General features: G+C 34.5%; 1 protein-coding gene across 1 annotated transcript; it reads right to left on the minus strand.

Moving 5' to 3' along the window:
* Nucleotides 1-14,141: 14,141 nt before the first annotated feature.
* On the minus strand, nt 14,142-14,918 carry LOC131044913 (probable 2' cyclic ADP-D-ribose synthase BdTIR). The gene is made up of 2 exons (XM_057978392.1): nt 14,861-14,918; nt 14,142-14,596 (listed from the first exon to the last, which is right to left on the minus strand). Exons 1-2 carry the CDS (start codon nt 14,916-14,918, stop codon nt 14,142-14,144), a joined length of 513 nt encoding a protein of 170 aa, XP_057834375.1.
* Between the last annotated feature and the right edge of the window lie 57,171 nt (nt 14,919-72,089).

Here is a 72,089-nt window from a genome sequence, read left to right on the forward strand (position 1 = left end):
TAAAGTACTGTAAGATGTGGAAAGGCTATTTTGTGGATTCAAATGGTTCCACAAGGGGTTTAGGAGTTTTATGGAATCGAGAGAAAACTGAAATTACTCTCATTGAGTAGTTTGCTTCATGGATACTTTGTAGGGTGTTGTTCAGAGCAGACAATAAATATTTAAATCACATATTTAATGTGTATGGTTTGACCAAGATGTAGGAGAAATTTAACACATGGTAGGAGATTATTAGAAGGAATCAATATGTTAAGGATGAATTCATTATCCCAGAGGGAGATTTTAATGCATTACTAGATCCTAGCAAAAAAAGTGGAGGTATTCCTGGATTGGACAAATTGATGATTGATTTTAAAAACTTTGTAGTGGATATAAATGTAATCGATTGTATTCCTAAAAATGGTATCTTTACATGAAATAGTTAGAGGGTTGGATTTATGAATATTGTACAATGACTAATCATTTATTTGTGGGAGATATGATGGATGGGAGATCAATTCAAATGTGAAGTTAGTGTTTTACCTATTTCTTCTTCTAATCACTTTCCATTCCAATTAAAATTTATTCTAGTGAAAGACCAAAGGTAGGGTTTATTAAATTCTCCAATATGTGGTGGACAGATCCTTCTTTAGGAGAGTTATTGAAGGAATTATGGGAGGAGAGTAATATTTTTGAAGGAATGATGTCCTTTGTTTTATGAAGAGTACATTTTATGAACAAAAGTTGAAAGTTTGGAATGCTAAGCATTTCAAGAACATCTTTGTTGAGAAGGAGATTATGGAAAAGGACTTAGAAGATCTAAATGAAAAAGTTAAATTAGGATGGGCATCTATGTGGGATATTTCAAGAAGGAAAGAGAACTCAAAGATAAGCATTCAAAATTATTGGCTAGGGAAGAGATAAACTAGAGGGAGAAAATTAGTTGGCTACAAGGGATCTTAATACAAAGTATTTTCATGCTTCGATCAAATGTAGAAGAGATGAAAATATAATTGAGGAGATTCTCCCTAAAAGTGGAAATTTAACTAGAATTTTGGGTGGATTTGAAGAGGAAGCAATGGAACATTTTAGAAGTCTTTAGGATGGTCGAAGCCATAGTTTATCCTTAGATAGGGAAGAATTTTTGTATTGTATTCCTTCTTGTATAGGGGAAGTAGATAAAAAAATACTTATGGAAGAATTTACTTTGGAAGAATTAAAAGAAGATACCTTATAATTACATCCTGAAAAAACTCCAAGGCTAAATAGTTTCTGCGCTAAATTCTATAAAAAATGCTAGAATTTTGTGGGTCAAGATGTGACGAAAGTGGCATAGGATTTTAGGAATAAAATTTTTTGTGACTTGGATCTATACAATATGACCATAGCTCTTATTCCTAAAAAGTAGGATTACAAAAGTTTTGGAGGTTATAGGTCCATTTCTCTTTGTAACACATTATACAAAATTATTACAAAGACACTAGCAAATAGATACAAAAGGGTGTTAGACAAAATTATATCTGAAGAACAAAAGATATATATTTTGGAATATTCACTTGTAGATCTATAAAAGGGTATTTGGACATTTAAAAAAAATATTATTTATAAGAGTAGGGGTTGTTGAAACATTGAGTTTTTCAAAATTTTTTTTTTTTGGTAATTAGACCCAAATTGATATAAAATTATACATTTAGCAGACACTTCCAATTGGAAAAGTTGTGACCCATATATAACTTAGTTATAATGAATCTATATAGACCATATGTTTGACTAAAATTATATTTTAGTTAAAAATACTCAAATTCACTTGTGCTGATAAATTGACGTGAAACTGTTAACTATTAGTCTACAAACTCTAAATATCTCATTTATAATTTTTTTTTTTTTTTTTAAGAACCTGTAATTTATCTCTTTTGACCCTAGATGTTCTCTAATAGACAATTTTTGGAATGTCCCATGTCTTTTTAAATGTGGTTACTGCTGCAATCCTAAGAAAATAAGACTCATATACTGCTCGTTGATTAAAATAATAGAGTTTTTCATCCTTCTTCGTACATTCTTTAAGTTCATCTTTTTAGTTTCTTGTCAAAGCCTAAGAGATTTTAGAGATCCATTTTCTACCAAATCCCAAACTTCTTGTAAAATAAATAATGTTTTCATTTTATTGACCAAAACTCACAATTCTTCCCCATTAAAATTAGAATATGATGCTACAAAGATTTGCTATCATAATAAGCTACAATGATTTCCTCTTTTTGATAGCTTCGTGTGCTTTCTATCCTTCAACTTTGGTAATCTTCCATGCTGTGCAACACTCTTTAATAGTTGCAAGAAGCTTTGGCAAAGGCTTCCAAATTTTTGATGAAATAAATAATTACCTTGCAACGATCTCAATGGTGGCTTAAAACCCTTGTGATATCCTTGTGCTTCTTTGGAGTTATATGATATCTTTCACCAGTGGCTCTCAGACCTATCCTTTATACTTCAAATCTTCAGACTGGGTGGACCTGTACCAGGCGATAAACTGATATTTCTTCTCACAATTCTTCACACAATCTTCTCAAATCTGCTCTTTTGCAATTGGCTCTAATACCAATTTGAAGGAGGAAGAAAGACTTTTATGAATGTTTCAGCATTCACACAACTACTCCATAGAAAATTTACTTAGATTTCTTCAGATCAAGATGATTGCGATAGCCTCCAATTCATAAAGATCTAAAATTATTATAATAAAAATGATTAATTTATAAATTTACAAATACTATACAAATAGAAACAAAATTATAAATTTACAAATAATATTGCACAAGTCACAGGGTTATCTATAGAGGGTATGAAGTATTACAGAGACATAGTGTATACTGAGCAAGCTGTGCAGAATTTCCCCAAGAAGGAGGCAAAGTGGGCCAAAATTGTTAAAAAGACGACCAGTTACTGTGACATTGCGGTCATTAAGTCTTTTTGGCAGAAGATTCTTAAGGTAGTCATGAATTACCTTACTTTGGATGGTCATTATACTAGGGTGTATGGTCATCACTTTGTTATTTTGAATCATTTCCGCCATGGTGTGAAGATATCTTTCTCTCTCTATCTCATGTCTTCTCTTAGGGTTAATTTTAGTGACCACCACAAGAACCCTTCCAAGTTTCCCATCTTGCACAAAGGCCTGCTAGTCCTTATTGATGCCCATTTCCATGCTCTTCCTCCCCTTGATGATTATATCCACATTGTTTCTGAGAATGATGAGACTAGTGCGGGTGACTCTGACAATGAAGCCTCTAAGTCTGGGTCTGAAGGGAATTCCCCACCCCTGAAAACAGCTAAAATTGAAATACCCTCGAGTTCAAAACATAAGGTGAGGAAGGGTATTAAAGGGCAAAAGAACATTGTTATGTCCTCCTCCTCTACTTCTGCTGAGAATGGCTCCCCCTCTTCTAGCGAGAAGGCAAAAGATGGTAAGGACCATGAATTCCCTAATGTCCCGACCTCTCCTTCATCCAATAAGGAGACTGGTAATGTGGGTGCGGTTGGTATTGAAGACCTTCATCCCAAAAGTGTTGAGCTTAACGATAAGAGGGAGGATTATGATAATATGTTGGGCATGGCTCGTGAACATGCTATTGACACTTTCAAAATGTTCAAATGGCTATTCCATGAGCTAAAGGAGACGCAGATCAACCAAAGAGCCCTGGGAAGCAAAATGGAAGCGATTCCTGCTGGTTCTACTCAAGGTAATCAGAATCATAAGGGGAATTGGACTGAGGCTGAGAAGAAGTTGGTTATGGACTACATCAAGAACATGGGTGAAGGGGTTGATCAGCTGAAGAAAAGGCTGGAGGATTGCATTACCCATGTTGAGGAAGGTTATAACAAGATCCAGGACACCCTCAAAACTATTATGGCAAGCAGTGACAAAATTGTCAAATAGTCTGCGGTTGTTATGCATACTATGGTGAATAGTCTGGAGCAGATGGATAGCGTTGTTTTTATTATTGGGGATGATGATGAGGCGGCTCACGGTGGAGAAGGACCCTGCAAAAGGACCCGTGGGAATATGAAGAAAAAGGCGGCTATTCAGAATGTGGATTGCAAAGCTATGAAGATTGTTGCTGATACAATGAATGTCTTTGAGGTTGAGGTCACTAAGACCCTCAAAAGGTTTATATATTTGGGTCTATGTTGTTTTCTGGAGGCTGGCTTAACCAGCACACTCTAAGATTTGACTGCTTAGGTGGCTGGTGTGGGCCCGTTCCTTTGGCTGTCAGTTTCCGTTTAAACCATGGTCGCCGTTAAATGTTTGAATTTAAATTGTTCCCACATGGTGGTAGGTGGATACCCTCAAGCATTTAATCTCAGCAGTTTTTTTCCCTGTTCACATTCAAATTGTTGCCACCCATGCAGGCAAATCTTATCAGCAAATGGAGAAATTGGCTTTGAATCAATCATTTTTCTTTTGTTGATGCACTGTTGGCCTGTGCGAAAATGGAAGCGTTGCAACATGCATTGGACGTCCATCAAAGCATAGCAGACTATTTAGAAATGCTTGGGTAGACATGTATACAAAATGTAGAAGCACGGATAGACACTAAACAATTTGACAAGATGCTTCAATAGAATGTGGTCTTGGGGAATGTCATGATTGCAGGATAAATGCAAAAGGGATTAGTCGAAAAGGCTACAGAAATTCCAAGCAAATGCGCTTGGCAGGGGTAAAGCCAGACTCTACGACCTTTGCCAGCATCTTCCTGCCTGTACCAATATCAGAGCTCTAGAACAGAGTATGGGTATCCATTAAACCAACAAAGGAACTTTTATAGATGTATGGACGTTCATCGGATCTTAATATAAGAGGGATTTGGAAATGCTCTAGTAGACATATATGGAAAATGTGGAAGCATAAACAAGGTATGTAAACTATTTGGCAAAATGCCTCAAAGAAATTTCTTTTCAGGGAATGCACTGTTTATGGGATATTCACAAAACTGATTTTGTAAGGATGTTCTTAAAATATTTGAATTAATGAACCATTTTGGTTCATGTTCTGAAACTATAAACTTTGCTTGAGGTTTAGTACATGTGAGCTGTACATACTTCAATGACATAGGTAACCCTTACTGCATTACACCTACAGTTGTTCATTATGTGTGCATGCTTGACCTACTTGCCCGTGTTGACTATCTTGAGGACACCCTTAACATTATCATCAAGATGCCAGTTAAATCTGAGGTGGAGATGTGGATCTGTTTTCTTGCTGCCTATGACGATTCATTTTCTTGTTGCCTACAGATCACCTTTGAATATAGGTAGTTGCATTTTTATTTGAATCTTAAAAAAGATTAGCTTATGTTCCCTCAAACATCCAGGAAAAACTAGGCAGGTGGTGTGAGCTAAGGAGATTTATGAAAGATAAGGAATAAAAAAGCTCCCTAGATCTAGTTGGATTGAAGGGCATAAAATGGTATATGCTTCTTGTATAGGAGACACGTGACATTCACATATAGTAAATCTTTGCGAAGTTGGAGAAATTGGCTAGGAAGATGAAGACGATAGAGTATTTTCCAGCTGCAAGACCTTCCTTAGTGGTGTGAAAAAAGAGGGGGAAAAATTATTTCTCTATCACCATTGTGGAAATTTGCCAACTGCTTTTCATTTTCTAGATTTTCTCTCTAGATTAATTATTAAATTTGTGAAGAACTTTCGAGTATGTTTTTTTGATGCTTTACCTTTGAGTATATGTTAATTGTCACATTACAATGAAATTTATCTTCAAGATTGTTGCAATTCCCGCTTCTAATGATTAGCTTAGTTTATTTCATGAAGAGGAAATGAACTCACTTCCATGCACATTTTACCATGGAATAGTCCAAGGTCATGTTAATTCATGAGGATTAGTTTCTTGTATGAAGATATTTTGAAAATAAAAAAATATAATAAACCTTAATATATGGGTTCTTATGTTGTTTTTCTTATCCTAGAATTTTTATGAGCACTCTAATAAAGTTAAGATAAAATCAGGGAACCTTTTATTGATGTTTGTCCTTTTGAACTTTACCTTGCATATCATTCTTATTGAAAGGACTCTATTGTGTTTTTAATTCTTTTTAAGTTTGATTTTGTTTCCTATAGAGTCCATCACTTTGTTTGATCCAAAATTTATATTTTTGTCTCTATAGTTGTTAGGTGGCATCTTCATCTTGGCTCTTTCTAAGTGATGTTAGGGCCTATATTAGTAAGTGCAAATTTATCTAAGTCAAGTGCTTCCCTTCTTAACAAAACCATGTTTTGGCCACCATCTATAACCAATCTAAAAGTTCCTTCAATAAACCCTCTTATTAAATATTGTTCTTGTTATAGTATTTTGTCTTTTGTTATACTTGTCATATTCCAAAATATCTTAAACTATTGAAATATCTAAGTGTTAGGGGTGATTGTGTTTATTTGTAGCCTTTATTGGGTTTATAAGTTTTCTCTTGCTAGGATTGTTTCCTCCATTCAATGAAACCCATCATTTATATTTTTGTTTGAGACCTCAAATTATTTTAGTTTTTTAGACTTCCTGTTCTCTAGGTATTTAACCATGGCTTTACTCATGCTTCCACTCCCTACTTTGTCTTTTCCTTTGGCCCAAGAATTTTAGGTCTCCATGTAATCATGCACTTCTTAAGCTATAAGACTAATCCACAAACCACAATTATTCTCCACTTACACTTTCCCATGCTTTCTCTCCATTAGCATTTAGTATTCACCATCTATGATTCATAATTTGAGGATTCACTTTTCCTTAAAGTCTTAAAATATTGGGCTTTTATTATTTTCCCTACTCATTTTCCTCACCTCACTTCTCATCTTCCTTCCTCCTTGTTGAACCAAAACTAGTAGAATTATGCATACCATCATAGCCAAAAGGTATAATGTATGTGGTTAAACCAATCTCTAAACCTTGAAAGTCTTCCACCTTATTTTACCTTCTATTTTCTTGCATTAACGATCCCCAACTCATTTCTCTAGTCATAGAATTTTGGACTTCTATATTTTCCTTAACCAAAAAGTGCATTTGGCACTCTATATCCCTAATCCCTTTCCTTTACCTTTTGTCCATTTTATTTATTGGCATTAGATTTTCCCTCATCATGATCCCACCTCTTTTGTCATTAGTATTGGGTATCCCTTCCCTAGTCCTCACTCATCTTTTCATCTTTTCCGTTCAAACTCATGATATTCTTTATACAACTTTCTCTAAAAGTAAGTCAAAATATGGTAAGCGTAAGCCCTACTTCCCAATTTCTCAATGCAAGCGAGACTTTTATATATTTTACCAAACAATTAAAACACACCACAATATAATCCTTTGATGACCAAGTACATGCCATGTGTGGATATGAACATTTGCCAATGTGACACCTTGTCACTTTCTAATCATAACTTGACACATTAAATTTTCTAGCCTTCCTATCCAAGCAATGATTTACATGTGAGTGCCTTTCTAAAAAACAAAGAGTGACCAATTAAAAGGCCTTCATATCTAAGTAACATCTATTCCTATCAAAGCAACATCTAACCATATCTAAGCAACTTTTATTCTTTTTCACACCCCACAATACAAATATATTTAGGTTTAGCCTTATATGCCCTTAGTTCTTAGATATTGTTATGTAGGAAGCACCCTTACTAACAATTTTATCCCTTGGAAAAGGCTTTTACACCAAGCCATGATGTCCATATGAATGCCTTTCTAAAGATTCTAAACAGTTGTTGGATCTATTCTTATTAAGTTGAAAAATAAAAATAGCAACCTAATGGAGACTAATAATGAAAACCCATAAGTGTACCTAAAGGCAAGTATTGTAAAATCACCCTACTAGAAAACAAAATAAGACAGAGAGATCATTGTAGGTATTAAAAATTAAGTTGTGGTACTATTAGGTGTCTTGTGCTGATCCCTAATAAACTAATGTATTAAAAAGAAATGAGTTAAGGATGAATAAATTAAATCAATCAAATATTTATGAAAAAAATTGATAAGAAGAGAGTAAAATAATTTATTGGTGAGATCAAGATAGGTTTATAATAGAATTTAATGACCATGATATAAAAGAAGGAAGAAGAAAGAACATTGGAAAAATCCTAGGATTGAGAAGAAAGGTAATAGAAAACTTAGAAAAGTGTGAGAAACATCAAGATAGTATATCTAAAGGGATACAATTGTAAAAACCTAATATTGAGATAGGTAGATCCTTAATGGGCATGATACTCATGAATATTGAAGATATATAGTGATTTAAAACCTAAATTAAACTTAAATTAAATCCATATAGAAAAATCTAACTAAAATGATAAGACAATTTAAATATTATAAGACAACAATGAAATTAGAGAAGTTTGACCTTATTTGTAGGCGTAGTATTGATGTGGTTAGTATGGGGAAGAAGAGAAAGTAAATAAGGGAGAAAGTTAAGAAGCTGTCAATTGGTGAAGAAGAGGAGATAATATTTAGTAATAAAGTCACCAATACTTTAAATCTTCCCAAGGAAACCTTGGAGATGATAGATGAGAGAAATTCCTATGTTGAGGAGGAAAACAACTCAAAGAAAATTAAATATAAATCAATTACAAATGATTTATTATCAGCCAACACATTCCCTAAGCTAAAAACCAACAAAATACAAGTTACTAATAGTGAATAGGAATTATGTTCTATGAAAACTACACCTAGCATGATCATTATAGTAAACTCCCTTAATGATTCACATATTTAATCAAAGACTTTATCGGGATCATCTATTTAAGTTCAAATAGCTTGATAAGTAGAAGATAACACCTAGGCTAATTAATTGATATTTTCTTTTTTGTTTAATCATATGTTTATCTTTATTCTTTGATTAATTATTTTATTTTACTTTGTAATTATTTAAAAATTATTCAATTTTATATCTCTCATATTTTTGCATACCAATTATGATAAGTGTGCAAATTGATTTGAGTTTCTTGGGACAACTATTATGGTAGGTGTGACCCTATAGAAATTGTGTTGAGAGGTTATGAACTAATTATAATAAAGTTAATATCATGCTTCTTCTTGGTTATAGGTGTAGAATTAATATAAGTTTAGTTTCACAAGTAATATGATACCATTATCATGGTATCAAAGTGAGGTTTTAGATTTTAAGTAGTGTATTATATTTGGTTTAGAGTTGTCTGGAGTCCAAAATGAAATGGATATGATTATGCTTCTTTCCCTATAGAAAATAGGGTTATAGCTAGTAGATTTATAGTGCAGTAAGGATCAAATTCAATATATCAAGACACTACCAAGGAAAACAATGAAAGAGGTTAAAATAGAAATATAAATTTTAGGATGGATGGATGAGGTATTGAAATCTATATTGGAAATATAAGCTAGAGTGGAAGTCTTTGAGGAACATTGAAGGGATTGTGTACATGAGACAGATATTATGTTGGATATTACTTGATATGTTGTCATTGATGTCAACATTTATGTGGATATTGTTGATATGTGGAGATTGTTCATATGTGGATATTGTTGGAGTTGTTCTCTATGTTTCTCTGTTGTAGTCATAATGGATGAGTTGGCTTAGCCCGTGTGTTGCAGATGAGATGATGCGGTTTAATGGGTTTTGTGTTAAGTATCTCTAGTTGATTCAACAAAATTTTGAGAGGTCCGCATGTTGATTTGATCAAGTTATGAGATTCAATATTGCGGTTGATATTTCAGTTATTCAGTTTTCCAGGTTTTGGTAAATCCATGTGTAATGCTCTGGAATTCTAATATCTTTAGTTGCAGATGTGTGTGATGATTTTGGCATATTGATATGTGTCCTCAGTTCAAGCGGTTCATAATTTGGAAGTCCGAAAGAAAATCTTTCAGTTTGACAGTCAGTTTTGTGTGTGTTCTTGAGGTCTGGTATAATGATGGTGATGATTCTTGTAATCCGAGTTGTGGAAATTGTTGCAATATGATTCACGTTGCTTGAGGACGATTCTAGATTGTGCACTATGCGTATTGATGGTCTGCATTGTTCGTAGTGTGCGTTATTGAATATTTTCCATGTCCGGTGATGTTCTTCATGTTATGCAACATTCATGATGTTGTAGCGTGTTCTGGATGATCGAGGAATTCTTGGAAATTTTTCTTATTTGCAGTGGTTATTTAGGTCCAGAATATGTCTTAGCCGACATTGTTTTGGTCTGCATGCATTATTGAAGCGTGTATGATTAAATATTTTTGTATATGTAGCATGTGGTCAGATGACCTTGAAATAGAGGATGATGACTTGTATAAATTAATGTAAAAATCATCGAGATGTATGAATCTACATGTGAATATTATATCAATAACTCAGTAGTAGGGAAAAGTGTGCGAAGTTGCGTGAATTTGTGAATAAGTGTGTTGCAGAGAAGATTAGACATTGAGCTTAACTGATAGTGTACTCAAGCATGATAAGATATTATTTCATTAGTTCATGATTCTCTGGATGTAATCCAAATGATTTTGTAAGTCAGTGAGACTTCTTGTAAGGTAGTGAACCTTCTCTAAAGGTTGTAGCCTTTCTGGGTTTCTTATTTTGAGCAGTGAGCTCTAGGCAATGTGCCTGAATGCACATGCATTCCCCATTGTAATATCTCACTTACTCCTAATAGGGTATTATCTCATTTTGGGTAGGTTCCCACCATGGTTTTTCTCTTAACCGGGTTTTCCACATCAAAAATCTTGGTGTTCTGTGTGTTAATGATGTGGTGTAGTTTCATGCTTTAACTGTTAATTATCATATTTGATTTGTGGGTTAAGTTGCAGAAAGTTTTTGTTTTTGTGAACAAACTAGTTCACCCCCCCTCTCAGTTTGTTGCATTATTGCCAACATATTAGTGAAATTGATAGAGTTAAACCAGTAGAGCAAGAAGATGAAATAGTCAATGTATTAATGCATGCAAGAGAGGTGATACTACTAAGAATCATCTCCAACATTCTTGAGATTCTCAATGTGTTTGTAGATAAATAATCTGATATATTGGCTAATAGAATTTGAAAAAATTTCTATGTATGGTGAGCTATATGATCCTAGGAGAGTAAAGATTACTCAAAGTAAGATTAAATGACCTATTGTAATTTGGTGAAATTTCTATGTATGGTGAGCTATATGATCCTAGGAGAGTAAAGATTATTCAAAGTGAGATTAAATGACCTATTGTAATTTGGTGAAAAGAGGTGAATGCTAATGGAACTAAAATTCACTAAAAGAAGATCACCTAGTGGGATAGGATGGAGAGAAGGATGAAACATATGATCTTAAAAAAATTTAAAAAATATTTGTTGAAGAGGTTAGAGTTATATTAGGTTATTAAGAGTTTGATCTTACAAATCTGGCTAAATATATCAGTTGCCTAAGGTTAACTATATATGACTATTTGGACATGATAAAGATATGAACCACTAAGGAGTGGGATATTAATGTGGACTAAAGGCCAAGTAGAAATTGTAGATAGACTAATAAGGTTTATAGAGAAGAAAAGGAAAGCTTGCTAGAAAAATAAAACCTATGAAGCATGATGAAGGGAGGGTCCTACACTACTTATGATAAAAAAAACTAGTCACATGTACAAGAAATAGCCTACTCAACAAATAAAGAAGTTCATTTTTTTCTAAGAGGAGGTAAAGGAATTTTTGGAGAATTCTACAAGTGTGGAGAAGTGAGCCATAAATTAGTTGAATTCTCACAAATGGAATGACATCATAAAATATCTCTTATCATGAAGAGGACACTACTAAAACAAACAAGAAAGTAGAATGAACCAATGTGATGAGATAATATGAAGAGTATCTCACCTTAGTCCATATAAAGTATCTTGGCTACAAAGAGGTAATTGGATATTGTTCAAATTGATTCTATTAGCTTTCAAATAGGCATTGATTATGGTGAAACAATGATATTCTATGTACTTCTACAGATACTATGGTAGAATGGTAAGAGAGATATCCAAGATGATATAATGAATGCTCATACCTTTGTGAAGAATAAAATAAATCATCATTCCATTGATCAACTAAAAGAGAGAGGCGTGAAGAAATAAAATGATGTTACTATTAGATAGTTAAAAATTATTGAGGGAAGTGAAATGCCAATTTTCTTGTGTTACTAAAATTATTACCAAAGAATTATAAATAGACATAGTAAAGGGTCTCAAATGCAATTCTGCATGTCTTGATACTAAAACTTATGAGATGTAAGAGGCATGTGCCATAAAAAGAGTGCACAATGTCAATGCATATGTTGGCAGTGTAGTATCATATGTCAATGCATATAAAACTATAAATTTGAGCAATGTGTGATATAAAAACTTGTTGCAACTAGATAAAATTAAGTGTAATAGCAAGGAGCCTCAAAAGGAAGAAGAGGATCAATAGTTGTTGACATTTTATTTTTATTATAAACATGGATGTATTGAAGAGGAAATAAATGTAAAGGGTATGGTACAAGTTGATTAATCTAATTTAAGAGAATGAAAGAGGAAACAAAAAAAGTGTCAATCATGAAAGCTAAAGAGGAGAGAATGTATATTATTACATTGAAAGGATCATGTGATTCATAACTACTTTTGAAAGTGAATCTAATATGTGAGATCTATAATGAACCACCAAACTAGTTTTGATCTATAATGTACAAATAAGACATATATGCTGACTAAGAATGATTTGTATATGATTTATATATAGATAGTATCGAGCTACATATTTCACAAAATGATGAAGAGGATATGTTGTTTGTGTTAGATACATGGAGGAAGAAGGTGTAGGATATCCAACTATAATTTTACTTTCAAGAACATAGCTTATGAGCTAAAATAATAAAATTTTGATAGTGTGAAAAGAATACCATTTTTAAACCCTATTAATTTCATGTGTCCCAAAGCTACCATTTTGGCATAGGCGGGCAAAATGCTAGCTTTACAACTATGAATGTCCCTATTCTTTGGAAGTTTCATTGTCAACAAATCCATTTTGTTCATATCTGCAATCATGGAACTCTACGAGACCAAATTTCTTTGAGGCAGATTGTCAAACAGTTCGCCTGCATTGCCTATGCTTCCACATTTTGCAACCATGTCTACCAGGGGAGTTGCATCTACAACATCTGATGCCTATTCCAAAGCTCCTATTTTGGCACAAGCAGGGAGGACGCTGGCAAGGGTTGAAGAGTTTGGCCTAACGCCTGCAAAATGTATTTGCCTGAAAGTTTCTAAAGCCTTTACATTTTTTGCATATCCTGCAACCGTAGTCAAGCAGTTCAGTGCCTCGTCTTTGCTTATGCATTTTGCATACATGCCTACCAGAGCTTTTGCATAAACTCGTACATGCTTTTACATTTACTCCTGCAGCACGACAACTTGTCATGCTGGGCGGGCGGGAGAAGCAGTTTGAAATTTCAAAGTCACTGACATCCACCAAACGGAATCAGCTAACGGCACACATCAGCGGACGGATCACGACTGGGCCCCACACAAGCCACCTAAGCGCGGTCAACGCTTCAAGTGTGTTAGTTAAGCCCAACTGTTTTCTGGTTGTTGGCTCTGTCTATGTCTGGGTTTGGTCTCCTTGTTGTCTTTTTGTGTCCGGCTGGACTTTTGCTGTCTCTTTAACTGATGTTTTTTATGCTTATCCATGCAGCCCGTTTTGTTTTGGATGTTAATCTCTGATTCTATTCATCTTATAATCATTTTGTAAAAGGTTTCAGACCCCTTCAAAACTTGTTTTTGCCTTAATCCAAATCAAAAACCTTATAGAAAAATTACGCATTTATAAAATAATCTAAATTATCTTTATAAGAAAATTTCACATTTATATGCCAAAAACAAAAACAGTATACATTTGCAATGAAGTGTAAAAGTCCAATATCTTGTAAAAGTCCAATATCCCTTACAAGATATAGAGTCACCCCACATCAACTAGACAACTGAAATCACTTGATCAGATGTACATTAAGCTGCTACTCTCCCAAACTACCATGTCTAATATCATGCCATTTCAATATATTGAGCCACACGCTGTGATTTTCTCCACCATATCTCCTTGGTCACTGAAACAGAAAAGGAATAATATGTTACAAAAACCATGCTCCAGCCCAATGAAAATAAAATAAAGGTGTATTTTACCCTTCACTAATAAAGCCTTCCAGGAGTGAGACCCAGCGCAGAGTTCCTTTCCATTTCTGAAGCGTTCGACTATCGAATTTTCTCGCCTGCTTGTGCTTTCGGAAAGCTTTTGCATACACTCTATTCTTATTCTCCATTCTCACGTCAGAGGGTCGAATCTGCCAAAACATGGGGACAATCTGAGCCCAGGTTTGAATGATCAAAAGCAGCTCATCCAAAAACCACTCGGATTCAACATAGTTAGGAGACAGTATTATGACATGGACTGAAGCACTGCGTATTGCACAAGTTATGGCTTGGGGTATGTATTGTCCCGGTCGCAGAGACATTATTTCCAGAAAAACTATGAATCCTCTACTCTCAAGTTTATGATATACCGAACTTGCAAGAGATTGCTTTGTATCCTTTCCGCGGTGATTAATGAAAACCTTGTAAAATTTTGCAGCTGTAGCTGCACAGCACAGGATAGATCTAGTTAAGAAAATAAGAGCAAAACTTGCAGATCCAATATACAGAAGATGAAACAGAGCAGTTAAGAAAATGAAATTTATTAATTCATTGTACCAATTATATTATGCAAATGCATACTTTTATACAATAGTAACCACCGCATGATCACATAATTTGTGGTGGAAACAAAGGCATAACAACCATATCAAAATTGGCGGTGAAAGGGGCGGAGATAACAAGTGTTAGTTCTCTTTAGTTAACTCACATGCAAGCATGCAATCTGCAGATAACAAAGATGACTGTGTTGCATGACTGTTTTGCATGCGCTAACAAACCTGGTATGCAGTAGTGGGAGCAGGATAATGGAAGGGAGGATTGGCATGAGATAGCGGGGATGAAGAATGCGAAGGAATGATATTTCCCATTGCAGAAGGGTAGTTAATAAAATAGTTGTGTTTGCTATTAGCCCCTATAACTAGATTGAAGAATTGGAAAGAATAATAGTTGACATGGCACACAGAGCAATTTGGAACTATATGTCGTTGTCTGCTCTCAGAAACTCTGCAACTTTCAGTCATTGGATTGAAAACCTACACACAGAAAAGAGGAAAATGTGTTGTGTTGTATAAGGACTTGTCTATGTCAAAGGCTAGATAGGAATTAAACCTCCACTACAATAGTGATGATCAGAAAAGAGAGCTTGTCCCTAATACGTTCGAGGCTAAAAAACTTAAGGAAATGCTAAATTGAAACAATATTACCTTAATCATTATAATATGGTGATGCAATGCTTTCTGGATATGACCCTAAAAATTTGAAGTAATAAATTGACAAGACATAAGAGGATCAATCATGAAAATATTATTGAATATTGGTTGTTGTAGCTTGTTTCTCCACAATGCTTCGATTTAAAGAAATTTTCTCAATAATACTTTCTCTAAGATAATGCTTAAGGTCTTGTATGAAAATGAATTATAAAGCATGTCTTTATATAAGGACCATTAGGTATTTCATATTTTAGGTTGACTTCTAGTAGTCTTATCAAAATATTGAGATTAGATAACAAACAACAAGAATCAACACTATGACATGTTTAAATTTGGGCCAATTTTAGGGGCACGGTGGTGGTAAGTGGTTTAGTCTACTAGGACTATGGTGCTAAGCACCTTCTTTCACTAAGAAAGGGGTGAAATAATGTCAGATGTACAGTAGAAGGTCCCAAGACGAGATTTGGTCACCAAATGATAATATGACAATAGTTTGATTGTGACAAGGCTCAAAATAGGTCTAAAATGGACTAGATGAGAGGGCACACTAAAGCATGGGCCCAAAAGGGAGTGTAAAATCATAAAGGGTTATAATTTATAAAACTATAATGTAATATAGGAAAAGTTAAAAAATAGATATACTATAAAATAATATATTAGAATGTAACTATAATACTAATGTCAAGTTAACATTTGAATGTATTAGAATTTTATTCTTCACGTGGCATATTTAGGGTTTTGTAGGCAACTTCAATCAATTATAGAATTTTTTCTTTAGTGCTTGTAGATATGAAACTCTAATCTTAATATAAAAATATTTCATCCAAAGAATAGTCCATGATAATTAAAATCATTCTCTTTTAGAGATTTTATATTTGATAGTATCTTTCCCTATGTCATTATAGCTAGACTAATAGTTGAAAATACATTCATATTTATACATTTGACAGTAAATGTATGAAAATGAATAATGGATCCACTAAACTCTATACTTGAAATAGGGATGACTAGCAACAAGGAAACATTATTTTAAATTTTTAAATTCTATATGCATTACAAGTTGACGTTCTACAAGTATCCTCTAAATAATTATGAAAACTATAATTTAGTTTCTCTTATGAATGTGAATGAGTTTGGTTTGGTTCAGGCACAAGCACTAGTGCTAGGACTCTAAGTATGCCATAAATTTTGAATATGTAATATCAAGATCAAAGGTGGCTCCAAGAGTATCATCAAATTAATCTAAAAATAAAAAACTAAAGGATTAAAAAGATATTAATATTCTTCACAAAGCCTAGGACTCATATATTGATAATCTTAATTCCTTCATAATCTAACATGCTTATACAGAAGCTAATGGAGCCATAGATTACTTTGCAAAAAAATTACATAGGCATGGCCAAGGATTAGATATCTAGCAATAGTACATTAATTCATCGGGCTTATTACGTTCCCACTTTGAATAGTACATCATGGACGACTCTTATGCCACTTCCCACAAGGAGAAAATGTAGGAAATATGAGTATACAATGACTATTATGCTATATTTTGTGTGGTGGTCAAGGCAGGGAGAGAATTTTCAACACATAATGGCATAGTAATTGTTGGTAAGGTAGGGAGTGTTAAGGATATAGCTTCATTTAGATTGAAGCAAGTAATATATAACAACATTGAACGAAGGGTCGTGTCCCCATAGGGTCGTGACTCTACATGGCATAAGCCACGTAGAAGTCATGCCCCTACGTGGACATGACTCTTCATCCTTTTATTTATAGGCATCAACACTTGCTATGAACTAAAACCAATAACTGTGGCAGTTTCACAAACCAGTAAGTTATCGATATTATCATAGAAGATTAATAGTTAGAGAAGATTAATAGTTAGAGTTATATATATATATAGACATCGGAGGTAAAACATATTCATTGCAGTGATCTTATTAAAGTCTATCCTCACTACATATTACCAGACTATTGTATTCTCTATCTCTGATCTAAATTCCTTAACATGGTATCAGAGCGACATTGGTAGAGAAATAATAAAATAATGACACCTCTTTTCTAAAAAAAAATCAGACTTGCACTCAGAATCAAAGGAAAAACAATCACGGTGAATAGTGTTAGAGTGGAGTATAGACTCAAAGGCGCATCCAACTTCGTCTCATGGAGAATTCAAATAACAACAATTCTTCAAAAACTCAAACTAGATGCATACATAGAAGAAGATACTAAGATGCCAAAGACGAGCCAGAGAAAACAACCTGGAAAAGACACAACAACAAGGCTAAGAAAATCATAATTGATGCTATTAAAGATCACATTCTCCCAACCATCTCAAAACTAACTACAAATTATGATATGTTCAAGACCATTCAAAACTCATATGAAATAATTAATGCAAGCAAATTGCTCACTTTAAAACAACAATTAATGCATATCTACATGAACAAAGGAGAAACAATCACAACCTATTTCACGAGGATTTTAGAATTAAAAACCAATTGTCAACTATTGGGAATAATATAGATGATATGGAGCTATCTTTAATAGCACTTAAGGGATTACCATCTAGTTGGGAATCCTTTATTCAAGGCATTAGTGCTCATCCAACACTACCAAAATTTGATCAACTCAAGAATGATTGTACTCAAGAAGAATCTTGACTAATCACAAGAGGATTGGGTCCAAACAAAGGGGAGAAAATTCAAGCACTACATACTAACACAAGCAACAAAGGGAAGAAAAGGAAGTTCAAACAGAAGAGAGGAAATAATCACAAAAGAAAAGACTTCTCCAAGATTCAATGCTACAAGTGTGATAAATTTGGACACACTCACAGGTTCTGCCTAGAAAGAAAGAAAGCTCAAGCAACCATAGTTGAAGTCAAGGAAGTAGAGAATCCTCTATTTTTCTTAGCCTTATCAAGCGAACTAAACTCAAACAAACATATGTGGATAATCGACAATGGAGCATCTCGACACATAACCGGTTTGAGAGATCAATTCGAAACCTTTGAAGGCCACTCAACTGAAGAAGTTACAATAGGAGACAATTATACCTATCCAGTGGAAGGAATTGGGACCTGCTCAATTCAATTAAGAACAGGAGTTACATTACAATTGAAAGATGTTCTCTTTTTACCAGGTATCAAAAGGAATTTGTTCTCTATTTTAGGACTAGCAGATCAAGGATATTGTGTCACCTTCCATGTAGATAAAGTTATACTCTGGCCTAAAAACTCTAACATAAAGAATGCTATTCCTATAGGATCTATAGAATACTAAAAAACAAGCACTAAATCATGAAGTATCGAACTCTAATGAAATTTGGCACAGAAGATTAGGACACCTTTGATTTAGTGCCCTACCTTCTATAGGAAAAATTACCACAGGATTACCCAATCTAAAATCTAATCATGTTGGAACTTGTAAAGGATGTGCTCTAGGGAAGAAGTCAAAAGGGTCCTTTCCCTCAAGTGAACACAAATCAAAAGTTGTACTAGAACTTGTCCACACTAATTTGTGTGGTCCAATGTCATTACCATCACTAGGGAGATTCTTGTATTATGTGATATTAGTTGATGATTAGTCTAGGAAAACTTGGATCTATTTCATAAAACTCAAAGAATCAAATGAAGTGTTATTGAAATTTAAAGAATTTAAGGCCCTAGTGGAAAATCAAACTCGAAAGAAAATAAAGACTCTAAGATCAGATAATGGGGGTGAATATATCTCTGAAAGTTTTAAAGAATTCTGCATTTCTGTTGGGATTAAGAGGGAGTGTACTGCACCTTATAATCCTCAACAAAGTGGAGTTGCAGAAAGAAAAAACAAAACCATCATTGAAGCTGCTAAAGCCATGATGCATGATCAAAATCTACATATCTCATTTTCGGCTGAAGCCTCAAATACAACTGTGTACATTCAAAACAGATGCCCTCATTCAATCCTAGAGAATATAACACCTAAAGAAGCCTTTACAGGAAATAAACTAGATTTAAGCCATCTAAGAATCTTTGATTGCCATGTGTATAATCATGTTCCTAAAGAAAAGAGAACCAAACTACAACCCTCCGGGAAGAAAGGCATATTTGTTGGCTACAGTGAAACCACTAAAGGATACAAAGTCTATATTCCAGGACGAAGATCTCTTGAAATTAGTAGAGATGTCAAATTTGAAGAAGATGCTTCTTATAAACTATATCTAAGTGCAGAAGATGATCTAACCATAGAATCAAATGAAAATCCTACAATTGAAAATCAGAGAGAGAATAGCATAGAAAATCATGAACTTCAATCACCTAATTTCGAGAATGCTGAAAATCCTAACAACAAGAAAATACCACTATGGGAAAGAAAGATGATTGAAGAAAATAACATGGAACCCGATGAAATCTTTAAAGAGAATAAGAAAACAAGAAGTCAATCATGCTATGTTGCACTCATGACTGAACTTACAAAATCTGAACCATCAAATGTTGAAGAGGCTTTAACATGTCAAGCTTGGAAAGATGTAATGATTGAGGAATACCAATCTATCTTAAAAAATGATGTATGGGACATTGTACCTAGACCAAAAGACAAATAAATTGTCTCATCAAAGTGGTTATTCAAAATCAAACATGCACCAAATGGTAGTATTGAAAAACAAAAAGCCAGATTCGTTTCCTGGGTGTTCTCTCAAAAGGCTAAAATTGATTACGAAGAAACATTTGCTCCAATTGCCCGATATACTTCTGTAAGAACCATCATTGCCATTGCAGCTTCCAAAAGGTGGAAGATACACCAAATGGATGTGAAGACTGCATTTTTGAATGGTGTTATTGAGGAAGAAGTATATATAGAACAACCTGAAGGCTTTTCTACACATGATAGAAATCTCTTTGTGTGTAGACTAAAAAAAGCTCTCTACAGCCTTAAGCAAGCTCCCAGGGCATGGTACAGAAGGATAGATAGTTATCTCTCCAAACTAGGATATTCCAAAAATGAAGCAGACTCTAACATATACTTCAAAATATTGGATGGTGATATGTTAATACTTGTTCTCTATGTTGATGACTTGTTGATAATAGGAGCAGATCACCTCATTGCAAAATGCAAACAAGATCTTGTGGCTGAATTTGATATGAAGGATCTAGGTCTACTGCACTATTTTCTAGGCCTAGAAGTATGGAAAAAAGAGAATTATATTTTCCTAAATCAAGGAAAATACACCACTAATATCCTGACCAGATTTGGTATGATAGATTGTAAGCCTCTATCCATTCCAATGGAAACAAATCTTCATAAGCTCAAAAGTGAAGCAACAGATTCAGAACCTACAGATCCTACATACTATAGACAAATTATTGGATCTCTTATGTACCTGGTAAACACTCGCCCTAATATTTGTTATGCTACCAATGTGTTAAGTCATTTCATGTGTGAACCTAAGAAGATTCACCTAATGGCTGCTAAGCATATTCCGAGATACTTGAGTGGCACTATTGGACTTGGCCTGAAGTATAAAAATGTTGAGACACAACTCTAAGGGTATTCTGATTCCGACTGGGTAGGAAGTTCCATTGATTGTAAAAGTACAATGGGGTGTTGCTTTAGTCTTGGATCAGCTATGATATCCTAGTTTAGCAGAAAAAAGTCAGCAGTTGCTCCGAGTTCCACTGAAGCCGAATATATGGTTGTCTCCATGGGAGCATGTGAGGCAGTATGGTTAATGAAATTACTAGTTGGACTATTTGGGAAGCCCCTAAACCCCATTGTGACTCACTATGATAATCAAAGCTACATCAAACTTTCTGTAAATTCATTTTTTCATAATCAATCCAAGCATATAGAAATCCCATACCATTACATAGGAGATATGGTAGACAAAGATGCCATCAAATTGACCTACATTAGCATTGAAGAGTAAAGTGCCGACATATTCACCAAACCTCTTGCAAAGTTGAAAGTGGAGTACTTTAGAGGTAAACTTGGTATGACTAAATTATAATGGAAATTTTTGATATTAATCTTAATCATATGTAATTGATATATTCATGAATATTTTGAATGCAATATTGCATGTATGTGTTATGTCATGGAAGGTGATGATCTTTCATGTGATGTAAGTGTAAGATCACTATTGTAAGGTGATGACTTTCACAATAGTCTGATCTGTTATGAAGATTGACTACATTAAGTTGCTGTCCCGGAATGTGCTAGAAATCTTGATACTAAAGTTTCTATGATGAGTTATTGAATTGTTATCATTAAATGATTATTCCGAAATATGTCAAAAATTATGATAACAATTATATCATGATTGACTACATTAATTTGCTGTCCCGGAATGTGCCAGATATCATGATACTAAAATTATTTCACTTGTGATAATGACAATGTTACAATTGTCACTAGAATCAAGGTTGTAATCAGATAAGACTTCAAGTAGTTGTTGTCCCAGAGTGCTGGATATCAATCCATATCTCTCTGAAATATGAAGTATTTCACTAGTAAGTGTTACTGAGTGAATGATTATGTCAAATGAATGTGTATATCTAGAATGTTGTTCCTTAAAACTTAATTATGAAATTCAATCCTCTTTTGCTAAGAGGGATTGTTAAGGATATAGCTTCATTCAGATTGAAGCAAGTAATATATAACAACATTTAACGAAGGGTCATGTCCCCATAGGGTCATGACTCTACGTGGCATAAGCCACGTAGAATTCATGCCCCTACGTGGACATGACTCTTCATCCTTTTATTTATAGGCATTGATACTTGTTGTGAACTAAAACCAATAACTGTGGTAGTTTCACGAACTAGCAAGCTGTCAATATTATCATAGAAGATTAATAGTTAGAGTTTTATATATATATACACATCGGAGGTAAAACATATTCATTGCAATGATCTTATTAAAGTCTATCCTCACTACATATTACCAGACTATTGTATTCTCTATCTCTGATCTAAATTCCTTAACATGGAGTATATTAAATAATCTAGAAACTACATGCAAATATAACATACTATCCTGCATCATGAATAATCATAACACAATGGACAAAATTATTAACTCAACCATGAAGACCCATGCAATGGTATCTCTAGGGACATATCAAAATTGTGCCTTAAAATATTTTCGAAAAGATCTTGCTACTTATTTTTTGCCATTCAATAGATTATCAAGGAGGAATTAGTTATTATAGACCATAGGTATCAAGTGAATTTTGGCCGTTCCTTCATGTTTTGGGGGTCATTACTAGATTTGGATGACGTGTATACAATGCACACCATGAACAACATGATAATTAACAAGTTCTTGCTTGAAGAACTCAACAAAACTCTTAAGGTTGCATCTATTTTCTTATACATGTGTTTAGGGAATGAACCACTGCTATTATTGGATTCGCAATAGTCTAATGAAAGTTAGTCATCTTGTCTAATAGCTTATTGTTATAGACTAGAGGAAGCAAAAGGAAAAGAAAAGAAGACAATGAATTTCTTGAAATAGGTCAAAGGTCTCAACAACCAAATAAGAATTACATGGATAACCTCCTTGCTCACTATCAACAAAGAGGATGATGATGCTTAGATCTTGAAAGAAAAAAGGAAAAAACAAAGATACTTTATAAAATAGTTAATAGCTGATAACCCTATGTAACTTCTTAACACTTTATTAGAAATCCAAGAAAAGTAAACTTTTATTGAAATTCAATTAAACTATAAAGTAGTACTATTTAATATTTCAAATAAAAAAGGGGTGACCCCTTAGATAATAGTTTACTTAAGAAAATATAATATCACACAACGAACTCTAATTTCCAATATTAACATTTAATTCATCTTTCAAATTTTCAGAAAATATCAATTTAGCAGCTTCTTTTAAAAATATTACGATCTTCTGAGCAGAAATCCAGATGAGTTATATTTAGTTCTTTCCATAGTGAAGGTCTCAATACTTGTGACTTCATCATTTCTCTGGCTGGTTTTGATTTGAAGACATCGTAACATTAGCGTCCTGTAAGACGAATATACACAGTGGGCAGCAATTATTATTCTCTAGTAATTTGGAAATACAGTGACCGTGAAATCTGTACCCACAAGGCAGGATCATGCCCATTTCTTGGCTTGACTGTAATTCTTCCTTACAAGTTGAGCAATGGTCATGATCCGCTAGGTTACCAGGCCCACCATTAACATTGAGCACGAGTTCGTTGATCTCAGCGATAGATATTGGTGCTAGTGGTGAGGCGCTTCCCAACAAGTGTAGGAGGAAATGGTAGTAAGAGGCTGATGTGTAGCAGTATATTTGAGCTGACGTTATTAAAGCATTTTTTAACTCTTTGCCCACACCTTTCAAGGGCGTGTAAAGAGAGCCTATCAGAGTCTTAATTCTGCTCCTGCTCCAGATCCTGCTTCTGCTTCTAGTGAGGCTGGTGTTATCGCCATCACCATGACTAGGTCCTTTTCTCTCTTCGCACTGCTCATCTTTCTTCAGTTTGTTATAACTTTGAACTGACGTTATTAGACCATTTTTAAGCTCTTTGCTCACACTTTTCAAGGGCGTGTAAAGAGAGGCGATGAGAGTCTTTATTCTGCTCCTGCTCCTGCTCCGACTCCTGCTTCTGCTTCTAGCGAGGTTGGTGTTATCCCCATCACCATGACTACGTTCCTTTCTCTCCTCACACTGGTCATCGTCCGTTAGGTCGTTACCAATTTGCATTTTCTCCTCCTGCAGAGCCATAATGGTCTTTCACAGAGAAATTGCCACCGTATGTCTCCACCTTTTTACTTATATATAATGCAATGCAATGTTGGCCAGTGAAGAAAACGAAAACAGGTGCATGCAAGAGGCACGTCTCTTTGAGTATGATCCTCTAATTTCAAAGAAATATTGTTCGGAAGAGAGATTCAATGGTTTTTTAAAACCAACCTAACAATAAAAACGACAAATCCAACAATACGAAGCATGTTAATTTATTTTTTTTCTTTTTTTAATGGAATTTAAATATGGTGAAAAATAACAAATTGATGATTTGGAGGTAGGGCTGTTCAAGATGCTTATTAATTATAAACATCAAAGTAGTTTTTGAGATGAATTATAGCCATGACTGTTTGGGTGGTAGTTGTGGGCCCCATTCCTTTTGTTAGGATTAGCTCCCGTTTGTTCTCCTTCCTGTTTCCCTTAACACATAAATTCAAATATTGCTCCCTCGTCGATGTCTATTATAGTCAAATATAACATCTTAATTAAGATATACTATAGTTTACAAATTTAAAATAGAACAAGACTCAAGACTCGGATTTTTGGAACATTTGATATACAGTACCTAGAGGATATTAAATATATTTATGTACACAAAAAGATTTGGTTAAGTCAGAGTAAGTATATCGATACTTTTTTTCAAAGATTCAACATGAAGGTCTACATATAAGTATTCCACTTTTGATTGGTACTAAGCATATTTTAAACATGTTTCCTAATTATAACTATGATTTTGAAGAGATGTCTATCATTCCTTATTATAGTGTTATTGGTAGTTTGATGTATGTAATGGTTTACACTAGACCAAATTCTATCCAGGTAGTGAGAATTTTGAGTAGGCTCATGTCTAACCCTAGTAGAAATAAATGAACTTTTATTTTTATTAAATAAGCATGGAAAGGACCCTGAACCATTAAAAGTTAGTTATCAAGGAAAAATGTTTGAATCTCACAACAAGTGAGATTAATAAAAGAAGTAAAAATAGACCATCAAAAAATAAAGGACCGATAAGAGATAAATAGATGGCTAAGTGTCATTGAGAGAATTCAAGGCCTTGATGACCTCTCATTGTTTTTATAGAAACTTGAGATGCTGTTCAAAAGACACCTCCTTTAAGAGAAGTTTTGAACCTAGCCCCATCTATGGAATGAGAGGAGATATGGGGTGTCCATCGAGTTTTTTATCCTTTTGTGCACATGTTGAAACATAGGCACCATGTGTAGATCAAGGGAGGGATCTTTAACAGGGGACTATGGAGGGATATCCATGTGGGGTTTGGGGTGACATGAATCAGAATGGGAAGAGGAGCTAGTCTCAAAGAAAGATGAGGAGTCAGAGGGTGAAAATAAAGAACAAAGGAAACCTTAGATAAATTCAATAATCACACCTTCTTATGCTTGGAAGATGAGGGTGATTTGTACGCTAAAATATTCTTTGGGTTAGTGGTGTAGGAGAACCCAAAGACACAAATGAATTCTAAAAGAGCCTAATATCACCCATAAGGTGAAAATGATCATCTATAATAGGTTGATAGTTTTGTGAATCAATAAGACCCAATTGATGTAAGGCATTGTCATGGTTGCATTTTATAAGCCACCATGGATAAATGACCATGTGGATCAGTAGGAGTCTAGGCATGAGTCTAGGAAAATACATATTGGTCTTAGAAACACTAGACCAATCCTTGGAATAGGTTAAATACACCTTGGAGTCGCCAAATTTGAAAAGTGCAAGTTGACAACTTTTGTTGTCATTGCAAAATGTTGTAAAAAGAGATAACTAATCTTCCAACGGTTCCAAAGTTTGAAAAGTAGTTGGAAACCTTTAGAGAGCATATATTATTCCCACTTTGATTGATTCTAGGTTGTTGTTGGTGTAGTTATTGAAGTTGATGAAATTGATGATGTTTTGGAGTTTGGAGCAATACAATATACTTGGAGTTTTTTGAAATTTGATGTTTTTTGCTATTCATTTATGATCAGTATGGATTGGTGGATTCCTGAAACCAACTGGATGAGTTAGAGAATTATCTTACCTTTCATTTGAATCAAGTTTGAGGTTTTGTAACAATCAGGTTGTAAGGATCCATCCAAATCTAACCAGACTAGTCACAAACCCTGCCGACATCTAGGGTTTCACTATAAAGATGCTCTTAATCTGACATTTTCACCAAAGGACCAAACAAACCATGCGAAAATTTTAGAAGGGCCATTGTATCATAATATTTTTTATGTTGGTTTGTAGGGAGGCTCCAAGCCCGAAGAGATTGAATTGACCCTAGGTGGGCATCTCTATGTGACCGCCCAAACTATAGAAGTGGAAATTACTTGCAGAAGATAAAGAAGATGAGATCAAGTATTGAAACCTTGGATTTGGTTGTTTGACACCTTACCCTACCTTGCAAAAGTGTTGGTTTAGCCAGGGGACTAATACAAGGGGTACTTACTTTGTAAATTAGGTTAAATTGGCTTTATTAGGTCTGGAAAGACAGTAAGGGTACGAACCTTTCAACTTGTGGTTAGAGTCTAAACCTTTGGGGAATTGTGTAAATAGATAAAGGGTATCTGAATCTACCTTTATTTTGTCTTTTCCTTTGGAATTTTGTCGAGTTATGTTTGGAGAACTCAACTGGTAGGGCTACTAGGCTACCGATAAGGCTACTAGACAATAGGACAGTTGTGAGGCAAGTATTCCTTAACAAATCTAATAGAAAGATCTTATGGGTGTTTTGTATTGGCTGGACCACCAATAGACAAAATCTAATAGGTTTCCATCCCACCGGTACCGGAAGACACTAAACCAATTCACACAAGGGTAGAGTGTTTTCATCATACTGGTACTAGAAGAGACTAAACCGGTATGGATCCGGTCACACAAATTTTGTGTGAGTTGATTATTTGGTAGATATGTTGTTCACACCTTGAACACAAAACATAACTTCTTTTGGACATAGTATTTGTGGGTGCGAGAAGGTTTTCACCTAGTCTGTTGCCTGGCTCTACATCATATTGGTATTAGAGAACAAGTTGGATCGCTTGGGGAAAGTGATTTGTGGTGTATGTCCGCAAAAGGAAGTGAGGGGGAGGCTAGCAACATACCTCCTAAGATTATGTCTCATGATTCCATCAAGAAGTTGTTTGAAGATATGTTTGAAAACAGAGTGAGGGAGTTAGAGCAGGCCAAAGGAAAAGGAAATGAGGGTGAATGTCACTAGTACATTTGGGGCTAAATTCTAGTAGCAGTTCATCAAAATTCTGAGCATAATTCATTGGAATGGTGACGAGCAAAACCGTTGAAAACTTGTAGTTGGACATTCTGTCGGTGCTCAAGATCGTCAGAATTTTGACGTCATCGAAGACTCTTCCAACGATGACCATGACTGCGTTTAGCCATCAGTAAAACTTGATAAGTCATCAAAATTCCAACAGCTTCTAGGTAATATTCTAACGGTGAACATGACCGCCCATCTGGTGAGAATGCTGTCAAATATACAACATCCTCGTAGGATGTTTTGTGGGGGTCCATCAGAATTTTGACGATGTCCAACGACAACCAAGGCATCCGCATCAACGAGGATGTTGTATGTGCAATGGTTGGGGTATCAGAATAAATTGGGTGGGCATTGGAAGTCTGATAGCCCCCTCACTACTTAGCCATCGATAAAACTTGATAAGTCATTGGAATTCCAATGGCTTCTAGGTAATGTTTCGATGGTGAACATGACCGCCCATCTGGCGAGAATGTTGTTGGATATACAACATCCATGTTGGATGTTTTGTGGGGGTCTATCGGATGTCTGACGATGTCCAACAACAACCAGGGCATCCACACCGATGAGGATGCTATATGTGCGATGGTTCGGGCATTGAAATAAATTGGGTGGGTGTTAGAATTCTGATTGCCCCCTCATTGCTTATTTGACAAGGATGCTGTTGAACATACAACATCCTCATCGGATTCTTGGTGGATGGAAAGGTTTGCACTTATTCACCAATATGATAATACTAAATATTCATTATTCTGTATCAACCAACAAAATGACAATAAAAATAATTTGACAATCTAAGCATGCGACGGTTCAGGCGTCGGATTCTTGGTGGATGGAAAGATTTGAACTGATTGGCCAATACGATAATACTCAAGATTCATTATTTTGTATCAACCAACCAGATGACAATAAAAACAATTTGACAATCTAACCTTTCCACTCAAAGACCAGCCTCAAAAAAGCATGTATGATTGAAGAATTGTGTCCCACGTTAAGTTCTTCAATCCCATCAATAGCCACCCATAGGTGGCATACCATAAGCTGGCATGGGAGGCATTCCCATTCCACTCATACTTGGCTGAAAGAAACCTCTGATGCCCACTCCCATGCTAGGCATCAGAGGTGCTGGCAAAGCAAGGGGAAGAAGCTGAGCATACATATTCTGTACACAAAATAGGCACATATTTATTTTTGCAGAAGATTTAAAATGTTTATTAAAGAGAAACTTAAAATATTCATAGAATCATTAGAGTATATCAAGAGCCTGAAGTAGGTATGGAAACACAAATTCAATCATATTATTCATCCAGACAAGTTCCAAAGCCACATCTAGTTTGATCAAGTCATAGCATATGAACAACCATTCTTTCTTGCCCTCTAGTTCCAAATACAGAAGTAAGCCCCATTTCAATGTCCCAATCCAACATGAAAATTTAAATTATACTTTAGCCTGTGAGAGAGAACAACCAACTATATGTTTTACCAATTGTATACCTGTTCCACAAAATACACCAGTAATTCCTCTGCAAGTTCACAATCACCCGATTGAGAACTAGTTTCCATTGCATCCTTGTAAAGATTATCCTTTTTAGACAGTGCAACATGTTAGCACATAATTCTTCTATAATTTCCTTAAATATGCTCTTAAAATGCTATTTTTAAAATTAGCTATGCTCTTAAAAATGCTATTATTCTATAATTTCCTTAATTATTCTCTTAAAAATGTTATTTTTTTATAATTTCTTTAATTATGCTCTTAAAAATGCTATTTTCCTATAATTTCCTTAATTATGCTCTTAAAAATGCTATTGGAGGTACTGGCAAAGCAAGGGAAAGAAGCTGAGAATACATATTCTATAAAAAAAAGGCACATGTTTATTTGAATTTTTAAAAACCGTCAATAGAGTAGAACAAGTGCTCCTTGAGGCTCAATTAAGCAAAATGCATACCTATTGAGAAACAAGATCTTTCTCTTCTTTCTCCTTGGATTTCTCTTCTTGGACAACCTCTAACTTGTCCTTAACAAGCTCATCAACTTTTGTCGTGTATTCTCAAATGAACTTTGAAAAATATTTTTTTTGAATATTAGCTATTTAATTCTGTAGAAGATTTAAAATGTTTATTATAGAAAAACTTAAAATATTCAGAGAATCATCAGAGTATATCAAGAACCTGAAGTAGGCATGGAAACACAAAGTCAATCATATTATTCATCCAGGCAAGTTCCAAAGCCACATCTGGTCTGACCAAGTCATAGCATATGAACAAGCATGAAGCAAAGCATTCTTTCTTGCCCTGCAGTTCCAAATTGCAAAAGTAAGCCCCATTTCAATGCCCAAATCCAAAATAAAAATTCAAAATATACTTTATCCTCTAAGAGAGAACAACCAACTATATGCTTTACCAATTGTATACCTGTTCCACAAAATACACCAATAATTCCTCTGCAAGTTCATGATCACTCGATTGAGAACTAGTTTCCATTGCATCCTTGTAAAGATTATCCTTTTTAGATAGTGCAATATGTTAGCACATAATTTTTCTATAATTTCCTTAAAAATGCTATTTTTCTATAATTTCCTTAATTATTCTCTTAAAAATGCTATTTTTCTATAATTTCCTCAATTACGCTCTTAAAATGCTATTGGAGGTGTTGGCAAAGCAAGGGGAAGAAGTTGAGTATATATATTTTGTAAACAAAATAGGCACATATTTATTTGAATTTTTAAAAATGGTTAGTAGAGTAGAGCAAGTGCTCCTTGAGGCTCAATTAAGAAAATGCATACCTATTGAGCAACAAGATCTTTCTCTTCTTTCTCCTCAGATTTATCTTCTTTGACAACCTCTAACTTGTCCTCAACAAGCTCATCAACTTTTGTCATGTATTCTCGAATGAACTTTAAAAAATAATTTTTTTGAATATTAGCTATTTAATTTTGTTGAAGATTTAAAATTTTTATTAAAGAGAAACTTAAAATATTCATAGAATCATTAGAGTATATCAAGAACCTAAAGTAGGTATGGAAACACAAAGTCAATCATATTATTCATCCAGGCAAGTTCCAAAGCAACAACTGGTCTGATCAAGTCATAGCATATGAACAAGCATGAAGCAAAGCATTATTTCTTTCCCTACAGTTCCAAATACAAAAGTAAGCCCCATTTCAATATGAAAATTTAAAATATACTTTAACCTGTGAGGGAGAACAACCTACTATATGTTTTACCAATTATATACATGTTTCACAAAATACACCAACACTTCCTCTGCAAGTTCGCGATCACCGGATTGAGAACTAGTTTTCGTTGCATCCTTGTATAGATTATCTTTTTTAGACAGTGCAACATGTTAGCACATTATTTTTCAAATTAATTATGCTCTTAAAAATTCTATTTTTCTATAATTTCCTTTTATATATTGAGCACTTTTTCTATAAGAATAGTTACTGCTAGGTTTTATGTGTAGGTGCAATCTTGTAGTGACAATATCCATCCATTTGTGACTTCTCTCTAGAGATTCAACCATCAGGTGGGCATATTGAGGGTGGCATTGAGACAAGATGAAGCACTCTAGGTTTCCTTTTGAGGTGAGGAGGCTTGGCAAACAGGTTCTTGGGATTGATCAAAGTGCACAAGTAATTATTAGAAAGGATAAAGCTCCTATGCATAACAAAGTGTTTTGTTCAGATTGTATTAAATCCATTATCAATTTTTGTATCTTAAAGAAGGAGCTAAAATGATTAAAATTTCACATTATCGGTATAAGTTATACTAATGAGGGCACTTAAACTAACAAAGACCAATTTTGCATCGAGATACCATATATCGATGAGAGAGCATAGCAAGCCAGAGTTGTACTCATCGGGAGAAGTTATACTGATCAAGGAGCAAAATTGAGGAGAATTGATGCATTGTCAAAAACTATATCGATATGACCTATCGACATAGTAAACACTAGCGACAGTAGTGGAGAATTGTCTTGCCGATAGTCAATAAGAGTATCAATAAGACTTATACTGGTAAGAGTGGTGAAAAGAAGAGTCCATCAGTATTACCAAATCGATCAGTATGTGTTATAACCAAAGCAACCGGTATGTGTTACTTTGAGCCACCCCGATGCTTGAAGAAATCATTGGTGAAACATATACCGATGGAACATACTCTATCAGGAAGACTTTTCTTATCAGGTTGTTTCATTTCAGATTACCCCGATACTCGGTGAAGGAGAAGACTGATTGAGAAAAGCGAAGACACTATCGAGAAGACTCATGGTGATGAAGCCGGTTGCATCGGGAAGAGCTATGCCAATGGTGAAGCCCATCGGGGAAACAATGCCTATCGTGATAATGCTAAATGAGCTCACGCAAACGCCTGATGAGAATATCAGTTTCTGATATACCGATGAGGAGGAAAATGAGTCATCGGCTTAGGGTATCCCGATAACAGAAAGTAAGATGTCAAAAAGAAGATAAAAGGTTGTTTAGAGAGTGCCAAAAGGAAAATATTCATCGGGGAGACATATGTCAATGAGTCGTTGTCATATCAGAATTTAAAATTGTAATTTTTAAAAATATTCTATTTAATACTTACATTAGATGCATCTATGGTTTGCAAGAGGCAAACTTTATGAGAAGTTAATTATAACAAAATAGTATTGTTTAACTAGAAATTGCCTTGTCTAAATACTGCGTTGGTGAAAGAAGAATATACAAATAGAACACCTTGCGCCTTTGAAAAATAGAGAAGAGGACTATAGTTGCAGAAATGGAAGCTTCGAGTTCAATAGGAAAGAAGAGGGCGGCCAAGAGCCCCGACTCTAAGGCAAATAAAGGAAAAATTGAAGAGGTTCCTCCAATTAGGAGGTTAAATAGAGACATGATAGACCAAATGCAGGCACCCGACCCGATTTCCAGAAGGTTGAAGCAGCACCTGTCGGGGAGAGACCAATTAGAAGACAAGTATAGAGAGGTCAGAGATGTCTGGACCAAGGTAAGGGGACATGAACTGTTTATGTTCTACTATTTAGAAGGAGAAAGGAGATGCCGCTTTGCAATCCTTAGATGATAAATTTAGGTAAGCTAATAGTCCCTAATGTATTTGTAAACATAAGATTGCTAGAGGTTTTGGTGAGGAATTATAATTCGGTGAAGACGTGCAATCAGCTCCCAAATGGGGAAGCATTTATTAGATTTTCTGTGGGTACCATAAATGAGGTTTTCAATTTAGACCCCAGTCCCGATAAGCCCTTGTCCTTTGGGGAGTTGGAGGAAGAATACCTTAAAATGGACACTACATATACTAGCTAGAAATTTTCCATTCACAAGAGGCAGACAGGAAAATTAACAGAGGAAGACGGGCCACCATTAAACATTGATTTGTTAAGACACTACTTGCAGTACATATATATGTCGTGTGGGCACATAGGAGGGGTGGATATGCTTGATATAGCAAGCAATGGGCCACTGGTGTTAGCCTCTAATATACAAATGTATGAACCTAGGCCTTTTGACTATATAGCATATCTGGTGGAGAGGTTGCATGAAGGTTTTTTAAACCTTAGGGATGATACTCATCCCAATTTCAAATTTTACTCAGTATTATTTTAAGGATATGTAAAGGGTTTTTGGCCTAAGGGCCTAAAATTAAATACCAAGAATAGGGAAGGTGAGGAGTAGCCCGTCTAATTGTGGACATCTTTTTGGGATTCTCGATATATGAAGCCCAACTATATTAAGTTTTAAGAACTTATTATGATGCCATTGTACTGAATGAATGGAATTTCACGTGAAGGGTCTATCTCTGACGACATCAAGAGGTTCCTAAGACCCATAGATTATGATGAAAGACACATTGTTGATCGTAACTAGGGGGACTGGTTTGTGAATAAAGACTTTACATGTTTTAGAGTATATGGATTTGAGGGGAGCCCCTACATGCTTCCAAAACTAGTACCAGACATAATAGATTATCTAGAGATTGTGAGGCAATTGAGTGTGTCCAATGCTAAACATTTTGCAGATATGCATAAGGAAGTCTTCTTGCTTGGGACACTAAATTTTGGTGATTTCACCATAGTGTCAACCAAAGCTTATGAAATAATTGATAAGAAGCTGATAGAAGAATACAATTTTTTTGAGCTTCATGCCAGGAAAAACTATGATCCTAAAGGATACATTCACTCTTGCAAGAAGAGGCAAAACTTGGGAGGTTATCTGCATGCCAGTATTGAGGCTGAAGATACCTTTAGGAACATGGAGGATGTAGAGGCCAAAGAGGTAATCGATCAACTGAATAATGAACTGGCAGAAAAGAGATAGAGACTCCATGAAATTGAAACCGAGGAGGAGGAGGAGGAAGAAAGTGAATCTGATCAGAATGTAGTTGTCTCTAGATGGCAAGTGCCAGAGAAGGAAGAAGAGCCAAACATGTAGGACCAAATAGAGACAACATTAAAATTTCATGTTGACTCTCGGTTAGAGGAGTTTTCAGCATTTTTTGCTGATGATGTTTTTATTCATTCCAAAGAATTTAAATCATTCTTGTACAATTTTAAAGGGAAGAAATTGAGTGATTCTATTCCCAACATAATGCTTGATAATGAGGTTGAGTTGTTAAAGAGATTAAAAGAGGAAATTGGTGTAGAGATAACCACAATAACCCCTCAAAAGGGGAGGCAACTGCTTACAGAGGTTGGGGTGATTTTGTTTCCAGGATGGGACCTCAGTGCTTCTTTTATCTTTGACAATTTATTGCATTCAAAAAATAAGGAATTCAATTAGGATAAATAAGGTGTAAAAGATGTATTTATTGGTTCAATATTTGATCAAGATAAGGAATATTTGAGGTTATGGGCTCTGTACCCTCCCCACAAGAGACCAAAGATCAATGATGTTGACAAGGCCTTTGGCCATATGATGAAACTATTAAAAGTTGGTGAAATTGATCCAATTTTTTCTGCTGATATCGCAGTGGATATTTCAAAATTCAATAAAGAACAGGTGGTCAGAGTAGTGAGAGAGAGGAACCAGTAGAAGGCATTATATGAAGAAACAATAAGGAGAAGTGGGCAACATGTGCCAATGGTTCTTACTCTGGATAGCTCTCAATGGAAGAAAAAATGTGAGGAGTTGCGGCAATAAAATAAAAGGATATTAAAACAGATGCAAAGTATGAGGGCAAATACTGTTGGTGTACTACTAACTAAAAGATTTGAGGTTTTACAAGACTTTTTGAAAGAATTTTGGGCAGTATTTCAAAAGAACAGGACAATGCAGTTTCACACAACAAAATTTCAAACAAATTGGGAGCAAGGTTGCATGATAAAACAATGGCCAAAGCGAAAATAAAATAAATTAAAAAAATAAAGAGGTTGTTGGCTAAACACAATAAATTTGATGAAGACTTACAATTTGAATATGATGAATGTGAAGACACTGTTCAACATGGTTTCCCAGAGTTAATTGTTTAGAAGGGTGAGATAAAGGATAAAGATGTATGAATCTCAGAATGTCGTAGTCTTCTCAATGTTGCCCTTGATATTTCCCAAATTGATGGAATTAAATTGAAAGAGACTATGAAACAGATGGGAAACCTTGTCACGTTGGAAGTCATTGTCAGGGATATCATCCACGATGTAGACACATATAAGTCAGAGAAATACTTGGAGCATATCCAAAACGGCAAGATGCTGGGAGACCTGACCTTATGTCTAAGTTGGAGCCCAAAGTCATGTTTTTCTATATTTTTATAATATGTTTATATTGTAAAGACAGTTTTTATGAAGTTAGTTTTTAGTTAGTTTTAGTTTTAATGAAAGGGTATGCCCTTTCACTTTCAAACTGAATCCTCATCTATAAATGGAGAATATTTTAGAACAAGTGGGGGAGATACCTCAAGTTTTATGATCTTATGAAGATAATTTTATACCACACTTATGCAGTTTATTTTCTGGAAATATCAAAGTTGATGGATGATACATATTGAAATCAACTGGTTTGATTATCTATTTTCAATATAAATTTCAAGTGTTCTTCATTTTGAATGGTATATTCTTTTCAATTGATTGATTAGTTCCATGTGATAAATATATTTTATTAGATTGTGTCAATGTGCTATCTTATGCTATTGTGATTGAAACTAATTTCTAGTTTGAGCATCAATTTGAAAGGCTGGTTGGGAAGTTTAAAATTATCTTATTGGTCTTTCAGAGAAAAGTTAAAATTCAATAAGACTAACTGCATTTTATATTTTAGTTACAATCCATATAGATTCTTTTGATGTGATGGTCTTGTTTTGAAAACAAGTTATTAAAACTGTCTCCATGGTTATATGTAGGATCTTTCAATTTGAAATAGTATGAAATCAGTAAGGGATGAAGGCACTGGTCTGTTGTTGATCTGACATAATTAAACCTGGTATTTTTCAGAAGCAATCTTCATCAAGGAATCATACTTTTAATTTATACAGGCACAACTTCATAAACATTTATAAGTAAACATTTCATACTTTTCAACAAGTAATAAATATAACCAGACATAATTGAAGAATCAATTGTCTCCTCTAAGGGTCACTGGTTTTTTCAAAATTTGCTATAGAAAAGCCTTTAACCGGAATTTAAGAAGTTCACGTTCCTCAACGTAATTGAAATTAAAGATCATTAGAAAACTATTTAAATGATAAATTACATCCCACTTTAACTTAAATTAAAGAACCAATAGAGAAGTTCCTCCCACCCTCAGAGAAAGTCCTATCTGATCAAAGTTATCGTGCATATCTATAGATTCTCAAAGCCTATCATAATTTTCCTCTTCTACATAAATTTCATTCAAACCCTTATTAACAATAGCTACATTGTTTCTTTGTACTGCAAGCATGTATGACTTCACAAGATGGAGATGTCCAGCATGGATTAAAAATACAATAGAACAAAAGATACTCATGAAATTTTTCCAAACCAAATAGATGCTAAAGAGAACATCTAGAAAAACTTAATACCCAAGTGAAAGACATCTCGGTAATCCTAAAAAATAGTAACAGAATAAAAGAGTTTATAGCCATACCTTACGCATGATGTCAACCACTTGTGTGTGGTCTACCCTAAGGGAAAGGACATTGAAGAGGTCATTAATAAGATTTGGGTGTTCTTACAAATAAAATTGTACAACTTTGTAGTACAATTCAACAATGGCCACTTTAACTACAACATCTTTGAATTGTATATGATCTCATGCCTCTGGAGAATGGTTCATGATAGTAGTGGCATCATTATCATATTCATCATCTTGAATATATAAATATGTGAGTTCCTTCCAGTGCTGCTGCTCATCACAAACATGGATATGAGTTCATCAAAGCGAACCCTATTTTGATAGTAATCACTGACATCTTCCAAGTCATCCTCTTGGAACAAAAAATAAATGTCAGAACACAAAAAATATAAATTTCTCACCTTCATAGTTACACATAACACTACAGATGAACCTTCCCAGATTATCATGAAAAAAATAAATTAAAAAACATACCACTTACTTGTGGTGTTGTTGTTTGTGTTGGCTCTGTTGGACCCTACAATTAAGATTCAATATACATTATTCAATAAGATTAGCTGTGCAACATAATGAAATATTGAAAAGTGTGTTATCTTATTGAGCATTGCTTGGTTTCAAGAATAGTTTAATATTCTCTACTTAACAGGGCCAACCACCTGAAGGTGGAAGCTCATTTGGCCCCTCTCCACCCCCCTAACATCACTCTAAATTCCTCATTAACATCTAACATTCATTCATTGTTTCATCCATTAATAAAATATAACATTCATTCATTATCACATAATGTTCAATAACACATAACATTCATTAACACTCATTAACACACAACATTCATCAATATTAATTAACACATATCATTCATGAACATTCATTAACACATAAAAATCAGTCATTATCAAATAATGTAGATTACAATCAATTTTTTTTGAAGCTATGTAAAGTCTAAGTGGACAATCATTTTCTTCATCATTCCCCCTATCTTCAATTGTTCTTCCCTCTGCTCATGATCTCGATGTATGCCTAGTACTCTTTTGAGGACAAGGACACTGATGCAATGGGGGGTCCTCTGCAATAACAAAGAAATGGGTTAAATTCAAATCATTTTTTATTTTTGTTACAAGTATTTTATTAATTTAAAGAACATAACTGTGGTTCTCTTTACCTGATGGGGCCACATCATCTTCAAAATCATTTTTTAGCCTCAACCTCAACATGCTGAACACCCTATAGATCCTCTAGAGTTGAAATATGAAAGGTTACATTAATCAATACACCAATTGAAATTCAATATGTTTAAAGAAATAACAATGGTACTCTTTACCTGATTGGGGAACATCTCGTTCCTGATGTTTTCTACCTAGATCATGATCCACTTGGTCACCACCAACTACATGCTCTAAAATATTAACAAAAAAGGTTACATTAATGTCTACACCAATTACAATTTAAGATGTTTATTTGTATTAATAATTACATAAAACAATTTGAATAGCAAATGAATACCTCCACTATTGGGATGCACATCTAGACCTTCATGTGGAGGTTGTGTTCTATGATTATCAGGCTACATTCCAATGTGATGCACATTGTTATAATTGCTTTCTTAATTAAAACAAATAAATTCACTTTATGTTGGAACTTAACATCAGATAGATTATTGGTAAGGTATTCAATTTGAAATTATTTTCATATAGCTTATTTACCTGTGTGATGGATACACCAGAATCTCATGTTTTCCCACTCAATTCTCATAGCCATTCAGCCACAATTGTATAGCCTTGCTTGTAGGCAATTGTCTTGTCATCTTTTGTGGGCGCTCTATTGAATTCAGAGCCCTACATTTTTTCTTAGTATCGTGAATTTTGCTTATATTGTTTGATCAAAAATTAATTGTTTGTAATTTATAAATATTTTGATGTGATATTTCATTTATTGATTCTTATAATTCGTGTGGCAAGTTTCATATAACCACCAGAGACAAGTTTGTGTTTCCCATGCTTTTCTTGTCTTGCCTTGGTTGCCTTTGACATGTCACTAAGTATTCTGGTGTCTAGTGGTGTATTTCATTTTTTCCTTTCAATTCTCTCATTTGCATCCAAAATTAGGTCCTTCCACTTCCTCTCTGGAATCATGGGGGAATGCTCGCACATTACGTTCTTCTCTAAATGTATCATGTACTGGTCCCTCACATACTTTAGATATGTGCCAACGTTTTCAAGGAACTTGGTTTTGTCAAATGTGTCATTTCCGAACAACTCAACCATATGGTTTGTGAGTTCATCTTTTAACCTATTTTCTTGGTCATTCCACCTTTTAAGCAAAAGCAAAACTATTAGATTCACAAATGAACTAAAGCTACCTTTAATATAGTTCAAGAAATGGATCAAAGGAAAACAATTCTAGAAATGATGTGAAATAAAAATAGTGGATTAGGGTTAGTTCACATATGATGTTCCACCTTTTACGTATGGTGGGCCCAAACATCTACAATGCAATGTCATTAAGATTTTTATAAAAAACTATCATTTCCTACAAAAAAATCATGGGATAATTAGTTCAAAATGAGTGATCAGTAAGTAAATTACAATTACACTATATATAATAATAATTTTAAAGTACCTGGAACCTTCTCTATCTTCAAGGGAATCAATTCTTCATCGCTCACCACCAATGTGGTCTGCAACACTCCTATACTAGCAATATGGGAAGATCTAGGAAATGATGGTATGCTATCACTAGTATTCACCTCTAGCACATCCTCATGTGCATCTCCTACTGTAGAAAATGAATCCACTATGAAATGACCCCAAGAAAGAACACTTCAAGGGAAATAAACACATCACAAAAGAGAGAGAAAAGAGAGATCTACCAACACTGGGCAGGTCAACATGACGAGTAGTAGAGGATGTATGCATGCTGCCTATTGCCGACATTACAGTCGGCAATTCAGATGCGGATAACCTCGAATGAGGCCGCCTTTCCATAGGAACATTGGCAACACATGAAGAGTAATACATTAAATATATGAAAACTCCAAGAATTGTAAACAAGGAGGAACCTTTATTAAGAGTTGTAAATAAATATGAACCTTTATTAAGTGTTCGATGCCAATCTTAATGATACAATAGTATGAAGGAGAATAAGGAAGGTAGGTTTTGATGCAGAACAAAGGTATGGAAATTTGTGACAAGAGGGCAGTGCAAGTGATAAACTAGTATAGTCCTTACAAAAGATAGTCCATGGAATCTATTTATTTAGATTTCTTCAATGTGCTATCTCATGTTGTCAAACTTCATGCTATCTTATTGGTCTTTTTAATGTCCCTACTTTGAAATATAATTTAATAATAGTAAATTAAAATACAAGTGATCAGATCAAATCAAATGAGAACTTCTAATTGTGCAACTAAACACTTTATTAATAATTTAATAAACTATTATTACAATCATATATACACACAAAACCTATTATTATTCATTCTAAAGAGAGGCCAATAGTATGGACATGGAAAGGCCTGTGTAAATAACACTAGCATTAAAAAATCAAGTTCACAAACTTCCAAAGAAGGAGTAGTTTTTATGTATAGAACATGGTCATCACCTGCACTACCTGCAATACCCTGATCATGTCCACCAGGTTTACGATGACACATGAAATTCTGTAAAAACAACATGTACACATTTTAGTTAGTGACATAAAAGAGTATAAAATATAAACAATTATTTAACTTTTGTTATAATTAAAGCTTTCATTACTGCTTACTCGCATGTTTTCTATTGCTTGCATGAATTGATTCAACCTATCTTTTATCTCATCAGTATGAGGAGTCATGCATACCAAAGCAACAATCTCTTTATTAATTTTTGTGATAGATATTTTTATCACTTCTACAAGGTTTGTGGAAATTTCGTAGTCCTCATCACTTAATACTGTGCTGAGGTGCCAATGTAAGGGAGGTTCCTTTCCCTTTCCCTTTCCCCAAACATCTGTCTATGACAAGAATATTATTAACACTATCAAAATTACTCCAAAACACTCAAGAAAATAACATAATAAGGTAATAGTTTGTTTCTATCTAATTTGTACAATTACAATGAGGTTTACCTGCTCGGTAGAAGTATCAGGACCTACATCCTTGTCTCTGATATGTGACGGATCTAGGTCACCCTGTGACAAAGAAAAAATATAAACACGTTAGTGAAATGAAACCAATAGGTTTAGCAAAAAAACTTAATAATAAGATGGTATATTGGAGTCATTAATTGGAGGTTGGTTTAAATGGTATAATATAGTAAGTACCACCCCCATGTTAGTAACTTTGTTTGTATTTATACGATTAAAATTTTAATCGATTAGAAGCTCTTCCCCTGCACTTATTGATTTTATCACACATACGAATACACGATTTCCCTTGTGCGCCTCAAATATGCAATTGGGTTGCTTATTAGTTGACCTAGGTCGCGTACTATTTATAAAACCTGCAATATTCCTTGTTGCTTTTGGCCTTCCATCAATGTATATAACCACTCATTTACTTTGATTATTACCTTTCTATTGTATATAATTTTCTGACAGTGCATACCTAGGCATAGTTTTTTTTATATCAAACAATCTGCATCCAATCTTTGTAATTGTAACAAGGTCTGATATACTCCATCAATTCAACAACTTTTTTGTAATAGACCTTTATGTCATCCATGGAAAGTAGGCCCTAATCATGTAATGACGAAGGTGCTATGTGATATATTCTCTTGTCAACACAAAAATTGGTGTTTATTGGAGGAATTTACTTGGATATCCATTGTTTCTCTAGATGTTTGTACCTCAAGGGCACCTTGATGTCACCTTTGGTCTCATCATCATAAGAAAATGACCAACCTTGAGAACAGAAAAATTCCATGCGTTTATTGAATTTTCTTCTAATCTTTTGACGTCTAGTTGATATCCTTATTTTAGACCTACTACGTGTCTCACTTTCATCGACTATTCCTACATTTCCTTCACTCGAGGCAGACACATCTGACAAATTCCCATTTGGTGGTACCTGCACTCCATCAAATGAGAGAGTTAGTTGGTAATGAGAGAGATGTTTTTCAAATGAGGGTAATGTTGATGAAGAAGTTGTCCCTAAAGTTGTCGTTGAGATTAAAAATTGAATAAGTCCAACTGGGGCCTCAAGTGTTGATAACTGTATTAGATTTGCTGCTAATGTTGAGGTTTGAAGAAATAGGGAAGTTTGTTTTCCTAGTAATTTTTTTAAAATAAACTATTTCTATAGGGTGTATTGATTTATACCTGTCGATCCATGAGACTGTGTAGGATCCTTGTCAAAGGGGTTCAGGTTCCTGCATATGTAATTGAATTATCTTATGTAAGCTAAAAATTACATGATATGTATACTAAAAATTACATAGTACACAACATGAACAATATGCAATCATCATAATCATTGTATATTTTTTTATTACTTACCTTTACTTTATGTAATCTGTGTAGGATGCTGAACTAAAGGGTTGACGATGTCTATAGTCAATTACCTATTTACACCAAGGGTGGCAACATCACACAAAATATATACATGAAATCAACACCAACAATTGAGAATCATATGCATTACATTGGTAATTTGATAAATAATAAATACATATGTATCATGAGCATCATAAGCATCACATATATATCATCATATATGTAATTGAGCATCATAGGCATCACATATGTATCATCATAAACATGTAATCTATCACATATGTATCATAAATCACCATCCATCACATAGCTAATAGAAAGTCCACATTCCATAAATAAACACAAAGTTCAAAATAATGTCAAATGTATCATCATAAACATGTAATCTATCACATATGTATTTTAAATCACCATCCATCACATAGCTAATAAACAATTCAAATTCCATAAATAAACACAAAGTTAAAAAAATATCATACATTTAATTCATGTCATTGATCTTCTTCTTCATCCAACTCATCATCATGACCATCATGATCATGATCATCATCATCCTCGTCATCGTCATCATCATCATCATTGTAATTGTCATCGTCATCGTCGTCATCGTCATCATCATCATCATCGTCGTCGTCGTCATCATCATCGTCATCGTCGTCATCATCGTCATCGTCGTCATCATCGTCATCGTCATCGTCATCGTCATCGTCATCGTCATCGTCATCGTCATCGTCATCGTCATTGTCATCATCATCATCATCGTCATTATCATCGTCATCACCATCATCACCATCACTATCATCACCATCACCATCATCAGCATTAGCATCAGCATCAGCATCAACATCAGCATCAACATCATCATCATCATCATCATCATCATCATCATCATCATCATCATTAGCAACAACATCATCATCATCATCATCATCATCATCATCATCATCATCATCATCATCATCATCATCATCTACTTCTACGGTATCTTCTTCTTCCATCTCATTATACTTTATCGGCCTTCCTCATGGATTATGTCTAACAACAAATGACCAACCCGGTTTATGTGGAACCTCTGAGTAAAATACCTGATCACATTGGTTCGAAAGAACATAGGGCTCATCCCCAACTGGCTCAAACGACCTTGTATTAACCATTGTAAATCCATTATCATGTTCAATAACAGTTCTATCAGGATCATTTTTATTCAGTCGTAGCCTATACCATTTGATGACAAACATAACTAATTTGAAGGAATTAAATTCACACTCAAGTATATCATCCAAAATGCCATACTATCGATTTTGAGACTCTTGAAGATGTATGTCATTTCTAGATGAAATATTGGTCACCTCAAAGACTGCAGATATCCCAAAATCACAAGTTTTCTTTGTGTCATCCAACTTTTTGATGCGAAATTTATGACCATTGCAACACATAGCCTTGTGGTGTTTGACCTACAATATATCTAACATGTTAAAATTATTGCATCATGAGTTGATTAACATACGGGTGGTTAATAAAATTATACGTACTTATTTATCTCTTAAACCATATGCAAAAACAATTTCCCTTTGCATAACATTAGAATCTCCATTACGATGAGCTTCTTTAACCAATGAAGCCACACCTTCCCATGTTAATGTGTAACCAGACTGTTGACATCGTTCAATCCACACCATCATCCAATCAAGATTATTTGCAATATACAAATGTAGCGCATCCCACTCCTGACCAACTATACAAATAATTAATAGATGACTTACAACCGATTTATTTAGAAGATTAATAATTAATTAAATACAATAACATCTTATAATTACCTCTCACTTTCCTCAATCTACCTTTCCCCATCAAGTACTTCCCTTCGAATTTATTAATGGGGTTGGGACCCCAAATGCGATCTATGTGGATCTCTATTAAAAACTTAGGAAGATATTCAACAATGTACACCATAGTCTAGTATACCATATATCCCTCTACCATAGAACTCTCAGGATGTGCTCTTTGTCAAACCAAAGCCTTCAAAAATTTGAAGTGCCTCTCAACCATCCACATTGACCTAGTGTTTATAGGTCCACACAATTCAATCTCCTCAACTTGGTGTATGAGGTAGTGTTCTTGTGCATTGAAAAAAGTTAAAGGTAGACACTTTTGCATTTCACACATTAAATGAGGAAATTTTCTCTTCCAATATTTTATATCTTCTTTATGGATTTCTTTAGATGACAACCATCTAGAAGAGATTCAAGACACAAAACTATATAAAAGAGACTTTACAAAATAATATACAATATATTATATAACAAGTAAAACAAATCACAAATATATTTTCTATACAACAAATTGAACAAAGATCACTACTTACCTCATGTATTTTCTAAGATCATATATGACTTGCTTGACATTATTGTCAAAGTTGTCTAGGAGAAATAGAGGTAGAACAAACTGCAACAATTATCAAATGACCTTGTAGACACCTAAAATTGTCCAGTCTAATTAAATAAATATTTTTATTTATTTAATTACTTTATCCTAATTCTTGTATTAATTAAATAAATCCTTATTTATTTAATTAATTCATTTATCCTCTTCTAGCCTTATTTCTCATTTAAATAAGTACCTTTATTTATTTAAATTATCCTTTTCCTAAATTAAATAAATATCTTATTTATTTATTTGATCCCACTTCCTCTATTAATTAAATGAATATTTATTTATTTAATTAATTCATTAGCATTTTCCACCTATGACACATGTCATTCATCTCTTAATTTATACACTGCCCACCCTCTTATTATTTTATTATTTTCTTTACCTACCCTTTAATCATAGCCGATCATTTATCTTTTACACCTCTCAATCTTATCCCTCCATTTCATATAGTGTCTTCTATATAAGGAGATGCTTCCTTCATTATCAAACCCTAACAAAAACTCACTATGCATTCAGCCACACTACACTTTTGAACTTTCATATGCGATCCTACTTGCAACCACATTTCCATTCTTTGTTGAGCTCTTGTGCACATAAAATCTGAGAGCAAATATATCAAGCAAGATCAATGGAGACAGGAAGAATGGAGATCCAAACCCTATTGGACATGTGATGGTATAGTTTTTGTGATTTTATTTGATTTGCATTGTCTTAGGTAATCTTCATATGTTATGGTGGATCTTTGTTGTTGTTAGGTTAGGGTTTTGTGGTTGAATCCATTTAGTCTTTCAAACATTGTTGTATCCATTTTCACCATATACATTTTGGCACGTTCGGTGGGACATGGTGTTTTGTTAGATCTATATTTTTTGCAGGTTTTCCTAACCCTATATTTCTGTTTTGTAAAACAATTTGGAGAATAACCTTGTCCAGCTAGGGTTTTGGACACAAAATCAAGATCTTGGAGATATTTGATCATATCTCACAAACGGATTGGTAATTTTACACCAAATTTGTTTTGCAAGTTGAAGACATTATCATGAGCTCTCAAAGAAAAATTGAGATCTATTGGAGCATATTTTAATTTTCTATGAATTTTTTTATGAATTTTCATAAAAAAATAATTTTGAGAGCAAATGAGCGAATTTTTTGGATTTTCTTACATTTTTGGAAATAACACATAATTATACACAGGATCTATTCTTTGTGATTTTAATTTTGATGCAAAATATTTTCCTAAAAATTGGATCTTTAAAAATTAGGGTTTTTTCTTATTTTGATTAGATCTCACAAACGACTTCGAATTTTGGTATCTAATTTTTTTCGTAGGTTAGGAAAATTATTGGAAGTGTTCAGTAAAAATTTTAGATTTTCTGGATCAAATTTTCATTTTATATGAATTATTTATGATTTTTCATAAAAAATTAATTTTGAGAGAAAATTAGTGAATTTTTCAGATTTGCTTACATTTTTGGAAATATCTCAGAATTATACATAGGATCTATTCTTTGTGATTTTAAATTTGATACAAAATCATTCCTCAAAAATCAGATCTTTAAAAATTAGGGTTTCACATTATTTTACTCATATCTCACAACCTGCTTGGATTTGTTACTGAAATTGTTTTTATGCAAGTTTGGAAGACCATCAGGACTGTCCAATAAAAATTTCAGATTTTTTGGATTGATTTTGCATTTTATATGAATTTTTTATGAGTTTTCATAAACAATTAATTTTTGGAGCAAATTAGCAAATATTTTGGATTTTCTTACATTTCTAAAAATCTCTTGAAATTTAACAGGTGATCTTTTTTTATGATGAATAAGATATTTGAATTGGTCAACAAAACGCATTGTTGAAGGCCCCTATTTCACAAAGTCTTTTGGATCTAAAATTTACCTAACTTGTGTGCTTGCAGGAAGGGGTGATCATTTGAAACAATCCGAACTACTAACAAATCTTTATTGTAGGACCTTGATAAGGATTTTCTTTTGGTCTTTATTGTGTGCCTTGTTTTCATAGATTATCAAACACTTCAATTGGTGCACTAAAATTGAACCAGTGTCCTTTGTGTCTTGGGCAATAGGCTCTTTTTGTTTAATCTTTAGAGGGTCGGTCTCCCCGTGTGGTCATTAGGACTACTAGTGAGGAGAGAACGACCCAAGTGGTAGTGAGGAAAACCCACCTCTTCCAAACCACTATAAACAATTGTATTCATGGTGAAAACTATGGATAACCTGTGCTGATTAGTTCATACCGACACTATGTCTCCCCATAAACCTATTTGATCAAATTTATTTGATCAGTTGTAGGGCGTAACCTCTACCGGCTGGGAGCCTTCTATATTTATAGAGCTGAAAGTGCTGCATGTATGGCCACACAAGCGAATTCCCTTACTATCACCTTTTTGTTTTAGAAGCCAAAATCCTTCTAGTTGTTGGGGCAGGAGGTCAGACCTTTGGTAGTAGCCCACACATATACGGTTCTTAGTAGAGATACAAAGTTCACCACGGGGAGTTTTCATGGGGACTGATGCTTGGCTGCCCTGAGAAGTGAGTGTTGAGGGTGGAGCCAGTGGGGTCAAGCATCTAAGTATCTACTCTGAATAGCGTAGCCTCGGGGGAAACTCCATGTGGGATCAACAACTATTGTTCTGGCCAACCATAAGAATTGTGCTTGTCTTATTTTGAACAATCAAACATTCAAGACCAAACAACAAAACATTGTGTCTTTTGTGTCTTCAAGTGTATGCAAAATAATTTTACATCAAACAACACAGTTTTCTTTGAGTCATTTTGAGTCTAAACACTTGCAAACATTGAGTCTTCATCATCATTGTGTCCTCTTGTCACGAAAAACAGTCAAAAAATTCAGATTTGGTCACAACAACAACTTCACAAATTGGAAAAATTTATAGTCCAACAGACAAGAGCAACCAGTTTCAGAATTCTTGAGCTTCCTAAGCTATCTCTTCAGGTTTTCATCTAGCATTCAACCTATCTTTGGGTCTCACAAAGTCCATCATTGCTTTACACCTTACATTACATTCACATTTGTCTAAACTTGAGTCAAAAGGTCACTTGCTTGTCCTCATCATACTTTGTCAACACACTACATACAACAACATTTGTCTAAGTGGTCCCTCATCAAGGTCTATCACCTTTGGGTCTCATTTGGTCTTACTTAGAGTCAAGGTCAACTTATCTCATCAAGAGAAACTATCATCTCTTTGGAAGCCACACCTACTCTACTACATACATACTTGGTCTTACACTTTGGACATTGCAAGTACACCTTAGATTCATTTACATTCCATCCAACTCTTAGTCTTCCATACTCTTTCCATTTTCATCTAGTCTCACACATCTTGGTCAAAACCTAGATCATGGTTGAAACCCGTTTCCAAAAATCTAGGAGAGAAGCTAAAGAGGCTCAAGAGTCCGCAAACATGAGTGCCTATGAATATGACAATGATGTCTTTTTCAATTCTGATCATACTACATTACCTGACATGGATGCCTATAGAAACATTAAAAATGTTGAGCACATGGACACTATAAACAACAATGATACACACAATGACAATATGGACAACATTTCAATACATGCAATAGAAGTGGAAGATACCATTATGAATCCCCATTTCAATAGATTGGTTGAGGAAAGTAATGAAGAGAGATAGACAATATTTCTTACAAGTGATGGCACATAGTGGAGCCAAGATACCTCATGATTTTGACATGTCTCAAATAATGGAAAATCAACCTTTGCAACAAACTCAGTCCAACATGGATCAAAGGAGGCCTAATAGTGGAGACAATAGAGGACCACATCTTGTGCCTGAATCACCATCATCTTTGTTTCAAAAACCAGAGGTCCCATTTACACATGGTCAAGCATATGATACTCATCTTTGTAGACCATTATGGAAGTCTTATGCAGAAAAATACACTCAAGCACACACTAATGCTAAAGACCTACCACCAAAGATATTGGATATCCAAAGGCATGCTCAAAATTTGGACACAAGGAAACCCCATGTCAAATTTGGGGGCAACACATTAGAACATGACATGCCTGTAGAGTATGGTATACATGGAAAAAGCAGATAGTCCATTCCTCACCATGACTCTATACCGAGTGGTCCATATATGCAACATCATTATAGACCTCCTCCATATGAACATGTGTATGATCAATATCATCCATATATGCAACATGCTCCTCCTCCACCCGGTGGTTCAGGCATGGGGTATGGTCCAAGAAGTTAGTCTCCACGGAAGAACAATTTGGAGCAACAAATCATGGACTTACAAAAGAAAATGGAGGACATAAATACACCAAAGCCAACATACACAATGAGAGACATATGTCCTTATCCATTTGACAAGAGCATTCCAATGCCTCCTCTTCCTACACACTTTGTGACACCTAAGTTTGATAAGTATAGAGGAAAAGGGTATCCTAAGGCACACATAAGATAGTTTTTCACAGCTTGCATTGAGGTAGCTTCAGAAGAGACATATTTGATGAGATTATTCCCACAAAGCCTTGGTGATCAAGCTATGGAATGGTTCTCCCAACTTCCACCTGGTATTAAGTCATGGGGTGACTTAGCAAAGGCATTTATTCAACATTTCTCCTACAACATAGAGACAGACATATCAGTCACTACTTTGTGCAACACCAAGCAAAAAGATGGAGAGTCTTTTTAATCATTTTTACAAAGATGGAGGAATCTAGCTAGCAGATGCTCTTGTGAAATTCCACAAAAACAAATGGTAGAGATGTTCACCCAAAATGTTAACAAAGACATTGGCTATGATCTAAGGAAAGCTTGTTTGTCCACCTTCAAGGACATCACTGAAAAAGGCTTAGCAACAAAGAAGGTCCTAATTGAACAAGGAGTCATTAAGATATTCAAGGAAAACAAAGATGACTTTAAAGGAAAAGACAAGCCAAGATTTTGGAATAAAAACAAGAACACAGTCAATGATGGTGTTGTTGATGCCAATACAGTACGACCAAAAATCATTTTTTTTGGATCAAGTTCTACAAACAATCAAGTGAATACTCAAACAACTTCAAAGTCATGAAGGAAGTACACCCCATTGGGAGAACTACTTGAGTCAGTTTTCAAGAAGCTAGTGACAAACAAGATAATAACAATTCCAGATCTACGTCCGTATGAGCCAAAGGTCAAACCAAATTGGTGGAATGATGATGAGTATTATGAATTTCATAAAAGCAAGGGACATAAAATAGGAAATTGCCATCGACTGAAGAACATCATACAAGATCTCATTGATAGAGGTGACATTGAGATTGAAGGACACTCATCCAATCAAGAACATGAGATGTTTAAGGAATGATTCCCAAAACATGAAAAGGGAAAAGCTAAAGCCACAGATGATCAAACCAACTATACCAGAGCATCCTATAGCTATGATTCAACTATCAATCACATCTCAATGGACAATTATGTCTCTACCATTATCATCAAGGACAAAACACCTGAGTATTCTACCCAAAGACCCATGATTGTCCTAAAAGGTGTTGGATCTTCTTCCGAACCTACCTTTGAATGTAATGTCACAACTCATCAAGGTAAATTCACTTTGCAAGGTGCTCTAGCTAAAAACACCGCTTCCTCATCAACCAAGCCTGAGTACGATCTTGTAAAACAGTTAGGGAAGACACCTGCACTCATCTCCATCCTTGAGCTTTTACACATATCTGCTGCACATAAAGCCATTCTTGACAAAATCTTGAGAGACACTCCTATCCCTACTGATCTGAATGTGGACCAGTTTCAAGCCATGGTGGGATACCTTTCCATTCCACACTCCCTTACATTCATAGAAGCCGATGACGCCTCTGTAAGTCAGCCACATAATGCACCTTTACACATTGAAGCCTTCATACACAAACATCGAATAAAATGAGTCCTGATAGATGGAGGAGCCGGTCTAAACATTTGTACATTGAGCACTATTAAACAATTGGGATATTCTGACAAAGCTGTAAATTCTACAAACAAAATTACCATTAAAGCATATGATGATGAAGAGCATTCATCCAATGGCACAATCACCTTGCCTCTCACAGTTGGGCCAATTACAAAGGATGTGGTTTGTCAAGTCTTAGACCTGGATCTCACATACAATATATTACTAGGATGTTCATGGATTCATGAGATGAACATAGTCCCATCTACATATCATCAATGTATCAAGTTTCCACACAATGGAGTTGAAGTGACCATCAAAGCAGATCCAAATCCTTTCATATATTGCAACAATCTACGACCTAGATCAGAAATAACAATCTCAGTCAATCAAGAAGCTATTCCTTCATCATCTTATGTGGATCCAGAATCCTTGAAAGCTTTTACATCAAAACAAGAAGAGATCAAAGAAAATTTCAAGTTTAAAGACCTAGGATGTGGTGAGTATATCTTTCATGTTGATCAACTCCCACTATCTCCTAAGGTATTCAGTCGACATGAACAATCTATAAACAATTTGGAAGGAATTGGGTGTGAACCACCTAGTGCTGTGGCTACTAAGTCCAAATGCAAATCTCCTCTAGTGGTGCAAGCAACTCTTGATATCAATAGTCCTAAGAGTGATTCTAGCGAAGAATCTATTGAGCGTATCGCCAGACCTCTTGAGAACTCACATAGCTTTACCATTTCATCCACTCATTCCATTTCCAGTCCGCTCCTAGACTTGGATCAACAAGAATCACAAAAGCCCTTACTAATTGGGGATGAAAAATCAAGCTTTGAAAAGAAAAATCTAAAAGTAAAAAATAAAGAGAAGTCATTTAGTTCAAATCAAAATCAAAAGCTATTGGACTCTACAAAAATCAAAGTCAAGCATAAAAATCCTATGAACAAAAAAGAGCAAGAGTTGATCTCCCCTAATATCAAAATAACTGGGGGCAAAAGTTCTAAAATTTCAAGTCAAAAAGCATACTTGTTGATCCTAAGTCTCCATCATGCTATCCTACTTTCACTTCTTTTCGCAATCATAAGCCTTCATCACTCATCCACTTGTTCCGCACATCCTTTCCCTTTTGGCGATACATCATGGACCTTTAATGGAGCTTCCTCGAGGGAATTTGTTATCAAGGATGCCCAAACTTCTTTAGGTGACACGCATACAGGCCTGTGTAGTCCACACACTAGTAATTCTATCTCAGTTCCTTCATCAAGGAAGACAGTCACTCAAGCTACACATCATTCAATCAAGGAACGTCACAACTACAATCATAAAGTCAAGCCTCACACATTTGAGGTGGGTGACTTAGTTCTCAGAGAAAATCCTAAAAATCAGCAAGGCAGAGAAAAGAAGGGCAAGTTCGAACCAAACTGGCTTGGTCCCTACATCATCACAACAACATATGGATTTGGTGCATATCAACTCTCAACTATAGAGGGTGAACCTTTGGAGGATCCTATCAACAACATGCACCTTCGCAATTTTCACACATAGCTCTTCAGAGTATCCCAATTCAAAAATTAAAAAAAATTAAAAAAATTAAAAAATACAAAAAAAATTCATAAAACATAAAAAATTGTTAGTTGGTGAAAACCTGGTAAATAGGCGTCTTGTGACAACAAAAAAAATAAAAAAAGTAAAGAAAAATATTTTCGTCCAATGGTGAAAACCACTTTGGTGGCGCCCTGGGCAAGTACCATGGTGAAAACTGGGTCACCGACGCCATGTGTAGAGACATTGCTCCTCCTTCCTTCAGGATTCCATTTCATCCTTCACTTTGCACACACTCACAGCCTATTCATCCATAATAAACTTACCCATTCCCATCATGGCTTGTTATTGATCTACCCAAGATTGGTTAGCCATTCATAATAAACATTCATTTTCGCCCCTTTTCCATCCATAATAAATCAGCTCCTATCTGTGGCTAAGGCAAATCCTACATCTAGTGATGGGTGTGGAACTGAGAGCATCGCACGTTCTGAGGAGTATAGTTTCTTCTAGTTTTCTTCAGTCTATCTATGCATAATCCACAATAAAGCAACACTTGCATCAATAGTCTGCAATAAAGTTTTGTATTCTCCGCAATAAAGTATCAGTTTCATGGATTCAGTCAGTTTCAGATGAGACACAACAACAACAATGGGCTTCAACAAATCAAATCTTTCAGCAGACTCAGACAACATATGGTTCAGTGTTATCTATCCTTTTGTGAAAGTAAACATTGTCACCACAATTAAATAAGACTTATACAAGTGACAAGAGACACTAAACTTGAGGACTACAGTGGATGTTGGTGTCGAGTCTTGGTTTTCTTTTGATTTTTATCTTTTGGTGACATGTCTTTTATCTTTTTCGGGATGTCTCTGACTAGAGATTCTATCTCCAGGATGTCTTTGACTAGAAAGGCGAGGATGGGGTATCGTCACCTATTTTCTTTGCTATCTACATATTTTCTCTTAGTAATGCTATGACTTGTCCAAGGATATGAGGACACTGAGAGTCTAGTATGAACTGGGGCATTCCTTGTTTGTGACTGTCTTATCTCCATGCAAACAGGTGCAATGACTTTCTGGGTCAAACATATGCCTAGATTGTCATAACATATCTTGCCATAATAAAGCTCAATGATGATAACGCACAAGAAGCTCTTTCACTTTCATATCTTCTATCTTCCCTCCCCTTTCTTGATTTACTTCCATCATCCTTCTTCAGTCGGTGTAGCCCGCTATCACATGACTAAGTATAATGACAGACCAAAAAAATTTGCATTTCATGTAGTTTTCACCTGCATATTCACATATTAGCATTTCATACATACACATATAGATATCACAATTGCATCGCATCCTGCACACAACACATATTAGCACATTTTACATTTTCATCATGTAAATAATTATTTGGATTATCATATTCATTTGCATTTCATACATTCACATTTTCATTGGCATAACATATAAAAACATAAAAGAACAAAAATATTGCATTTCATTATGTACATATTTGCATCCCTATCACAACCATCACATAGAAACGTACATCATGAAACATACATCACATAGGTACACATGCATATAGCTGCCGCAAGGATGAATCATCTCATATATATATGATACAATGATGTCAAAATACATATGGCTACAACCAACCCTCGTGTCGCCCTATCCGAAAAAAGGAACCCACTGATCACTCCTACCAGCACCGCCGCTAGTGCCAATCCTATCTATGTCATCGTGTCCCATGCCACATGTCCAGCCCTCATCTCCAGTCCTAGATCCTGAAACACTCGTCTCAGTGCATCCCGGTTTCCCCCTCAATCATAAGGAACTAACTCCCCATCGATCGGTATCCTCAAAATCCTATATACACCCTCTAAGGTGATTGTCATCTCACCCATCAGCAAATGAAAACTACAAGTCTCTGAGTGCCATCTCTCAGCCAACACAGTCAGCAAACCCATGTTCACCTGAAACTCAGGCACATATAGAATGAATCGCAAACCCATAACCTCAATGGCAGCTCGGTCCTCAAATGTCAGCTCCGGTCATAACCTCTGAGTCTACAGGAATCTCTCTTGTGACTCCAGCATAGGTAAGTACTCCTGCAGTCAAGCAAATCAACTGTGTCAGTCAAAGTGGCATTCCCTGTTCATCACAAAATGTTGCTTTTTATCTTAAGTGCTTATGATACTATATCCTCGTGACACTCACTGTTCATCACAAAGTGTTGCTTCTATCCTAGTGATACTCATTGTTCATCACAAAGTGTTGCTTCTATCCTAGTGACACTCACTGTTCATCACAAAGTGTTGCTTCTATCCTAGTGACACTCACTGTTCATCACAAAGTGTTGCTTCTAGCCTAGTGGTACTCCCTGTTCATCATAAAGTACTACGTGTTTTGCACTCCCTGTTCATCACAAAGTGCTGCTCATATATTAGTACTCCCTGTTCATCACAAAGTACTATGTCTTGGTACTCACTGTTCATCACAAAGTGCCTTGATCTATCCTAGTCTTCCCTAGAGGACCTGCTTGAGTGTATCCTCTCAGCAGTTTATCCAATTGACAGCGTATGTTCATCACAAAACTGCTGATTTGACCTAGAAGACATAAATGCAAATTTTAACATAAACACACTTACATACTACATAAACGTGCCTGCTCTGCACAGATGCGCCTGAAATACACAAACGCACCTGTCCTGCACAGACAGGCTTGTCCTTCATAGACGTGCCCACATTTCACAAACATGCCTGAACAATGCAGACGTGCTCGCATTTGACACAGATGCGTTTCCCAATATAGATGCGCCTGGCACAAACATAGACGTGCCTAGCCAACATAGACGCACCTGGCACCAACGCAGATGCGCCTACACGTTTTTGACATTTTTGACATTATCCTAAAAGCGCATTTACTGCACTACCTAACATGCATTTATGACAACAATTATTGCAACAAAGTACAAGGAGGTTTTATGATACTTACCGGGTCTCCTACGTCGGCTGGCCTCTGAAATCGGCGAACACGATTGAATATGTGAACTAATGCCATCGTTGCAGACTACTGCTGCTCTATTCTCTCTTTGCACTCTGATCTCTTGGATGTGTGGATGACAATGAGGATGTTTTCGCCTCATGGTCTATTTTTTAGACTGCCCTAGCCCTAGCTCTAGCCCGCATTTCTCGAGTCAGTCTTCTTTATCCCGTGACTCTGTCACTCTATCCGATCAGTCCATTCTAGCCTTTCTTTCTTATCGAGAGATTGTCTATGATCTTTTCAGACATTTTCATCCAATCTCTCGAGGGGGCATATCATTCCCATCTTGGGGCAACTTTGTATCAGTTCATCTTATCTTCTTTGAAATAACGTGACAAGCTGCATTGTCTCAAAGAGGGGCAAAATGTAGACACCTAACATTTTTCAGTCTAATTAAATAAATATTTTTATTTATTTAATTACTTTATCCTATTTCTTCTATTAATTAAATAAATCCTTATTTATTTAATTAATTCATTTACCCTCTTCTAGCCTTATTTCTCATTTAAATAAATACCTTTATTTATTTAAATTATCCTTTTCCTAAATTAAATAAATATCTTATTTATTTAATTGATCCCACTTCCTCTATTAATTACATGAATCTTTATTTATTTAATTAATTCATTAGCCTTTTCCACCTATGACACATGCCATTCATCTCTTAATTCATACACTGCCCACCCTCTTATTATTTTATTATTTTCTTTACCTACCCTTTAATCATAGCCGACCATTTATCTTTTACAGCTCTCGATCTTATCCCTCCATTTCATATAGTGTCTTCTATATAAGGAGATGCTTCCTTCATTATCAAACCTTGACAAAAACTCACTGCATTCATCCACACTATGCTTTTGAACTTTCATATGCGATCCTACTTGCAACCACATTTCTGTTCTTTGTTGAGCTCTTGTGCACATAAAATCTGAGAGAAAATATATCAAGCAAGATCAATGGAGATAGGAAGAATGGAGATCCAAACCCTATTGGACATGTGATGGTATACTCTTTGTTATTTCATTTCATTTGCATTGTCTTAGGTAATCTTCATATGTTATGGTGGATCTTTGTTGTTGTTAGGTTAGGGTTTTGTGGTTGAATCCATTTAGTCTTTCAAACATTGTTGTATCCATTTTCACCATATACAAACCTTTTTATTATTTTCTAACATAATACAATGAAAAAAACATGCTTATTATACAAATATTTGGTAAATACACAAGAACATGAATTACCTTAATGAAGGTATGGCAATCATGTGTTTACATCCCTAGCCCAAATTCACTTTTCTTTGATATGAGATTGTTTATGTTTGCAGCAAATCCAATGGGAAATTGAATTTTTGGTTTGACTTCTTTTATAGCATTCCTTTTCTGGTCCATTAATAACCAAGGAAGGGCACTTATATTAATTTGGTCCCCATTGCTATTTGATTGAATGCCATTTTTCATTGCATGATTGGATTCTGAATGTCAGTACAAATTTTGATAATTTTTTCTTTGTCATGCTTTCCTTGCAATATTTTTTATGATATATAATATGATCATTGGGACAAGCATCTATTGCTTGATACTCTATTTCAATATCTTTCAGAATGGAAGATAATTCTTGGTATGAGCAAGGTAGAATACATGATGGTGGTAACAAAAACTCACCTATCAATCTATAAAATATTATTTTGTTAATATAAAGAATATTAATGGTACATGATTCAGCCTGTATTAACTACAATGACATATACGACATACCTTAACATACGTGAGATTGTTATGTTGGATAAACCATTCATAATCTTGAAGTTCACCAACAACAATACAACAGAGAGAAGAGTTATTTGGGAGCCTTCATAAAGGGGCTCGTATGCCTTCTCAAGTACAAGTAAATCATGAACAACATCAAAGTCATCTTGATCATCATGATCGGCTGTGCCAGTACTAAATGTATCATGGATCAATGTATTTGTACCATCATATTCAATTATTTTTTTGGTGCATAACCATCATCTTCCATGGGATCATTATCTTCAGCTTCAATATTTACACCTCCATGTTCCTCCACTTTGAAAAACATATTCTCCGGGTTGTGTTGGTCCATATCATGTGCCCTTGGGAGCTTGACCTATATTAAAATGATCAACATAAATAAACCATGATCATGATCTCATCATGAAGTGATTTCTTATGTATATAAAGTGTTAAAATGATATAATTAACAACTTACCAATGGATGATAATCATGTCCCCCTTCAATGTGACCATGCTGCCTACAATGTTTCTTAGCTATTTTGATTAGAAGTCTTCTAGTCTTTTTGCCCTTACAAATTTTGCAGGGACAATAACATTTTCCATCACCTTTTCTTTTCAAGTTAGACCACAATCTATCAATTGTCTACTTATTTTGTTCTTCGTTGATATTTTCTGACATGGTCTTTCTTCACACGCAAAAAAATTGAGCTATCGAAACTTTGGTGTGTAACCTTCACAAACTACACAAAAGGATATCACAAGTATGAAAGTCTTCTTAGAACTAGTTATATAGAAGTTGAAATGTTACATAAACTTGACTCTCTTCATTACGAAGACTATTTTATTTAGATAGTTTTCTTGGCTAAAAAAGAAGCTTGATTTTGGCAAGTTGATGAAAAATATTTGAGTTTTAAAAAAAGATTTCTCTATTTATTGTGTCATCTAATAGAATCAACTTAGGAATGATGAATTTAGGAAGAAGTCAACATGAAACCAGCTTCATATGAAAGAGAATTGAATTTACTATTAAAATCCAAAATATGAAGAAACTTGAGCAGTTACATTAAGAGTTATAATCAATTCTTTTGTTGCAACCCTATCAACAAGGGTTTTATGACAGTTTTGACAAAAACCATTAGAACTTTATTTATGATCCATGGATGACCTTCAAACCTATCTTGAATTAAAGATAACTCTTCATTCTACAACCTCAAATAGGTTATTAGGGGCCAGATTCAATCCAAATCTTATTAGGAAAAACATCTAAAGCAACAAATAATCATGACTATCAAAAACAACAATTAAAAGTATTAAACAAAATATCAATTTTCTCATTGAATCTTCATCAAAAATATTTTCCAATACATAATTCATAGCAATACACTTCCTTCTTATTTATCCAACAAACAATTACATGGAATTTTTACTTTCAAACTGATATACAACCCTATAACTGTCACAATCCTGTAGAATTAAGTGACAGTCAGAGGCTTTATTTGACCTAGCCTTACAAGAATTTCCTCCAACTCTGTCACACACACTTAATCCAAATAAATGATGGATTTTATATCCTCTCATGGTTCTATAGCTATTTCAACTACTCATAAGACCAAAATGTACAATTTGACAACATTTTATGCATTGTTGCATTGCAACTTTTTAGTGACACCTTGACAACTTTTGCTTTTGACATGAATGAACACTAAAAATTACTTAGATACTTTGAACACCTTATAATGGACTCAAAACAACATATTGAACCTTTATTACCCTTCCATTGTTACATTTACATTATTGAACAATCAGGACCTGAATAGGAGACAACTTTTGATAAAATGGCTTAGTTAGCCTTACACATTGATTTCAAGCTTGAAAAGCTTGTTTATTTCTCATTACTCATGATGAGTATGTAGCTTATTAATCTTAGTATCATTTATTTCTGCATTTTCTTTAAGAAAAAAAAAGTGTATGGATGTCTAGAAGTGGAAGAGAAATGGAAGAAGTCCATTAGAACTCAGTCTGCAAAGTAGAAGTTATTGAAGATTGTGGGGCTACAGAGAAGGGTGGGAGGTTGCAAGATAAACAAGGATGGGAAGAAGTTTGTATGACCTCCAAAAGTCCACAAAAGGGAAAACAGAAGAGGAGCAAAGGCTTGCGAAAATTGGGAGCAAAGAAAGATCAAAGGTTGGGATGAGAAAGGGAAGGATGAACCCCGAAAGTCTGGAACTATGAAAAATGGATGAAATGGTAACAAAATCAAGTAATGTTAGAGAATGCAAGAAAATTTTGGAGTACATGACAATGCAATGATGCAGAAGAGAATGAAATATTGGGACAAAGAGACCAAAGTCAAGTTGTCTGTTAAAAACCCACAAAAGGAGGACATAAAAGCAAATGAAGAGAAGAAAAACCCAATATACTTAGCAGAGCTTTTGTTAGCACACAATTTTTTAAATTATTTATGCTATTGAGATACTATTTTCTTATTGTTTTAAACAAGTATTTTTATAATGAGAATAGTTACTGCTGAAATTTTATATGCAGGAGTAATCCTACAACATCAAGTCCCATCCATATGTGATCTGTCTCTAGTGAGTCAACCATCAACCAGGGAGTTTGGGGGTGGCACTGAGTAAAGATAAGTCTTTCACTTTGACAAATTTAGCCAAAGAGGCAAGATCCATGTGATATCTCAAAGGTTGAGCTTGTGTGAGATTTTGTTCACTTTATATGTAAAAAATCATAAACACGTGTATTTCATTAAGGGGAGCACATTTTATAAGAAAATGAAACCATCTGTGTAGCCTACCCCGAAGAAAGCACCCTAACAAAGCCAAATGTCATCGGGAAGTGATTAACTATTGCTAAAAGGGGATAGGAGTTATCCCGATACCTGATAGACACATTAGGAGGATATACACCAACCAAGGAATTACTAAAGTATCATTGACGTGACTTTCACTATTGAAACATGCGAATTGCTATCTTGCCGATAATTGATAAGGATATCGGTAATACTTACACCAATAGGAAGAGAAGCCTTAGTCATCGGTACAACTTAAAGGGATCAAGGTGTAACATTTAAAGCTATCTCAACACCTAATGAAAACAATAGAGAAGGGGATTCATTGGGAAAAAAGTAACTATCGACAGAGGCTATTCAAGGTTATGCCGATACCTGATGAAGGGCTCGGGAAGACACACACCTATAAAAAACAAAGAGACTCAAGGAATGAAATATTACCGATGGCACCAAGGGAGTAATTCGTTGGGAAAGCATATACCAATGAGCCATTACAGATAAAATTCAAAACTGAAATGAAAGCAGCCTGTATTTGATGCATGCAATTGAGTAGATTGATGGCTCACACGAAGAAAATTAAGAACCAAATGTAGGTTGCGTCTTAGTAAAAAATACACAAGGTGAGAATTATTGCTCACAATTCATCATGCATCATGGAGGCTGCAATTTAATCAGGAAGAAAGAGGAGTGCTAAGGGCTCTGAATCCATGTCTAAAAAATCCAAAATAGTGGAAGTCCCTCCTGCACGGAAATTGAATCAAGATATCATTGATCAATTGCAGTCCCCAGGCCCAAAATCAAGGAGGTCGAAACACCATTTTCCCAGAAAAGACTAGTTTGAGGACATGTTTAAAGGGGTTGGAGATGTGTGGACAAAGGTGAGATTTTATGAACTCTTCCCATTTCATTTTTTGAGAAAGCACAAAGAAGTGCCAATTTGTAACCCGTGGATAACCAACTTAGGTAGACTAGTTGTTCCAAATGTTTTCGTAAATATCAGATTGATGGAAGTCTTGGTCAAAAATTACAATTCTGTGAAGAGATGCATTCATTTTCTAAATGATGAAGTGTTTATCAGATTTAGCCGTGGCACCATAGATGAAGTTTCTAGCCTAGACCTTAACCTTGATGTACCCTTGTCATTTGGAGAACTAGAGGAGGAATTTGTTAAAATGGATACTACTTATAAAGGGGGGAAATTAGCATTTCACGAGGTTGAGAAGGGCATTCTAACTGAAGAGGATGGTCCCTCATTCAACATAGATATTTTTAGATACTACTTCTAGTACACCTATATGTCATATAGACAGGCTGGAGGTATAGAGGTCCCTGATGTAGCTAATATTGGGCCGCTAGTGTTAGCAACAAATGTATAGATGTATGAGCCAAGACCCTTTGATTATGCTACTTATGTTGTATAAAAATTACATGAAGGTTTCTTGAACCTCAGACATAATAGGGAGCCCACTTTCAAGTTTTACTCATTGATTAATGCATTTGATTTTATTTTATGGAAGATTTAGGGGTATGTGGCCAATGAATTTAAAATTGAACACAGTGGACAGAGAAGTTAAATAACAACCAGTATAGATGTGGACATCATTTTGGGATTCTTGATATGTGAAATCAAACTACATCAAGTTTGAAGAGCTAGTAGTAAAGCCATTATACCAGATGTATGGTGTCCCGTGTGAAGGATCTATTTCCACTAAAGTTAAAAGATTTCTTAGACCTGATGTTTTTTATGAAAGAGGTATTATCAATCACAACTGGGGTGATTGGTTTGTTCACAAGGATTTACTTGCTTCAGGATTTATGGTTTCGAAGGAACCCCATATCTGTTACCAAAACTTGTACTAGATAGAATTGCTTATATGGAGATTATGAGATTGTTAAGTGTTTCGAATGCCAAATTTTTTGGAGGTATGCATAAGAAGATTTTCCTTCCTGGGACTATTAGTTTTGGGGATTTTACCATTGTATCAACAAAGGCTTATGAAGCCATTGATAGGAAACTGATTGAAGAATACAATTTGTTCAAATATGCTGCTAGGGTCAATTATGACCCGGAGGGATATATTCACAATTGCAAGAAAAGTCAAAATCAGGGAGCTTATCTTCATGTTTACTTGGAAGCAGAGGACATGTTTAGAAACATGGAGGAGTAAGAGGCCCAGATGTCCATTGATGAATTAAACAAGAAATTGCAAGAAAATAAAAAGAGACTGCAAAAAATGGAAACTGAAGAAGAAGAGAGTGAAGGCGAATCCGAAGAAGTTGAAGTGGTATGTAGGCATCAAGCACGAGACACAACAGAAGAGCCAGACTTGCAAGAGAAAACTATTGCCAGGCTACACATCCATAGTGATGCAAGATACGATGAGTGTTTTGCCTTTGTGTTTGATAATATTTTTATTAAGTCAAAAGAATTTAAATCCTTTTGATATAATTTCAAAGGAAAAAACTGAGAGACTCCATCCCAAATGTAACCCCTAAAAAAGAATCAGAATTGTTGGGAAAACTAAAAGAAGAAATCAGTTTAGAATTGACGACTATAACCCCTCAAAGGGGAAGACAACTTCTTAGTGAACAAGACATCATCATCTTTCCAGGATGGGACATGAGTGCATCATTTATTTTTGATAGCATTTTACATTATGAGAATAAGGATTCTGAATTAGATATCAAGGGGGTAAATGATGTGTATGTCGGCTCTATATTTGACCGGAATGAAGAGGCTTTTGTTTTATGGGCTCTTTACCCTCCAAATAAGAGGCCAAAAATCATTGATGTGTATAAAGCCTTTGGTCACATGATGAAATTGAAAGTTGGTGAAGTAGATACCATTGTTATTACTGATATGGGTATTGATATTTGAAAATTCAATAAAGCATAATTGGTCAAAGTGATCAAAGAAAGAGATTAGTACAAGGGATTATATGAAGAATTGCTAAAAAGAGGAGGACAACCTATGCCACAAATCCATGATGGGTCTTATTGGAAAAAGAAATGTGAGGAAGTGCAAATGAAAAATATAAAGTTGAAAGTAGAGTGTGAAGGCTGACACAGCCTCTATTTTATTGACTAAGAGATTTGAAAAATTGGAGGGCTTCCTTGAAGATTTTTGGGCTGTTTATCAAAAGAATATGGATAATGCAATATCTCACAACAAAATTTATAACAGATTAGGAACTCTGTTGCATGACAAGACAATGACCAATACAGATGTTGAAGCCATTAAAGGAATAGAAAAGATGTTGAAAAAGCATGAAGACTTTGAAGATCAGAATGGACAGATTAAGGATAAGGATAAATGGATTGTGGAGTATCAAAGTCTTCTTAGTTATTCCCTTAACAATGCCCGGTCTGATGTACTTGACATGATAGAGACAATTAAGCAGATGGAAAACTTCATCACTTTAGAGATTGTGGTCAAAGATATTATCTATGATGTAGATACCTACAAATCAGAGGGATATTTGAAGCACATTCAAAAGTGCTATCAGATGCTTGGAGACCAGCCATAGATATCAAAAGATGCTTAAATATGTGACTTTGTATTTTATAGTTTTGGTTTATTACGGTAGTTTTTAGGTAGTTAGTTTCTAGTTAGTTTTTTGTTAATTTTAGTTTAATGAAAGGGTAATGCCCTTTCATTTTTCAAACCGAATCCTCATCTATATGTGGAGGATCTTAGAGGAGAGACAAATATCACAAGTTTATAGTTTTTTTTATCAAGACAATCTCTATGCATTTTCTTATGAACTCGTTGTTTGGAAGTACCGAGTTGATGGAGGATATGCACTAAAAACAATTGGTTTAAGTATTTTATTTTCAATATAAAGATTCAAGTGTTTCTCATTCATGATGGTATCTATCTTTTCAATGGACTGATTAGTTCCTTGAAAAAATGTTTTTACATAGGTTGTTCCATTGTGCAATTTTATGTTGTTGTAATTAAGATTGATTTTTAGTTTGAATATCAATTTGAAGGATTGGTTGGCAAACTTTGAATTGTCTTATTGGTCTTTAAAAGTAAAGTTAAATTTAGTAAGACTAATTGGATGTCACATTTTAATTGCAATTCATATGGAAGCCTTTGAGCTGATGGTCTTGTTTCATTAACAAGTTATTAAAACTGTCTCTAAGGCTAAACACAGGATTTTTCATTTGAAATAATATGAAACCAGTAAGGAATCAAGGCACTGGTCTTTTATTAATTTTATATATTTAAATCAAGTATTTCCAAAGTAAGTTTCATTAAGGAATCATATTTCTAATTCATACAATCACTACTTTATAAACATTCATTTACAAGCAAGCAGTTACAGTTTTCAGATAATAAGATTGGGTTCAGGAATAATTGCCATCTTGAAGTCACCTAATTTCTTAAATTCGCTATAGAAAAGTCATTAACATACAGTTTTAGGTTTTAGATATAGGTTCACCCACCTTGGTTTAGCGAAGCCTGAAGTGCAGGAGAATTTGATCTATCGATCATTCTCGTTTGTTGGCCAAGACTGATTCAAAATTCATCAAGAGAAGTGGAAAAACTCTTTGATTTCCAATCCGTGGGTTTGTGAACCAACAACTTCCACATGGAACTGATATTTGGAACTGGATATTAGACAATTAGAATAAGTCTAGTAGTCAACAAAAAGTCTGCAACTCCACAAAATTTGAGAAAAATGACCAAAACCTTCCTAGACAAAGAAATTTTTAGGGATTTTGCAACTTTCAAAATATGATTATAGTAGGTGGAATGAAGAGGAACGAAACCAAGACAAATTTGATCGAGGGAGATCCATTTAAAGATTTCTCTAATCTGTTATATATTTTGGTAAAAATAAGGCTATATGCACAAGGGGGCATTCAAGCAAAATTTCCAACTGTTAGATTGAATCCCAACACACTCTACAACTAGTGCCAAATTGAACTATGGAAGATTCAAATGCTTATCACCTTATTTAATTTTAAAATAATTTACTGTGGATTTGACAAAACTTGGAAGTTGAAGTTTATTTTGTAAGACCACGTAGATAAATATGTGGACATCACTACTGCTTATGTCCCGATTTTGGTATAGTAAATAGGGTTTACTTATTTTTTAATTTTTATACAATACTTTTAGCCTTTATCTAACATAATCGATAATTGGAAGACTTTTCAATAACTAGGAACTACAACATTAGGATAGTAAAGAAAAATAGATAAATGAGAACATATCGGTAGGATGACAAGCTTTAATTTATGATACATACACTCGGAAATGAACTTGTCTGCAACCAACTTTACATGATTGAAACACACAACCTGCAAGTCCATAGGAATTTACAGGAATGCAAAAATCTACAATAATTTTGCCATCTCCAATAGTTTGATACCCTCCAAACTATCTACTCAATCCTTCGATATCACCTACTAGACAACCCAATTTGCAGAGGTAGAGGCAGAGGAAGAGGCAAAAGAAACAAAGGAATCGGCAGAGGTAGAGGAAGTCGAGAGTTAATTCAATCCGTTACGTGTGGTTTTCAAATGAACTCGTGTTTTTTTTAATTTTTTAATAATGCCTATGGTCACCAGAATTCCAACTAACATATGCTTCATTGGAAAACATCATCAACATTTTGGCATTATCGAGAATTTTAAAAAAAATCAAATTTGATCACAAAATGCCTTGTCTGTTGGAAACCTTTATCGGAATTTGAGGCCAAATGTATTAGTTTGATTAAAAACTTCCTCATTCAAAAAAATAGTATTATGGTACAGGGCTACCTCTCATGGCAAGATAGTCAGGGGAGATGGAAAAAAATTAAGGATCAAATACGGGTCAAAGATGAAATTTCATATTATGATAGGATAAAGCTATGAGAGGAGGTCATGTTGTTGAATTAATTCCTACGGAATTGTTCATTCTTTTATTCTTTTAGAGAAGATGTTTGAGTTTGGAAATATCAACCCTTGGGAGCTTTTTCAGTCAAATCAACTTACAAGGCGATGAAGGATGTAGCTAACTTGAACATTTCAACTACAATAACCTATGCGTTAATTTCCTTATCCCAAAAATTAATTACTTTTGGTGGGTTATGACTCATAATAACATACTGAATATTGACAATCTAAATAAGAGGCTTTTCTCTTTTGTAAATAGATGCATTCGTACAAGGATATGGAAATTATTGATCATATCTTCTTACAATGCCATTATGCTTGTGAGTTGTGGTCAAAGGTTTTAACTACCCTTCTCATCTCATGGCCCATCCCCAAGAATATGAGACGTCTGATGGGGCAGTGGATCCAGTGCCCCTTTATTTATCTTATTATCAAAGATTTATGTTCTCAAATCCCTCCTTTTCTAGCCTAAAATCTTTGGAAGGATGAAACAATAGAATTTTTAGGGAGGAGGAAAAAAACAAAAAGATGTTATTCCATACCATTAAACATCGAATTAAATAAAATGTGAATACTGCCTCCTATGGTTTGTCTAAAATCATTCCTATTTTTCAAGACCTCATAATTAAGCTGATTTTAAGAAGGGAGTGTAAATGGTCCCCTTCAAAGAATGGATTCTAATTAAATGTAATTTTGACTACTATTCTAAAGGAAACCCATGAATCTTTGGTGTTCGATGTATCATTAGAGATAGCAGAGGATTCTGAATTAAGGGATAATTTGTGAAATTTGGTAGGGATTGTAATAATAGAGTAGAATCTATAGATATGTGGCAAGGAATTAAAAGAATAAGCCAATTTAATTGTTAATATATCATCCTTGAAGGAGACTCAAAGTTGATCATTGACTGCTTAAATGGAAAAGTGGGTATTCGTTGAGAGATTAAAAGTATTTGAAAATAAAGGAAATTTTTGATGGTTTGCTTGTTTAATATTAAAGCTCAGCATGTCTTTCGGGAAGGCAACATGGCAGTCGATGAAGTGGCTGATATGACCTTAACTTTGAAGAGTGGACGCTCCTTAATTTGACCCAATGCCCTATAGGACCTGGATAAATTTTAAACAACATTAGACATGGTGAAAAAAATGTTTTACCTTACTATCTGTTTACCTTATTTTTTGCAATTCTTTTGAAAGGGCAGTGCTGCCGCTTCACCAAGAGTTAATCTATCCCCTTTACTAGTTTTCCTTTGACTATTTCCCTCATCGTAGTCATCTATTTATCCTTCCAGGGAACCTTGATGTTATGAAAGAAGATCCTCGCTCATCAGTTTGTATTGAGTTAATTGATTCAAACCCTTTAACTTCTAATGAGCCCAAAAAGAAGAGAAAAAAAATCAAAGATGATACGGTGATTGTAGATCTTGAGGTGTTCATTTTGAGAACTACCCATGAAAAATGCAAAGTGGTCACTCCCAAAAATAGCCTTGTTAAAGATAGAATAACTGGAAAGGACTCCAATAAAAATTAAATTACTATAGACTTGGAAATGCGGGACCCTAAAGATGAGGATGGTGCTAAACAAGAGCATGATAAATAAGAAGGTAGTTCGGGGGAGAGGTGCTCTACCTACCTTATTTAAAAGGAAAAGAAAGGCAAAGTTGAAATGAAGGAGGCCTCCCCTGAATTAGCCAAAATTTTTATACCTGATGATGATGAGGATTCCTGTAAAGGTGACTAGGAGGCTGAAGATTTCTAGGAGGTGGAAAAGGATCCCTTTCCCCTAAAGATTATGAAGTTCATTAGATGGTTTTGTGTTCTGAATAATCTCCAGTGGAAAAGGAAAATGCCAATGCTAATTATTTAAAAGGTCAGATTATCAAACTCCAGGTTAAAGTTATTAATCTTGACTTTGAAGTGGAGGAGTACAAACAATGTTAGGGGCGTCACAAGTATTATTTCATTAGTTATAACATAGAGAATTCAAGGCCTCGCCCAAGGCAAGTATAAGATTTGTCTGAAGCCAAAGTAATTTAAAGAAAAAAGACTAAAAATAGAAAGGCAAGGACAATGTGCAAGAAGGTGAGTAGGTGAGTAGAATGAGGAAGAGCTGGGTTAGAAGGCCCAACAGGAGAAGATAAGAAGATGGTAAGAAACTGGGACATCCTCAACAACAATTAGGCTATTGTTTGAGCTAGTATTGTTGTGGTGCTATTAATTTTTTTCCATAATTATAATAATTGATAGTTCTAGTAGTGTTGGTTATTTTCTTAAGGAGTGGCTAGTTAATTTTAATAGGTCTATTTTTGTGGATTATTTGGTTTATAGGGCTTACGAGGCCCCTAAGACTTTTTTTGGTTTGGTTATAAGGACTGTTATTAATGCTTCTAATTACTATAATTGGTTTACTATTATTATGGTTATTTTATCTATTAGTTTGTCCAATAGGATAGTTATTGAGTGATGTTTAAGGTATTATGTTTTTTATTACTTTTGAGAGTTGGATTCTATATTTTGTCTAGCTACCAAGTTGTGTGAAGCTAGAAGTTGTACTGTGGGTACTCTTTTTTATTGTTTTGTGTACGTTCTTGTGAGGATTGAAGTCCCTTCCCCTACTAAAGTAATAAAATAAAGGCCCTAGGTTTAGTATCTTAACTCACACAATAACATCCAAGGAAGGACACATAAAATACAAGACAAAGAAAAAAATTGAAAGAGAAAAAGGAAAATAAATTCAAACAAAGGGAAACATACAAAAGGGGCTAGTACTAAGAACCAAGGCTCCAAGTCAACTAGTTGAAGATACAGCTATAATAAAATTTCTTAATCGCTATATAATTGTCATAATCTTATTGCACTTGAGCACATGTGGTCTTATAGAAAAAGAAAGATCATACATTGGTTAATGACACAAGAAACCATAGTCTAAAAATTAAAAGGGTATATTATGTTATGGTTCTATGGAAGTTTTGAACCATGAATTCCACTCCCCAACAAAGTGTGTTATGTTGGGTGATTTATCATTGCATCATGGATTCTACTAAATAACAAGTTGTGTTATTCTAGGCTATCCATGAAAAAGAGAGAGAGGCATGGGTTCTACTAGACAACGAGGTTTGTTATGTTGTGTAGTCAATATTAGATCAAGGAGAGTCAAAAAAGTCTTGCAATGTGTATTATGCTATCTAACTTACACTAAAGGAAGATTACAAAGAAAAATATATATTTTCTAAATAATCTAAAAATATGAAGGTAAAATGGGTGTTGCAACATGCACCAAACACAAATATTACAAAATAAAACCTTTGTTTTCTAGGTAATCTAAAAATACAACTACAAAATGGGTGTTTCACTATACACCCCCCAAAAATATTGAGACTATAAAATGGGTGTTGCAGTGAAATCAAGCACAAATAACTAGGAGGCCTTATATTCCCCCCTTAATATGTGAATGTATTATTGTATTGAAATATTAAGGAAGATAGAGATCCACATCAAGGATAAACATGTTCAACACCAAGGAGATATCCTCAACAAAACTGCATGTGCTCCATGTTAGGAAGAAGATCCATATATAAAAGAATAATATTTAAGAAAGGAAGAGATAGTTGTAAAAGAGATATATAGAAAAGTGTGTAAAGGAATCATCATGAAACATATGTGACTACTAAAGGGAGAGGAAGAGATCTCTACATAACTATATATACCTCCTAAAAGATAGATCTTTAGTAACGATGATATATTCAAAATTAAGAAAGAGGGAGGAGGTCAAGAATATATACCTTCCCTATTTCTAGGAGAGAGATTATTGATAAAGAATTGCACACTTCCAACACCCAGGAGAGCTCATTTATAAAACACATATGTATTCAAGAAAGGATGAACTCCTAACCAAGGATACACATCTTCAAGAAGGAACAAAAATTCTCATTAAAGGTGAAAAATTATGTGCAAGAAAAGATATCCATATAAAAGATGAAACTCAATAAATGCAGAAAGGATTTTTTAAGAAAGAAACCAATGACTTGACAACCATTCTTGTCCCTAGTCTAGAGAGAAGAATAAATAAACTATTATGTTGCTATCCAAGTATGATTGCAAATGAAATTGTACCACTGTGAGTGACAATGTTCCCCTAAAAAGGTAAGCTACTAGTGTCACACAATGAAGAAAAACACAATAGTTGTAGGGAGTGCTAAGGTACTACATGCAAATTTAGATTTTAAAATTGGTGATTAGATATTAAATATGAATAACAGCCTTACCATATAATTATTCAACAAATTATCTAAATGCTCCATATTGAAAAATATAGTGAGTATAAACATGATGAAAGAGACAAAAGGTGTTACCATGAATTATTTTAGAGTTATTCCTATATCTCATGAAAGGAAAAATGATCCTTCTATCATATTTAAGTTTCAAAAAGATTATTTCTCCTAGAGTAGAAGTTCTAAATGTTAGAGGGTAAGGTTACGCTTTAATAAAGGACTTGATAAGTAAGGAATATAAAACCCTATACCTTTTGTACTATATTGGGATGAAGGTCCTATATAGACCTTTATTGCTTGTTCTATATGTCCAAGAAAAATTCCTTTATATCCTTGTTTAGAAATCGTATCAAGGCCACATTTGTAATTATATTTTTTAGAATGTGATGGGGAAGGACTTTCATCATATAATTTATTGAAGTTTCTTGTGTGAGTATATCTCAAAGGACCAAATAGGTGATTAGATGAAGGAGGATGGATCCTTGTGGAAGGATGAAAAACTTTTTAATCATCAATCATGTCCACTTGGTAGGTAAGAGAGCCCCTTTTCATCAATTTGTTAGATTGAGAAAAAGTGTTTTCATCAGCTAATGTTTCATTTCTATAAGTTAATATATATATTTTTTGATTGGTAATGGGCTGAAGCTGATGAGGTGTGCATACTTTACCCCCTCATGGGATTTGAACTTGTGACCTCTCTTTGAAGAGCATAAGTTCTCCACCACTAGGCCAACTCAGGTTGTACAAAAGGTTAACTTTTTTTTTTTTGATAGGTAATTGGTCGAAACTTGAATAGCTTTTGACTAGAGCTATGAACCAGTGGGGACACACTAGGGGGGCCCATCCCCATTACATATCTTTGAATTATTATTATTATTATTAAGGCCAAGAGTCACATCTTAGAATTCCCCTTTAGATGTCCCTATTGGGAATTGAACTTGGGTCTCCATAGTGAGAACCTGGTGTTTTAACCAGTTAAGCTCAACCCCTTGGACTCTATAAGTTAATATATTAAGTGGTATACTGTTTATGAAATGCATAACATAATATTGCCTCAAAAAATGTTTATTGATGATTAGGATAACATCTAGGATAATAAGGAGGATCTAAGGTGATAGATGCATTAAGAGTTTGACTGTTAATGTTTGAAGCATGTCGCTCTTGCACCGAAGTAACCTTATGAGAAGATGATTCATCATTACTCTTCAATGATACATCCATTAGAGTCATCATTAATGTAAGTATAAACTATTTCCTCATGAATAAGGGAAACTATAAAAGAAGTACAAGTATTATTCACTTCAATGTCATTTATAGGAGGATTTTCAAAGATACCAGATGAAACATCCACTAGATATTTAATGAAATCAAAACATTCTATTAAAATATTTAAAAATAGCATCATATAACAACATGACGTTTGCATGAAATTATTTAGAAATAAAGTAAATATTAGAAAATTATTTGAAATCCTTATTATGTAATATATTAAAATGCAATGAATCAATGCAAGAAACATGATGTGGAATAAGCCACCTATCAACACATGATTTTGATAAATGTAACTAATGAGAAGTGTACTCAAATGAGAAAGTGTGAACCAATCAGATTGTGTAAGATCCATAATAAAAATAAAAGCTGAAAATTCTCAATTAGAGTTATGCAAAATCTAGCTAGCTTTGGGTTAACCAAAATCAAAAGGAGTAGATATGACTGTGTTAACTCTAGTCTAAACATGCAAACTAGGAATCATTTCCAATCCCTTCTTTCATTGGAGAAAACTCAACTTGACCAAAGCTCGGTCCCTTTAAAGTGTTGGACAATATTTATTAATTGTTCTTTATTTGACATGATATGGTGAAGACAAGAAATGATACAATAATTAGCTAAGGTGCTAGGAAATTTACAAGAATCAATATTAACAAAGAGATGCACAAGTGGAATGCAAACTATGAGATCAAATCTAGAAATAGGATATAAAAAGGAACCTGCCACTAAAATTTGAGCTTAAAAGTGTTAGTCAAGAGAGCTAGGTTCTCTAGACCTTAATCTATCTTGGTCAGCTAAGAACTACAAATTCAGGATTTGGATGCTCTATAAATTCTTCACTTGAAATTCTATCAAAAAGGTGTCAATTAATGGAGTGACACTATTTGGACTAATATTTTTTTATCTACTCAAAATTTGGAACAATATGTATTTATCTGCTCTTAGTAACTCTGGAACTTTCAGTCATTGGATTGAAAACCTACACAAAGAAAAGAGGAAAATGTGTTATATTGTATAAGGACTTGTCTATGTCAAACACTAGATAGGAATTAACCTCAACTACAATAGTGGTGATCACAAAAGGGAGCTTTTCCCTAATAGGTTCGAGGCTAAGAAACTTAAGGAAATGCTAAATTGAAACAATATTACCTTAAATCTTGATAATATGGTCATGCAATTCTCCCTAGATTTGACCATAAAAATTTGAAGTAATAAATTGACAAGACAT

This window comes from Cryptomeria japonica, chromosome 1, assembly GCF_030272615.1.
Source record: "Cryptomeria japonica chromosome 1, Sugi_1.0, whole genome shotgun sequence".
In the NCBI taxonomy this organism is placed as follows: domain Eukaryota; kingdom Viridiplantae; phylum Streptophyta; class Pinopsida; order Cupressales; family Cupressaceae; genus Cryptomeria; species Cryptomeria japonica.

Bases quoted from the DNA above. Each gene is read 5' to 3' on its own strand.
- LOC131044913 (XM_057978392.1), bottom strand. From the start codon at position 14,918: ATGCAAAACAGTCATGCAACACAGTCATCTTTGTTATCTGCAGATTGC. The intron at 14,597-14,860 runs GTGAGTTAACTA...TGTGCTGTGCAG, and splicing joins TGCAGATTGCATGCTTGCAT to CTACAGCTGCAAAATTTTAC.